This window comes from Telmatherina bonti (assembly GCF_933228915.1).
Source record: "Telmatherina bonti genome assembly, chromosome: 2".
NCBI classification, from domain to species: Eukaryota; Metazoa; Chordata; class Actinopteri; order Atheriniformes; family Telmatherinidae; genus Telmatherina; species Telmatherina bonti.
In genome coordinates, this window is record NC_136620.1 from 13,420,730 (window position 1) to 13,492,818 (window position 72,089).

Genomic DNA, 72,089 nt, shown 5'->3' on the forward strand with positions numbered 1-72,089 from the left:
AACGGGTAATTCTGAAACAGAAAATGTTGTATGCACTTTTTAAAAAAAAAAACTGATTTTCCAGCACTTGTAATGAGCCCATCATGAGTCTGTAGCAAATCCAGAGGCCTAGCTTTTAAAAGCTCACAGGGTTGAAAATTCACAAACATTCATACACAGCCAAAGCAAGTAAGAGGACAATGCCACATAGTTGACCAACATTTAATTGGTGCTAATAAATGTTAAGCGATGTATTTATATGAAATTCAACTTGTCTCTTGATCACATGAACAGATGAGCCAGCTGCAGGCCCAGTCCCTTCCTTGTTCCAGCATCTCATTATTTTGCTGTCTTGGCAGGTCAAAGGCATTTTTTTTATAAGCGTTGCAAACTATTTAATTGTCTTTTGTTTTGTGTTTGGTTCACATTTTAGATTAATGTTAACATCATAAAGGCCTACCTAATGAGGATTTAGCTCTCTATATCCAGAAATATGGAGACCAACAAGATATAAAGGCGTACTGTCGGCAGAGAAGCGCACCGTTCGAAAGGCCAGAAGTAAAGTCAGCACTCATGCAGTGAGAGGGAGACAAAATTCAAGGACAACAAAAAACTGCTTCTACTGGCGGCATAATTAGGCATGCGGCAAAAGGCAGTCGGAAGATTGAAATGGGATGACTCCACATTCTATTATACAGTAATTTAGCTTTAATCCCAAGCAATTTACATCTGAGATGTTAGCCATTTTCTTCTAGGCATTGTCACCAATACAACCATTTATGCTCACAGTCATTCCTAGGGACAATTTAGAGTAACAAATCAACCTAATAATATCTTTGGGCAGTGGGAGAAAGTGGGAGTATCTGGAGAGAATCCACAGATACACAGGGAGAACATGCAAACTCCACACAGAAAGGCCACACTTTGACTTTCCTCCCAACCAAGGTTCGAACCAGCAACCTTCTCGCTGTTAATACTGTTGCATAAAAGGTAAGTTTTAAAAGTGAAAGCACACACCCTTCCTTTTGCATAACTCCACCTACCCACACCATCGAAATTTGGAAAAATGGCAAAAACTGGATCTTGAATACACAGACAGAAATGATTGAATGACAGACTTTCCTCTTCCAGAATCCCATCAGCTACACAACAAAGTGGTAAAAGAACAAGGTGGTCCTGAGCTCTATTAGTCGGGGCCATTAAGTGCTGTTGCACAGGCTTGTGACAGACCCGGCAGCCTCTGGCTCGCGGCGTGTTGCTGCAGCTGCAATAAGTGCTGCAATCATTTGAGATTGCTGTCTTTTGCCAAATGAAGCAGATGAAGATCAGCAGGTAAAAAAAGCATTAATCCATCCCATTGCAGCAAGATTTTCTCAAAAGTTCTGTAAAAGTGTGACAGTCTGAAACTAGTGAATCGTGCGTGTGTGTCACATAAGTTCACGTCCGTACACATTAATATACCTGCAAAGCAGTGACCTCCTTTTTTACATCTGGAAAGAGGTAGGTAATAGGTAAATTAGGTAATAATGATATTATCTCAACATAATTACTCTTTTCTTTAAGCATATATAGATATTCGAATACATTTCCGGGCAGCTACTAAGTAATTACACAATATTAATACAATACCACATAGTTTCACATTCTTGTGAAATATGTTACCCTCCTATTGCTTTGGGTAACTGGCACCTTATTACCTATTTAACATCAGCTCAAGTCTCTTGTCACCATGACGTTTCCAGTGTTACTACTAGGATATTACCTGGATATTTCCACTAGTAATCATGGTGTTTTACCTGTAATTACATAGTAATTTATTCTTTGTTTCTATGAAATACCACACTAGTACATATAGTCTATCCTTTGCTGTTACTGGGATATTACCTGGTTATTTCTAGTAGTAATTACTGCATATTATTTGTAATTACCAAGTAATTTCTTCTTTGTTTCTATGAAAATACCACATAATTACCATGAATTTACTTATCTGTAATGTAAAGTGTTGCCCAAATTATTACAAAATACCCAAAAAGCATTTAAATAAAATGTGGAGCATAAACACATTTCACTGAGTTACAAATTTAGGTAGAGAAAGTGGTGGGTAAATAAAAGGAAATATGTCATTTTTTCCACATAGTATGAAGGTACTGCACAATGCTTTCCTGCCCCCTGCTGGATTCTACATCCCTCTTCCTCCAAAATGTGAAATGCATGACACTCTCTAGGATCTCACTGTATAATATGTGCTGTGTTTGTATATTTGCTCTAAACCCTTAAAATATTAAAGTTTTCATCTAGAGCTGTTTTTCTGAAGAAAAAAAAAAAAAAAAAAAAAAAAAAACTTGTGCTGATCTAGCTGAAGTGTTTTGGTTGCAGTCTTTTCTGGCACTGGAGCACAGTATGGTTTAAAAGATTACCTGCATTTGCAATTAGTCTGAAAAAAGTTTTGACAGTTATGTTTGTTGCCTGTCATCAATCAAATCACAAGAATCTTAGCTTTCCAGCAGTTATAGGATGGTAGTAAAATACTCATTTATTTTTTATGTACCGCCCACAGAGCCATGGTTTTATGTTCACCATTCACCATTTATCCCGATGCTCTGGTGTTTCCCACCATTTCCTTATCTTCCTTTTTCTACATCCAGGATAGATTATTGCTACACTGATAACTTCATGACCCTGTAATGGACTGGCGACCTGTCCAGGCTGTGTACAGTAGTGGAAAAATATTCACAGTACTGCTTCTGGCCTGGTAATTGCTGGGATTGGCTCCAGCTTCCCCGCAAGCAGTGCTTTAAGTGGGCCGGTATGCACCGGTACGCAGCAACGGCACTTCTAAATTTCATCCCTTTGCATATTGGGATTACTTTTTACAGCGTATAGTGCATACAGAGACTTTTACGGGCTTTCCTTAACAATCAGTATACCCTCCTACGACTTCACCACATATTACAGCTTATATTTGTTGATTTTAATAAAAAAAAAAAATGTAAAAAAAAGTTGCCTCAAAAGTATTGTTCAGACCGGTTTAGACACACAACGCTTGCTGTAGCTCACAACTTCACGCTGCACTTCACGTCACTCGCTTCTGTGTTTACATTGAAGTGGACGTGCTTTGAATGAGAGGAAAGGCGGATAAAAAAAAAGCTATCAGAGCTGTAATGTTAGCCTGGCTCCAAAAAGTTGAGTGATAACAGTAGTACTACTTAACAGTCATTTACTTCACCAAACAACAAAGGTCAGATGCTGCAAACTAAGTGTATGTCTGGTCAGTATTTTGAGTTTTTTAGGATTCTTTCTAGATTACAGATAAGATAATATTGCTAAGTGGCATGGACCAGGCCTAATACTGTGAAAAACACATTTCACAGAGGAAAAGTGTAATAGTAATACACTGTTAAATTAGTATGATAATAAGCTAAATAAGTCTAGATGTAGAACTTTTTTTGTTTTTAACCCTTTCATGCATAGTGGCCCTGTAGTGGGCACATGTTTACATACATACAAGCTCTTTTCTTGCATATTTTATTTATGAATGAGTATGGTATTTTTGTAAATAAACCACTTCAGTGGATGTTAGTGAGACATCCAATATGTTCCCACTCATTGGAGAGTAAATAAATAAATGATACAACTGAACGTAATGTAATTTCGCAACTTTGCCTTTGCAATAATCTGAAAAGAAAATGATACAGCATTTTTTTTTTTAGAAGATTTACATAATATAATTATGATTATATGTTATTATATAACTGTTTTTGTACATTTAAATAAATCATAAAAAATACTAAATATCACTAATTAACAAAAAAAGTATTTGTTGCATTGTTTTTTTTTATTAATTCATGCATGAAAGGGTTAATGAACTTTAAGTTTATGTATTTACTTTTCAGTGTTATTTTTAATGTCCATGCAATGAGGCTTGAAGTTCATGAACGTGTCTCCATGGCACTTTGAATTTGGCAAATGTGGATTTGATTTAGAACTTGCTGTGTTTGTTTGTTTTTTTTTTTATTTCTGTGCTGTAAAACTATTAATCTACAGATCAATTTATAGATCTACATATAAGTATCACCCGTTTTTGTCCCATATTTGCATGACAAACTGACAGCAATTCATTAAGGGAGTACCAGAACTTATTTTGTTCCACTTAAAACACTGCCCGCAGGCCTGAATTGGACTATGAATGAATGAATAATCACTTTGTCCACTTTGTCCTTTATTTAGGTTTCACAGGGATTCTTAAGAAAATTGAAAAATGTTGTGCAAAATATTCTGTTAATCCAAGAACATAATTGAAGAAGGGGCAAAGATTCTGGAGAAAGGATGTTTTACCTGATTATCTTTTAAATTCCTGTGTATTTCAAAGTAAAGATTAAGAACATTTTATCTCTTTGTTTGGATTTAGAATTAATAGGCAATTTGAGCTTAGTCCAGCAGAGGCTGTTTTTCATATCGCTAGAGCATACATGTCCAAAAGGAATAAACCCACAAGGCATGCTGCAGGAGCGGCATAAAACTAGAAATGTTCAATGACATGACTAAAATGTTCGTCATTCATGTAATCAGACTCCTCATTTATGGATGTATGAATAATGAGAATAATTAGCCAAAACTTGTCCATGTATAGCATTCACTATAAATGCAAAATCAAAAATTAAGTTGTGAAAAGTTCTCAGACAAACATAAAGGAGATGAGGCAAACACTGAATCTTCATCTTTTGAAATTTTGTCAAAGTCAGCAGGGTTGGGTGAAGGAAGAAGGAGGACCAAAATACTGAACGAACAACTTTTATTATGGAGCAAAAATGGAGTTTTAAACTGGAGCAAAAGCCAAAAAGCACTGCTGGGGCATGAAATCCAAATTAGTAAACAGATCTAAGGAACAAGGCAGACGAGGCACAGAAACCACAGGAAATAATAACGATCAAGCAAAGCGCGAAGGGAAGCTGGCAGATTATTTACCAAAGAAGGGAAAAACCAAAAGCAGGTGTGATAATCAGAATAGAAGTCAGATTTGAATAATGGCACTACTTATTAAAACAGGAATGAAAAGAACAGAACAAACATCGTCAGAAGAATTCATGGTCTAAACTAAATCATGAAGTAGAAAAAGATATTTATGTCTTCCTCCAACATGAACAAAAATTGGATGATAGAAAATGATAAAAGGTTTGCAAAAATATAAATAAGACTAGCCCAATGTAAATGATCAGCAGGAGTAATGGAAACAGGCAGTTCATGCTGTGATGCAGCCTTTTATTAAGGTGATAAAACTCACCTTAATATAGCATCACAATCACATTTACCCTCACTAAGAGGAGACTAGAATTCTTACAAAGTGAAAAGGCCAATTATAATATGAATTCCCACCTGTGTGAGGCAGAGGCTTTATGCGGCTCTCTGTATCTGTTTTGAGGGCTTCTGTCTTGATGTGAGATTGATAACACCTGAGAACCTCACAGGCAGGAAAGATTCATGTCACAGCTGAAGTAACATAGAAGATTTTTTTCTGGATCCATGCATGTCAGGGCAGCCTGGCACTTGTGGCTGGAATGTTTGAGAAGACTCTGAGTGCAGCTGCAGCCATCATGGCTGCTGGGCTCCTGATTTCAAGGTACCAATTTCAAATGTGAAACTAAATCATTTTTATTGGGAAGCTGATTTTAACTTTTTACATTTTTATTTCAACCTTTTTTGTTTAATTCCTTCACAGAATATTGCTGGTCTCCTTGTTGATTGATCTTTACTGCTCCTCAGCTTTTACAAGAGGTATACCCGACCTGCACTTTTGCCATGCACTGAATTAGTGAAGCATGTTGTGCAGCACTTCAGGCTTCTGTTGAAATACCCACACAGAAATGTTCCATAATGTAAAGTTGCCAAACCTAATCTGCCATGCATTCCCAAAGCACATAACACTCTTGCTGTCCAAAAAACCAGGTCCTATTCCAAAGCAACATTTTTGACTTGAAATGACAAGCAAAGCTCAGGTGGTACAGCATTAGAGGAGGACATCAGCAAAATGCTCATTCTTTTATGCCTGTGCTTGTGCTAATTGAAGTCATATATGCTGTTGGATAAAAGTATATTTGGTCATTTGTGGGAAAAATCTTTGTCAGACTAGCAACATTATTTAAAATCAAAGTAGACTTTAATCTAATACCTACATGACTCATCAGGGATTATGGTCTATTGAACCAATGGGGTGTACACAGCACAAAAATGCAGAAAAATCACTTATTTGTCTTGGGGGTAGATTTAATGGTTGACTATCTGTTCTATGTGCTCTCAATCTAGGATACCCTGAAGAATGGAAGGATGGAAAGAAGCTAGAAGGGACTGGCTACGGGACTATTCGCCCCTTTTACAATGTCCAGACTGTAAGGCAGCCCAGCAGAATCCTGCAGGCTAATGAACAGGTCAAAACTTTGCTAAAATCCCAAGGAAGCCTGAAGGACTCTAGCTATGCCCAGGTACTCAAGAAAACTCTGACACCTTATCCACCACAGGAGATGTCCTCATCCAAGGCTCTACCACGGGCAAACCATTTGTCAGTTGATCAGAGTGGTTTGGAGATTACTTTTAATGTTCCCATCATTGACCTCTTGGACCAAAGAAAAATGACTACAACAACTAAAGGTTCTGCTCATGAAACGCATGGTGCTGGCAGGCAAAACAATGTACGGATCCAAAGCAGTTTAAACATTCCAGGTTCTACTATTCCTGGAAATGCAGATTTTAAACCTGAAAGTCTTGTTCAGCAAACAAAGTGGACAGGTTCAACTCCTCCTGCCTTAAATCTACCACTTCTTTTAAATTTTGTTGATGACATTTTGCCCCAAAAACCCGTCCAGCATATTGACTTAAAATGGCCCATCTTAAATTCTGATTTTGGACAGAAAATGAAACAGACTTATAAGCCCCCACACATACAACCTACTGATGGCAAAGGGACTCTTACATCCTGGCACTCTAACCAGGCCAAACCTCTCACTGGACAGAGTTGGGGACCTCAAAAGCCAGGTGTGGACAAACCTCCATCTCTGCCAATCTCCAAATATCCTGAACAACCAGTTGTGTATAGTTCCTACAAAAGCTTGCCAAGAAAAGACTATGGTAAAGATCAGACTGTCCACCACCCAACAAAAATGCATTTTTATCAGTCTCCATTGCAGAATAACAAGGTTCCGAGCAGAGGCTCTGACTTGTATAATAATGGAAACAAGGGTGCCCATCTTCCCATTTCTGGACCAAGCAGAGTTCATATTCAAAGCCGTCTTCCAATCCCTGATTCTGATCTATCAAACGATGGTTCCACAAAGGGCCAAAAAGAAGGAAAAAGTTTCCATGAAACTTCGAAGCCAACCTTCCAGCTCACTTTGTCTGTCCCTGTTGCAAGTAAACCTGCTAATCTTACCTTGCACAGTAATGGTCATTTGGCAAATGTCAAATCCCAAAGCACTGCTTCTGCTGGGGGTTACACAATGCCAGCTAAACCACAATCAAGTTCTAGTCAGAGTGGAACAAAATGGCCCTTTAACACTCATACTAGACACCAACAAACTCAAGGGATGACTAATGACTTAGTCTCAAAATATCCTAAATACGGTGGTGATTCCACTGCCCACACAAGCCTCCAAGGGAAATCTTATTACAAAGATGAAACAATTAAACCTTACCCATCTCAAAGGATTTCCGCTTCTTATAATGGTGCTCAGGCCAAGCCATATGGCAACAGTCATGTTCAAGGACTTTCAAGACATTCACTTGGCTCTATACTTAAATTTGCTTCTAAACAGGATTACAACCAATTTCAACCATCTGGACACATGCAGAATGAAGAGAAACCATATTATTACAGGTTGCATGACATTTTATCCAATCCCAACTGGGAAGCTGCTCTGCCTAATTATAAAGCACAAGTACCAAATGAACAGAAACACATCTCTTATCATAATAAGTATAATGGTAAGAAAGTAGCATCTCTTGAACTTAGTGCACCTGAGCATTTTCCAAATTCCCATGCTATGTCAGAGTATCAGAGAAAGTTCCCTACACAGGATGCTGACCTCAAGCCAAATTTCAGGATCTCATTTCAGCTTAATTCCCCTGTTACAAATAACCCCACTATTCTATAAAAATGCCTTGCATGGTTTACATGGATGACTGTCTACATATTCTGTAAAAATCCAGGGAACTAATGGATGGAACAGACTAATTTTTCTCCCTATGACGAGACAATATCGGTCTTCCTTCCGGCTAAATGTACTTGTCTCAATCAGGCTCCCACTCCATGCAAAATCAGTTTGGTTTTGGGCAACCAGTCAGTCAAATGCACCTATGCAGCCCACAAGAAATTTTATATTAAGTTCTTTGCAAAGTTTTCAGATGAAGTGACACTGAATTCCTGATTCACCAAGCTTTACTTAAATTGCTCATGAGCCCTCCCAGGTGCCTGCTTCACCAAATCCAATGCCAGACAAATTACTTGATTCCTTTTTCCTCCAAACCTGGTGAACAAGTTGATGCATGCTTTGCTGGTAACAAATTACTTACCAGCAGGGTCTCTAATGTTCACTTTTTGACGTGTACATTGTTGCAAGGACAACTGCATCAAATATTTGTCCAGAACTGTCTGCTTCATTACTTATCCCTGTTTTGGTACACGGGAGGTATTTCATAACCCTTCCACCTACAATCTGTCGTCCTCCTGTGTTTGGTACCACTGGCATGGATCTGCATATCTTAATGCTCAACAGTAAAAGCATGGCTTAGGACCTAAAACATAAGACCAGTTCTGGTGCTTGTTCAAGGAAGAGCCAAGATCTACATTGAGATCAGTTAGTTGGTCTTTTTGTCCACATGTCCAGCAGCTTTTAACCTCAATGATGATTAACAGCAACAAAGAAGGGTGCAGGTGAGTTATTGCACTCCCCTTTACCTCTTTATTTATTTTTAATAACTATGCATGTATCTGTGCTTAATGTTTCCTTTCTTGCAGGCTAAGCAGTTGAAAGTGAAGCAGTGCATGCAGCTCGATCTGTTTATCTTATTAAACTGTCAAAGCTCAGTTTTGTGCCTGTTTTTTTTTTGGTCTGATTTGGTAATCCTTTTTGATGTTCTGAATCAAGTCAGGGCAGCATTGTATAAACTTACATCTTCAGCTAGGCAGTTAATTACGATTATGTCATATTCTGAATGTTGGTCAATGCTAAAATTAATAAAAGCACACCAGAAGAACACTTTGACACTAAATATGCCTTTTTAGTCTTCAAAAGATTGGGAGGTCTTAGCCTGAGGCAGCAAGAAAAATAAGATTTGTAATTGGGCATGTGGTGGGCAACATGTAAGTTGCCCACTTTATGCAAAATATTATTCAAAAGTAAAGTTGTTAATCTTCACACATCCTTGACTGTCTTATCAGAAGATGCTGCATTGATTGTGTACCTTTTATTTTCATGTTTTAATTACTGACTAAATAGATTGTACATATGCCAATACAACAGAAGATTCTGAATTCGCTGAACTAAACATTAAAACTAAGTTTGAGGAAATCTGTTTAACCTTTTATTAAAGCCAAATTTGACTACTACCTCCCCATCAGTTTTAAAATTAACACTTGTGGAGATGGAGACAAAATCTTTTTTTTAAATTAAAAAACTAATAATTAGCACTTTCTTTTAAAGGCATATTACCATAAAGGGAATTATACATTTGTTTGGTAATTTCTTTCTAAATGATGCAGAATTCAAATGTTAGGGTTTGTACATCTTACCAATGATGTAATTCTTCTAAAATTATGCTTTTGTTCAAGTTCTCGGTTCTTATTAAATGTTGAGCCTATGCAAATTCGGGTATCTACTTAACAGTACAATTAAGGTCTAAATTTCATGTCTGTGTCATACAGCTGTAATCTGAATATTTTACGGAGCTCAGTTTGACCTGCTGACTCCAAACGTGGCCTGATGGAATTGATCAGAAAATCTTGTTTATAATGTTTCTTTGAAGTATTAACTGTATAACTATCTGAACATGACGGCATGTAAACATACTTGATAAGTTTACATGGAGCCAAACATATAGATTGCAATCGATCCATGTATACTCCTCCATCCAAATAGTCAACCTGAAATGATTTTCAACAGCTTTCACAGGAGTGAAAATTCCTTTTTTTCACAAGCCAATTTTGGTATTATGTAGACACTGAATCAGAAAGCTCTGGTTGCATTTTTACAGCGCATGCTCTCACTAGACCTAAATGTGCAGTGAGTGACGTTTCCTCAATTGGGAAGATGGCAGTGAACAATCAAATACACTGGAAAGCAAGAGAAAGTTGTTTTTTTAAATCGAACTCTGTGTCTACACTATTTTCCTCTTTATTTGCAGAAGGAGAACATGAGTGTCAAGCTGCTATTTCAAAGTACTGCAAAAACCCCAACTACTGTGACGATCAGTTTCTAGACTTCACCATCTCTGATAAATCCTGTGATGTCAATATTTCTTCTGGGCATGTAAGTAAGGACCATTCTGCTTAAATGTTAGTGCATGTACACACCAGATCAGTAAATGAGTTTCCATGTAAACAGCTGCCCTGAAATCTTAAATTGGGATGGTCTAACACCAAACAGAATAAAAGACTCCATTTAAAAGTGTCTAGTTAGTGCCCTGATACTTTACAACTCAACTGAGCTTACACCAAAGTAGGTGGATGACAAACAGCAAAAATTATTTAAAAAGATAGCAGTGGGGTAAGAACCTTGCAGAAGTCTTTGTTAAAACGACAGTGAGATTCATGAAGCAAAATGCTGTACTGTTCTGTTTTAACAAATAGCAAGACTAGAATTTCCAAATCAATATGAATCACACAGGTAAGGAAAACACACTGGATAGTGCAGTGTTGTACTGGGATAACCATTTTCTTTTTACTTTAAGATCATATTTGATGATTACTCTCACCAGGAGACAGAAAAAGGCAATCGCTTGATGTGGACACACCTGTGTGAAGCACAGTTTGTTTGGGTTTTAGACCTCTTGTCTGCCTCTGCTTGACTTCTCATTAAAATACATAATTGAAAACACCTGAGAGCCTCCTGCTGGTAAGAAAGGCATTTAAGAATGGCAACGTCAAATGTCCCTTGCGGTCTGAGTCACATGTGTTTCTGGTTGGAGCAACTGGTAGTGTTTTTTTTCTCTTTTAATTTAATTTTTTTCTAATTTTTTTTTTTTTTTTTAATATATATATATATATATATATATAGTGCTCCAGATCTACAGACTTGGTTTGCACTTGTAGCTGGGGAAGTGTAAGAGGTGCAGCAGTCATGGCTGTAGGATTTCTAATTGCAAGGTACCAAACTTAAACATTAAAAGTAAACCATCTTAATGGAGTGTGAGTGTCTAGTTTTGCTAATCAGTGAATGTTTTTGTGGTTGCTCCATAGACTGTTGGTTGGCTTGCTATGTGGCATGAACTATTCTTCAGTTTTGTCAACAGGTAAGCCTTTCCATGCACCTTGTACCATGTTAAATTTGTCTCGTGTGGGATATTCGACTCTGTGCTGAAAGGGCTGAAAGACTTTTTGATCCATTTAATTTGAGTCTGTGTTGAAACTAAGATGCACTAAAAACCTGAAGGTTTGCATCAAGTTGAATAGCCCTGGTCTAATAAGGTACATGTTGGCAGAGGCTGGGATTTGACTTGTAAAACTAATCTAAAGACTTGAAACTTTTTATGAAGTTCTAGTAAAGTGTCAATCCACCAAACTATTCTGAAAACTCTTAAATGTTCTGTTGATGTGTAACTTTTCTGCTGTGCTCAGTGTTCATTTTAAAAACTGAGTGAATGAAATTGACACTTAAAGTGCAATTTCTTTTATGAAAAATCTTTTTTTGTTTTACAGGTGAAGGTATAGAGCCTGAAGATATAGCCAAAATAGCTTATCACTACTTGAATGAAAAAATTCCCACCTACATCCAACAGAAGCAGCCTGAATTTAAAGAGCTTTTAGGACATTTTGCTAAGATCCCCAATCAGCAGCAACAAACCCAGAGGCCCGTTCAGCAACAGCCTCAAGCATCTGTCAAGCCCCAAAGCTATATCCCCCACCTGCTGAACCTCGCAAAGCTTGGTTCAGCTATTTCAAGCTCTGATTTGTTTAGGGATGGTGTTGATTCTTCTCACAAACCAAATTTATTTTGGGCCCAAGATAGGTTTGGTAGTAAATCTTCTGATCATAAAAAGATTCCCATAGACTCGACTGGACAAAAACACACCCATGATTCCAAACCACATTTTCGTCTTAGTGTTACTGTTCCTGAACTGGGAAGTTTAAACCATCCCTCAGACAAGAGTGAGCTGGGATCAGAGATGTCAACTGAGACTGACCTAAACCAGCCTGTCTTGCTTCATAAACCAGAACACCACCATAGGCAGGACTATCATCCCCTCCATCATAATCTACAAGACCAGCATCATCCTCATGGACTGCCACTCCACTGGTTCCACTGCCCCCTCCTTCATGGTTTTGGACCCCACAGTCATTACCCTGGACACCATAGTACTTCTGACCAGATTCCTCACTCTTCACAACACTGGCCTTTCTCTCATGATCAAGAATACAATGGTAGACAGCATGCCCATCCTCAATCTCCACCACAGTGGCCCAACTCTCAACATGGTTCAGAACGCCATGATATTCCACAGCCCAAACCCCCGACCCCACTGCAATGGCCAATCTCTCATCATCCTGAACATCAAGGTACAACACTCCACAGGCCTCCGGCTCCACCACATCAGTCCATGCCTCATGTTCCAGAACGCCAAGGAACTGCCCCACCCCACAGACCTCCAGCTCGGCCACACTGGTCCATGATGCCTCATGTTCCGGGACGCCACGGTACTGCACAGAAGAGACCTCTGACTTCGCCACAGTGGCAAATCTCTCATTATGGTATTCCACGCCATAATTTTCAGCCTCAACCACATTGGTTTATCTTTCATTCATAGTGATGCTATGTTTTGCATGGTATCCCATGATTTACTAGCATGGTCATGTGCTTGATCAGATTGATGTCAACTATGTCTTTTGTATTTGAATTCAATAAACTATATGGCTCCTTACCACTGAAACTGAACTTTTTCAACATGTACACCTGTTACTAAAATTCACCAACAATGCTTGTAGTAATGGACAGATTCCTGGAGTGGAAACGGCTCATTTTCCAAATTGGTTTTGGGGAGAGCAAAATATGCATGTGGGTTTTTTTTTTTTTTTGTTTTGTTTTTTTTTTTTAAAAAGCAAATTGACAAAATTCAGCACATCACAGAACTGTCCATCCCTGGGTCTTGATATCTAAAAAAAAAAAAAGAGGTAAACAGGCTCACTGGAACCTGCAATATTGAAATGGCATTGCTGCAGCAATTTCATCAGATGTGCAACTTGTACAAGACTTTTTTGTTTGTTTTTTTTTTTTTTTTTTTTGTCTGTGGAAAAGTGGATGTGTATTTTTAAATTGGTTATGGTTGGGCATGTGAATGCTCATTTTTAATTTATATACAGCACTTTTTTTTTTTTGTAAGAAAAGTTGTGTATGTGTGTATGTATATATATATATATATATATATATATATAGAGAGAGAGAGAGAGAGAGAGAGAGAGAGAGAGAGAGAGAGAGAGAGAGAGAGAGAGAGAGAGAGAGAGAGAGAGAGAGAGAGAGAGAGAGAGAGAGAGAGAGAGAGAGAGAGAGAGAGAGAGAGAGAGAGAGAGAGAGAAAATCCACAACTGCCAAAGAGCAGGAAGATGGACCACCACTAAACATACCAACTGTGTTACTGACACTGCAGGCAATGTGGACTCAAGAAAATGACACTTGGGATGAAGAGAAATATTGCATACCCTCTCACTTGAGTCTGCAATTCCAGTTTGTATTAACTAGTAATCTAATGTCACTACCTGGCCAGTAAGGGTGCTCTTCCTGTCTATACCCATCAAACAAAATCCCACTCGATTTGGTGTTCATAAACCTAACAGTGTGAAACTTGACAACTGAAAGTAAAGGTGAAATTAGGACATGCTAGTTGCAGTTCTTTCAGGGATCAGTGCAAATTTGTTTGCCAAGTTTGTGGTTTGTTAGCTCTCCAAACAAAGTGGGAAAATGGATTCTAATTCCAATCTAAGAGGCTGATGTGAATGTGCCCTAGGAGGAATGGAATGTTTTTCTGGGACCAGAGAAATTTCTTGTTGCAGTGTTCCACACCACCTGCAGGTGACCAGTGACACCACCTCAACTTGATAAAGAACAACATGACTGTCTCTTTGAAAGAGCACGCATTCAAACCCAACTTGGAAAATTGTAATGGATTTCTTAAAATAACGTCCCCATGGTCAAATTTCTTTCCTGTGTGATCAGTCTGTTGTGCAATATGGATGAAGTGCTTGTTTATGGCAAACAGTCTTATCTGATTCCTGTAAAAACCTAAAATATGGCATTCCAAAAAAATAAGTTTAGAGTAGTGCTCAACTTAACTTATACAAATATCATGAAAACTAAAAACTTTTAATCGTTTTAAAAATCTATTCAGGTCTTCAAAATTGCATTGTGACAAAGATCTCTGTGGAAAAGGAAAACTAAGTTCTTCAGAATTAACCCCTGAGATTACAATTTTACACCACTCATAAACAGTTAAGGTTATTCAATTCCAGTTTAAATTTAAAGTCGATGTAAAAAGTGGATGTTACACTTATATAATTTCATGAATATTAGGCATTTAAGTCGAATCATGCAATGGTAAACCCATCCGTTAAAATAATTATTCTCTCAAAAGTTTGACAGTGGTAAGTGAACCACAACATCAAACACAACACACACAACATTAAGCATAATGTTGGTGTGATGATGTGAAGAGTATGATGAGGAGGACTGTTTAGACACAAGTTGTCATGGAAGCACAACTTTTAGTGGTTTTGAGGTTGTTGCTTATGTTGTTATAGAATGGCATGTTGTCTAATAAATACATAACATTGTAAAAGCTGTGCATTCAATAGTTTGGATGATGTCACTTCAAGTTCACCTTTAATTGTTTCAGTGTATTTGAAATGCTTTATTTTATCATAGAACAAGATAAATATTCAAAAACTTTTGCGAGTAGTGTATTTAGTACACCTGAAAAGATCCAACCTGGACATAATTCAACTGAGAACTGCTGGGAAGAGACTGCTTCCGTAATGAACCTGCTGCAAAAAAGACACGACAGAGTAAGATAATTATAAAGACAGGAAATATGTGGAAGAAGGACCACATTTTATCAATAACAGATCAGAGGAAACTGTTCATTCATTCATTTTCCTAATCACTCAATCCAATTCAAGGTTGCGTGGAAGCTGGAGCCTACCCCAGCAGTCTTTGAGCGAAAGGCAGGTTACACCCTGGACAGGGCCACACAGAGACAAACAACCACTCACGCTCACACTCACTCCTAGGGGAAATTTAGAGTACCCAATTAACATGCATGTCTTTGGACAGTGGGAGGAAGCCGGAGTATCCAGAGAGAACCTACGCATACATGGGGAGAACCAGAGGAAACTGTTGATCTGACTCATCCATATGATGATGGAGGTTGAGATCTGAGGAAGTTTCTGGAGTGTCACACAAATCAGTAAATAAATGCCTTTTCAGCTAAGGAATATTTCAAAGTGGGGAATTAATGTTTTTCTTTCTTCTTGTTTAGACTACTTTAACAGTTTTTTTTATATGGCTTGGTGAAATGCAACTTCAGCACCTCCAGGTTGTGCAGAACTCTGCATTTTAGGATCCAATGCAAGTTTATAAAATATATGAACAAACTCTAGTGTTTTTAATAACTTAAATATATTCTTTGGTTCCAGATGCTTTCGTATGAGATGGAAGACACAAAAAAGAGGTCTGCATATGTGGAATTGCCTTCAAAAAGAAGATGTACTGAGGACTGCAATGGAGCCAGATGATAATTAAACCAGGGGCTTGCTGCTGACTTGTAGTCCATCATAAACAACCACTCGTGATTGCACTCACCATGTGGATAAATTTATAATAACCATCTAACCCAGCAAGGATGTATTTGTGCATGTGAAGTGCAAAGACATAGGTGTATCCAGACAGGCCATATGTATGCTACATAAAGCCTGCAAATGCCAAACAGAAAGGCCCAAGCTAAGAATAAGATGCAAACTTTGCATGAAACTAACATTAAAAAAAAGCCATCCTATAATCCAGCATTTGTAAGGATCAGAACTGCGGGAGAAATATATTTATCCTCACTGATTACTACTTCTGCTGAAAACACACAGGCCAACCATAGAGGTCAACGCACTGCTGGAGCAATCACAATAAGTGTTCGCACCTGTGGGAGCCGTCCACAGGTGGTAAGGACACATAAGTGGTTTCATGTCTTCGGCTGGGATAGCTGCTGGGTGTACTGGCAGAGGTTGTTTTACTTGATCTTTACCTTACAGTCCAGCTCAGCAGTTGTAGCTGAAAGGTTTGAGAGGAAGCTCAGTGCAGCTCCAGCAGCCATGACTGCTGGATTCCTGGTTGCAAGGTAAGACATCTAAGCAAATGTCATAACTGCATGAAGTGGATATTTGTTAAGTGCTGTAACCAAAATTTTAGGGCACTATATTGTGACTCCTTCACAGGATATTGCTGGTTTGCTTGTTGGGTGAACTGACCTGCTATTCTGCTTTTCCAACAGGTAAATCTGATTTTCATTCTGTACACCTTCCAAATAATGTGAACAAGTCAGGTTGATACTGCAATAATTTCAGAATTTTATTCTATGCAATTTTTAAAATGTAAAAGACGAAGAATCTCTTATGGAGTATAACAAGTTGGATACAGTTAATGGGCTTAGTCTTATTTTTAAAGCTGTGACATCTTTCACAATAACCAGATGTCCATGCAATAAAAGTCTTTGATTGTGTAAATTATAAAACTTATATCACACATGATTGTTTCAGCTTTTCAAGATATTTCAACACGTATTGTTTTAGCATTATCCTTGAATTTGATGTCAAGCCAGAACTGGCAGCTTTTTGTACAAGAACTTTTTACAAATGTATAAACAGTCCATGTGATTTGAATATTTTATCTGAACTCACAGCTAATTCAGGATATCCTAATGCAAGGAAGGATGGAGAAAAACAAGAAATACATGGATATGTAACTCGTCGCCCTCTTGACTATGTTCGGGCTCTGAGGCAGTACAGCAGAAACCCTTACCTTAGAGATCGAGCCAAAATGCAGCAAAAGCCCCAGGGAAGTTTGCGGGACCTGAGCCATGCCAGTATAAAGCAAACTGTTATCCCACACAAGTCAAAGGAGATGTACCCACCCCATCCTCCACCAAGGAGAAACCACTCATCAGTGAAGCCCAAATCCTTTCAAATCAACTTGGATGTTCCACTAATTGATCTCCTCCTGGGTCAAAATGAAAGAACTGATTCATCCACAAAAGGTTCTGGTTATGTAAATCATGGCACTAACAGTCCAGTATATAGGCAAAGCAGTGCTCAGATTCCAAGTGGTGTCAGCAGTGCAGTTTCTAATATTCTTGGAAATGAATATCCCATTAAGTATGACTATGAAGGAAAAAAGGACCACGATGTTTCCAAACAAAGCTTCCATCTAGACTTTTCTGTTCCCTTTCCAGCTACACCTGTGAAAACTCCTGAAAGCCATGACCAGTTTTTAAATCTTAAACCAGGAAGTAATTTTCCTCAGAACAGATACATAGAGCAGGTAAAACTTCCACTGGCCTCAACACAGACTGGATCAAAATGGCAGCCTTGGCTTCATACTGGCACTGTACATGGACAGGAGCCTCAGCAGGTGGGATCAAAATGGTCTATCTTAAGTCATGCTGGTTCCGGACACCAAACTATACATAAGCCCGTTTACACAAAACCAACTGATGAAAGAATGAGTATTTCATCATTGTACTCTAGCCAGCACAGGAATCCCCCACACTTCAGCCAGGACAAGACCCCCACAGGACAGAATTGGGGCTTCCAAAAGCCAGGTATGGACAAATTTCCATTTCAGCCCATTTCAAAATATCCTGAACATCCTCAAGTGTACATTTCCCACTCAAGCTTGCCAAAAGACCACGATAAAGACCAGAGTTTTCAGCCAACAAACTTTAAGTTTTCATGGCCTCAACAACTGTACGACAGTGTTCCCAGTAGAAGCTCTGGATTGTATAATGACGGACAAGATATGGATTCTACTACTTCTGGACCGAGCAAAGTTCAAACTCAAAGTGGTATTCTTGTTCATAATTCTGGTCTTTCAAGCAAAGGTTCCACAATGACCCCAAATAAAGGAAAACCTGACCAAGAAACAAAGCCAAGCATCCAACTAACCTTAACTGTTCCCATTTCAGATAAATCTGTAGACCTTGTCAAAAATGGTAGTGGTCATTTGGTTAGCATTAAACATCCAACTACTGGTTCTAGTTACATGGTACCAGCAAAGCAGCAGTCAAGTTCTACTCAGACTGGTGTAAACTGGGCCTTCAATCATCCTGCTGGATCAGATCAAAGTCTGTGGCAGCAGACTTCTGAAACTTTTCCTGTAAAACCTTCTGATGGAAAACTGACCCTTTCATCATGGCCAACTAGCCAGGATGTAACTCCCAGTGGATCAAGTTGGGAATCTCAAAAACCTGTAATGACCAAATTTACATCACTTCCCATCTTGAAATATCCTGAGCATGAAAATGTCCACAGTGCCCATATGAGTCTGCCAAGAAAAGATTATAGAGACAACACTGTTCAAGATGACTTATTTCAAAGGGTTCCTAGTCCATTTTACAGTACACAGATTGACCCATTTGGAAAAGGATATGTCCAAAAACAATTGAGTCATTCAACAGTGTCTCCACCCACTTACGCTTTGGGAAATTATGATTATAATTGGTTTAAACCATCTGACCGTACGCAGAATGTGGAGATGGGTCATCATTCCCGTCCACTTAACCTATTTGATATTCCCTCAAGCAGGGATTCCCACTTGGAAGTTGCTTCCACTGGCCATGATCCAAGAAAAGGGCAAAAACATGTGCCATCTCATCGGTACAGCCACAGGATAGAAGCGTCCCATGAGGATGTATCTTACCCTTTGCAAAACTCTCACACCCTGCCAACTGGATATCAGTCCCAAAAAGTGTTTTCTATACAGGATGCTGATGAGAACGAACAGGATGAAAAGGAAAAGTTTGCTGGACATCGTATAAACCTGGAAAGGGGTGGGGATGGCATTGCTGGGAAAACCTACTTTGCAACTGACACTCCACACAAGCATGAATACCCTGATAAATGGACTGGACAGAACATTGCAGGACTGTCCATTAATTCCAATGCACCTAATGTGAATCTTCAGGCTCAACTTTCTGTGAAAAAAGATTCACCCAAAGAGTCTCTTGAATTCCTGTTTCCAAAAAAGAGGCCTCAGTCTTACATTCAGTCAGAAAAACATAATTCAATATATAATTTTCCAGAACAAGTTGGTCATTTTCCATTTGCACAAGCAATTGCTGCCTCACTTCCAAAAAAATCTGAACTTCATTTTTCAAGAGAAATTCAGCCTGACCAAGATTCCTTCAATTTCCACTGGTAGCCAGCCAAACTTCCAACCATGACATGCCTTTTTACTTGGCATCAATGTTCATGGAGTGTGGGGGTTTTTTTTGGGTTCTCCCCCCCCCCCCCCCCCCCCCCCCCCCATACCCATTTTCTTATGACTGCGTCATGGTAAAGCAGAGCAGCCACAAGGAACCTGAGTACAAGTAAGTTAGTGTTTTTGTGTTTTTTCTCCCTGTCATTGTTCCCAATAAACTTGGATTTTGTCTCTTACAGGCTATGCAAAGAAACTGAAGTGGTGCATTGAATATGATCCCTCAACCTCAAATAAAGCATCAAAACTCTATTTTGTGACTTAATCTTTAATTTGACTGTTTCACCAAGTTAGTTTTGCATTTGGGGTGAGTACTTGGGAATTAAAAGCACTTATGTTGATTCTGGTTCAATAAAATCCCAGGGATTATTTAATTCTGACTTTCAAAAGGTATGTCAGAAGGTGGAAAAAGACTTAAGACAATTTGTCTTTTCAGCTTGGCAGGCAGGAACAGCATGGACTAGTGTACTGATCATCCATCAATTTATACTGTTTTAAAGTGATGGAAAGAACTTGTAAGAATAAGATTTCTTTTCAGCTGCTCACTGTCAACAAGCCCAGGGTGGTCAATTAGATAAGACAAGATTACATTAGACAATAACCAAATAAGTTTTTATTCCAGAAACAGTTCTTTGGAGACATGAGTTATCCATGTCATTTGTCTAGGCATCCTGAAAAATTGATCCCATACACTCCAGGTCAGTTTAAATGATTCAATGTATCACTCAAACCCTCCCTTTAGTGACTTTAGCAAAGTGTAATCCTTTTCCTAAACTTGGTTTTTCACAAGTTTTAGAGATGTTTTACTGTACCTAACCTCAACTTATAGATATATAGATAGTTACACACAGACACAAGTACAAACTTAAGTCCTACCCCTATTCCCCTGAAATCAGTGTACTAATCATACAAATTTAGAAAGGAAAGGTATTTGCAACCATTCTCCATAGCTGTACAAACACCCATACACCAACACAACATATTGCAAGTACATTTACAAAAAGACGATAAACTTAAATGCTGTACCTCAGGAAAATGTCTTGATTCTTTATATTTCTTTTTGGATGGTAAATGTTCTCACATTTCTTTAACTCAGCTGCTATTCCACAATTTTGCTCGGTTGACAAGATTTTATGAGAATTGCAGCTTATCTAAGGTAGCTATGTAGCGTTATTTTTGGGGTTTTCTACTTGCTGCAGAAGATTTGCCACAGCTTTTCATAGCCTTGAATTGTCCCCTAAGTTCTTATTATGCTTATTAAATAGCTGATTTGGATGCAGGGTCCCTTAATTTCACTTGATTTATTGAATATTTTGTTGCAATGAATGAAATGAATGTTTTGTATACATGTTTTAATGTTTTTATATCTGCAGCACTTTCTCAATTGCAAATTAAATTACTTGCCAATAATGATTAAAGCAAATTGGATTTCATTTGAATGATTCATTGTAAAACTTTAAAATTCACTGTCTGATCCATATCGTGTCATCTTTACCAGAAATGAGCTGGTCCCATGACCCACCTGGGTTGATCCTCAAGGCCACAATCCTGCAGGTTTTTCATGTATCCCGGCACCAACACACCTGACTCAAACTAATCGCTCATTATGTTGAACTTCATTGGGTATTGGATCCAATTATTGTAAGCCAGGTGTGTTGAATCCCTTACACACTGCTATATGCTTCTATATTGAAACATCTCACAAATGATCTCATAAGAGCTTAAAAACCTAGCAATGTTTGAGTTTTTTAAAATTAGGTGTTTCAATTAGCGTTTTTTTTTTTTTTGTTGTTTGTTTTATTGCAATATTTATTTAGATTTTGCCATATTCTAGGCGTAATGAAAATGCTACTCGTGAAAATACCGGGTAATATTTTCTACGTTGTGACGGCCTTAAACAGTACAGATCAGCACAAAGTGTTTGTCTTGGTATTTTCAGTTTTTGAACCTTGTGTAGCCTGTCTGGTAGTGTGATTATGTTGTCACATAATTACTTTAGAATAAAGACTATCTGTTTTCCTTCTGAAACAGATATTTCTAAATAAACCCAGTTAATGGCATGCCAGCCTCTCTTCCACTTTAAGCCAAGACGAGCATGAGGGCTGTCTGTTCTCTGCCTTTCACTCAGTTGTTGCTAATCTGGCAGCTTTGGTCTGAGCTGTCTGAAGCTTGGACAGATGTCTTTTTTTGCTGCACCTGGCCAGACAGGAGAACTATAATCAGATGTGATATTAATGCTTTTGTCAAGTATTCTACTAGTAGGTGTAAGAAATGAGGAATATCTTCTAATGCCAGAGATTCCAGCACCCATTTTCTTGACATTTTCAATTTGCTTACCAATAATAAACATCCATCTAGTGTGACACCTAACAATTTTGTCTCATGAACTTGCTTAGTATAAAAACCTCTGAGTGATTATCATTAGTAGAATATTTGCCTTTAAAAGTCCTACTTTTAGTTTTAGCTTTATGTAACCCTTGACTCAATGGTAAGGCAAATTACAGTAAAATTGTAGTGTAATGTGGTAACAGTAATAAGGATCGATCAGAAGACCTAGATTCAATTGGGAGCCAAAGGGTTGAGCAGCAATAATGAGCAACACAAAGTTAACGTTGAGTAGCAACTCGTGTATTCTCTTATGAACATGGGCCAATAGCCAACAAGAGAAAGTAAAATTAAAATTAACCCCAAAATAAAATAAATAAATAGACGACCCTGGTGTGCATGCACAAAACACACACAAAAAAATATTGTTCATTGGGCCCTTATTAGAGCGGGATTGTTGCAGGTGCACCTGATCTTGACACTTAGTCAAAATGTAATATCTTGAATGTGTGGGAAAGTGTTTGTGGTCATCTTTTCCCCTGGGTCCATCGGCTCATCATCTGAATCCCGTCCGGTGACTTCGGCTCTTTTGTCCACCCAAAAAAACCTGACCGACTTAAGTCGTCTCGATGTCTAGTTGCTCAACTCTGGCTTGCAGCAGATATGGGAGCAGCAGTTATCTCCCTGCCTAACACGAGATTTTCTCTTTTTTTCCTTTTGAGTCCTCTAAGCATGCAGCTTTCTCTCACTCTTGTGGTGGAAGCATGGGGAAAAGGACGGAGAAAATAGCGTGCAGAGCCTCACTCCTGAGCTTACAGGCCGGACTAGAGTTGTGTAGTCTCTGAATGGCTGTTGAGGAATAGGTGGGATTAAGTGAAACTGAGTGATGCCTTCAGGTGCATTAGGATATTTAAAACTTTGACAATACAGTGAAAGAGAACAAAAATAAGCACTTGCTCTGGGGTGCTATTATGGTATTTCAAGTTTTCTGAGCTTTCTACAGTATTACTGTGTTGAATCCTCATCAGACATGTGGACGGCACTGTTTTTATCACCTAAACGCATGTTTGAGTTTGAGTTTGAGTTCCAGCACTCTCTCCGTTCGGTTTCCATGGCGACGAAAAACGCGTCATTTTAGAGTTTTTTTCTACTTGGAAATCCTTGTGACGTCCCGGGGGATAAGGTTCGGTGATTGGTTACCTTCTACTGGTTAACAAGGGCATGTACAAATACATCAGGCGGGTGGAAAACGTGGGATAAAGTTATTTCCAACGATGGCTGGTGAGTTTACCAAAGAGAGACATCCTGCTGCATTCGTTGCTGTGGGTTGCTGTTTTCCACTTCGTTTTCAGGGTCTGATTCAGGTTCCAACATGTAGGGCTGTATGCTATGTGTTGACATTGTATTTTGTTTTTTTTTTATTGAGTTCATATTAGCCTAATCCTTCTGTTTATGAGATGTTACAATGACGGCGAAAGCAGGTGAGGTGCGCGCTCCCGATGTAGTGCAGTGGCGGGAGGCGGGGCTTAATGCGGAAGAGTCTCAATCCACTCGTTTTGCCCACAGGCTGATCTGACAGCCTACGGAGAGGGTCGGTCTGAAGTAAATAAAGTGATTTGTGACAATAACTCGATCAATCCCAGCCCTTCTGGTCTCAGAAATAAAAATAAATTAGCCTGAAATGCACATAATAGTTCCACTTTAAGAGCTTTCTTCACCTGGGCTACATTTATTCAAAAATAGCCTATTTTCAACCATTCAGCCAAGAAAATGATGCAGTTCAGATTGAAGTGTGCTGCTTACCTCAGTAATATTGTGTGCTGCAAAATAAACAGAACATGTGAGCCCATTTTGTGTTAAATATTTAATCCTCACCGTGACAGCATGAGTAGTTGTGTGTTTCATTACTTCATGGATATACAGTTAGTGGGACTATTATTATTAACCTCATTATTTGTGATGCAGCCCTAGGGGCAGTAAATGGACTTGGGAACTTTCAACAGTTAGCAACAAGGCTATATGTCTTTGTCAAAAGGATGTCATCTATCCCTAAAAGTTATTTTTCTCACATACACTCCTCTCACACCACACCGCATCACCATCAGCGGGACGTTTTAACAGTTGTCAGGCTATTTTCCAATAGAACTAATTGGCAGGAGGTTCTGCTTTATTATGCTTGAACTTGATTGATCTCTTATCCAGAACATAACTTGCTCCGGAGGAGGTTAGCGTAAGTTACCACGACGATTTATCTTGGCAAGATGTGAACCAGTGTGGAACCAGTGTTAACCCCGGGAAAAACCAGGGTTAACCCTGAAGTTACCCAGATAAAGAAAATCCAGTTTTGTAGCACAGGCCACTGACCTTTGTTGTTGTATGTAAATAGCACTTTTTGATCTAATTCCCTCTTTGCCCATCTACAGCGTTTCAAACCAGACAATACAGAAACCATTGATGCAGATTTCATGATATTTTAATTTATTATATGAATCTATGTGTCAAATATTGTTTGGTCCCTGATGTTAGTGTCTATAGATCCCTGTTTTGGTACACGAAGTATGATAGTCTGTTTTATACTTTCTGGAAACAAGTGTAACAGATTTCTCTTTAAAGACCTGAAATGGGAAATGTGTAAGACATTCCCAGAAATGCCTGTAAAACTTGGTAGTTAAGCTGTCCATACTTGGAGATCTATCAACTTTATAGCGCATGATAGCATTGTCCAGCTCTTCAAGAAGGATGTTTTATCACAGTCTTCTCTGAAATCTTCAGTGGTTTCTGGAATGAAGTCTTTGATTTGACCCAACATGAGGTTGCAGTCATGAACTGAAAAGAGTGAGCCATAAATGTTTTGATAAAAGCGGCTCATTTGTGTTGCAATGAAACTTTGGTCTGTACACTATGTCATCAGTGATTAGGGGTTTGATAGTGTTTTTTTCCTTCCACCTTTTCTCCTGTCTGCAAAAGAAAAACACAGAACTTTTCTCTGTCCTTTTCAATCTATTTAACCCTTGTTCTAATGAAAGCAACACGAGTATTTGTGACATAAATGTTATTTAGTTTACATTGTAGTTGTCTTTTTCAGTATCGGTGAATGTTTGTGTAATACACATTATTATTATAATTTTTTTTTTAACTCTGTCTTCTTCTAAGGTTTTTGCTCAAAGTTATAAAGAGAACTTGTATTTTATATTTAAATATTCCCATTTTTTACTAAAAGGTAATATTGTATAATTTTTAACAGCTCTTTTCTAACAGTCTACTCATCAGCACTTTTGTCACATTCATCCATCTATTCCTTTTTCTTAATCACTTAGTCCAAGACAAGGTCGCGGCAAAGCTGGAACCTATCCCAGCAATTATTGGGCAAGAGGCAGGGTACACCGTGGCCATCCAGGACCAAGACAGAGACAACAACCATTCATACTCACACACTTCTAGGGAGAATTTAAAGTAACCAGTTAACCCAGCATGCATGTCTATGGATGGTGGGAAAAAGCTGGAGTACCCAGAGAGAACCCACACAAAAGCCACCTTCATTTCAGATGACGTTTTTAAAACTTCCAGCTAGCATTGCACATTTCATAAAATTACAATGCAAGAAAGAATAAATGTTTAAAAATCTCTATAGTTTTACATACCATAATAACAGAAATATGACAATAACCTTTTTTATAATTTCTTTGTACTAAAATGTCTTTTTTTTAAAACACATTACCTTCTTACGGAAGCGACAAAGAAATATCTTGTCACTAGCCTGTTCTTTGTTGGTATTTCTAGTTTGATTTACACCATGGAAAAATTATTAGGGAGCTTGTATTTTCCCACAATCCATTGAAATTTACATTTTCCATGCTTTACTGTCCACATTACTGTAAAATACTGCTCAACTGACAAAAAAAAGTTAAACTATATCCATATTTCTTCATCTGAGGAAGGTTTCTGACTCAAAGACCTGGACATATATGATAAACAGAAACAATAAGAGCAGCTGGAATTTTCTAAACTACCAAGGAAAGGAGCTTCAGTCCTTCAGCAAAGGAAAACCTGGAACATCTTCTCTGAAGGAGATGAGTGAGTATGTATGACTTCCTGATTTGAATTCATGTGGATAAATATGAGGATATTGGGTATGTGAGAGCAGTCTCTAACAATGCATTTAACTTTTATGCTTTTTTTTGTCTTTTAATTCTTAACTGCAGTATTTCTCATTAATAATAATAGAACAAAACAATGGATTTTATTATTTATTTTCGGACTGATGTGATTTATATGTGAGATATTCTTAATGAGAGCTTACAAAAGCAGTTTGGGGGTTCATTTACTGAACAGCTCTAGTTTCAGTAAATGATGCAAATCTACATTATAGCTTGCTGTGTGTGTAGTCAGAGTTCTGTCACATTAATGTTGTATTTCCCCAGTAATTAAGAATTTCTTTGTCTATCTTTTCTACATCTAATGCTTTCCAACAAAGTTTAGGAAAAGAAAGTAGGAAATTACTATAGGGGGAGATATTGTTAATGGTTAGCTAGCAGATCATGGTTATCTGTTGAGAAATGCATATAGTATTCTGTATGATGCATATAGAGTATATATATTTACTGTATGTGTAACATTTTATTTGCTTGATTTAAATAACTGTCATGGTTTGAAATTTAACTATACTAAATTAGTTTTAAACTATATAACACACAACTAATGTTTAATGCTTCTCAAAGCCTGTTAGAACTTAAATATAGCCAAAGTTTATTGTCTTTTGTCCTGTTTGCTACTTATGGAAACCCATCAGGTGACCTCCTCCTGAAAATAACACAAATAAATAATAAATAAACATCCAAATAATTCCGGTCGTATGACTTCAACATGTATTGCAATCTCAGCCCAATCAAACATCAGATGTGAGAATGAAACAGTTCTTAATTGTTTAAATATTAAAGGTCCCCTTCCTGTTGCGCTAACATAAGCATCTAATGACCTTGACTTTTCCCAGTACATTGAGTAAAAAGTGTGGGTTTGTGTAAACCTTTACCCAGAAGGCTTTGCTTTAATATTGTGATTAAATGCAAAGAGGTGTGTGTGTGTGTGTGTGTGTGTGTGTGTGTGTGTGTGTGTGTGTGTTTTAGTGAGGCATTGCTGTAAATGACTAAACTAAGAAGTCTGTATTAATTAAAGCGAAATTAGATAAATTGTTATATTTTAGTTGTACATGGATGGAAGCATCAGTTTTCTAAAACTTGCACAAAGTTGGTTGAACATGAATAGTTCTTTCTTAAAAACAGAAAAGGCAAAACAAAACAATGTTTTGAACTGGAAGGCTCACAGAGCTGCAGGGGAAACAGTTGAGTTTAATCATTATCAATATCTGAAGACAGAAAAAACAGTTCACAGTAGCAGGTCGACACCTTTCTCTGAGAAATGTGTCTTTGAGTGTTATCAAGGACATTGTTTAAACTATATTGGCAGTCAATAAACCTGACCAGTCTTCCTCTGACTTTCTGCATCATGTTTTCTGTGTATGAGGACTTGAACGGTTCAGGTCTGAAGTGACTTTATCAGATGTGGAAAAGTTACGGCAGCAGCTGATCAAAACTTTAAGAGTGAATGTTGGCAGGTTAAGTGGTTGATTTATTGCGCCATCAGCTCAGAGTGAGCAGGAACATCCTGGAATAATTTCATCAGTCATCCAGTTCTGTGTGAAAACAGAAATTTGGCAAAAGGTCAATAATTTTGCATAAAGTTTAAACATATTCTTAAACATGCAGATGTAAAATAGCCATTTGGCTAATTCTGGTACATTTACAGCAATATCAATGTACAAAATCCCGGTCAAATCAACCAAATAAATAAAAAAAGCAAACTACTGAAAACATTGTTATGTTTCATATTTAGAAATATTATATATTGTATTATATTTCTATTATATTTCTAATATTATATTTGTTGTTATATGCAGTTTGTCTGTGTGGAAGTTGGTTCTCTGGTCTGGTTATGCTGGTTGCCCAGTGCTTTGAGCCTCTTAGACTGCTTCTGATCCTTGGAGGGGGTCCAGTTGCACACAAAACTTATGTAGTGGTTATGTGTAAATCTGGCCAAAAATAAATGTAAAAAAAGTCCCATAAAATGATAATGAAGAATAACTTTTAAGATTCAAGGGAAACCTTATATCCAAAAGGCTCCTCTTGGCAAATTTGTTTAGTAAAAGATGCCAGCCAGCCATGATGCTGGACAGGAAACACTGGAGAGAAAAATGTCAATGGAGCTCAGTTTCTGAAATTAAGCTGGACATTGATATTTATATGAATGCAAAACCATAAAATACCCTCTAAATGCATTATTTCAGTACTCCTAGAGGATAAATTGGTCTGCCTAGTTATGTAATGCATTATGTAGCTGAATTGAGAACTGTTATACAAGTTCTCAATTCAGTCTTCTTTAAACTTTACTATAAACTGTTTTAGGGCAAATTGTAAGTACTGGTCTTAATGGTGTAGGGGTGCCCAGCTCCATTCCTCCAGGGCCACAATCCTGCAGGTTTTCCATGTATCCCTGTTCCAACACACCTGATTCAAACTAATCAGGATCCATTGGATCCATTTAATGCACGCCGGGTGTGTGGGAACAGGGATACCTTGAAAACCGACAGGTTACAGGACAGCAGCCCTCAGGGACAGACTTTGGGCACCCCTGCTTTAGCCCATGTTTTAGTCAATGAAGGCATTCTTCTTCTTCTTCTTGGCAAATGTTTGTTTGATTACATGAACTGACATTATGAACAAATTGATAGTGTACCTCTGACTCCTGTCTGTATCGTAGCACTGACTAATTTTACTCATTGTTTTAATTTGTCAAAAGTTCTACAAAAACTAATTTGATCAGAGTTTGCAGCAGGCTTTGTTATTTAATTATGATATTAATGCCTGTTCATTTAAAAAACATATTGCACACTACTATATCGTTAAAGGTTATCTCCTGTCTAATCTGCTCATTTCACCACATGTTAAAACATGTAAATATTCACTTATAATAACAAACTTGGAGGAGTGTTGTTGTAATCTCCTTCATGCTCTGCTAACTGCTCTGAGAAGTGAAATACAAGGTTATTGTGCAGGTTAATCAGGGTGTGTAATGGCGCTATTTACAACATTCAGACAACACCCCCCCCCCCCAAAAGAAAAAGCCTTTCAGGACTTTAATCATTTACAAATACAATTACATAACCAAAACCGGAAAGTAATATAGTTATGATATCTTTCTTCTGAGCTAAGAAAATTGTAAATTTCCTGTCCCAACACCGTCCAAAATTATCTCTTTGCAACATGAATTTGTCCATGTCGGGCTTAATCATTCTTGTAATGAGTCCTGTTTGATTGTGTACTGAAGTAGTGAACATCTTATATGGCCCCAGGCTCTTCCGGCATTGCTAAGGTCACATTTAAAGACGACACACCCAATAAAGTCTCTCTCATTCGCCTGAAACCACAGCTCCATCCCTCAGTTTCTCTCTGCTGTAGCTGAAGGGACACATATCTATATCTTTCTTTCACTGATACAGCTCCCTTTTTAGGATACATTTGTGGCTAAAATCTTTATTCTAACATTCTGAATGGAGCTGCCAGTAGTCAGTGATGATAATCACATGGCTGCCTACAAATCCAACCTTCCACTCTCAGCTGCCAATGGGAAGACAACTTCTGGTGGAGTTGATGAGTCTGGATATTACCAGTGCTATGGTAGCGGCAGCGGTGTAACATCCCAAACACCTGGTGCTTTAACTGGCTACGAGACTGTGGATGCTCCACCACGCTATGACTTCTATGCCAACACTGAAGTGTGGGGCCGACGGAGGCGCCTCCGACCATCTCTGTTTGAGTTGCATGGCAACCCTGAGGTGAGGAATCATTGCTATTTACCAGCTCTTGTATGGTTGTATTTATGTGTATATGTTCACCCTGTGATGCATGAAACAGGCTTCAGCTTATGGTTTGCATGTCCGTAATTCCAATAATTGCTCCATTTGTTGGAATCAAAAGGAATAAATAACTTTTTTCTGAACATTTTCTGAATAAGAATACCAATTTACAAAGCAATCTTAAAATACATGAAATTCTAATAAGCCTGTTTCTCTGCATATTTGTTAAACTAATTATATATATTTTTAACTACTCATCAAAAAACACTAAATAGTCATTATCTTCTTGTTGCTAATTTAATTTAAATTATAAATTAATTAAAGGAATTAACATAATTGCTTATCACTTGAAGGAGGTGCATCCAAAGAAATATTCTGCAAATATGCTGCAAAGTTGTCATGTTTTCAGGCCATGTCAGTATAACTGTCTTCTCTTGGTTTGGCTCAACCAGGATGATTTCAGACCTCCCCTGTACGAGGAGATGACAGCTGGAGAAGACAGCTCTGAGGAAGAGGTGGATGAGCAATCAGAGCCGCCATCTGAACCTACTCGCTTTGGATGGGTGCAAGGAGTCATGGTAGGTACGGCAGGGCGTTTGGACAATGTGTGAGCTTTGTGGGACATTTTTAAATGAGGATATTATTAAAATGTAAGAAAGATTAATAATATACTGATTTATAATGAATTTATTTATTTAGAATTTTCCTGTGATTTAACTTCGAGAAATAAAATCTTTATTACAGCAAGTGCACTTTCTTATCTGTCTTCAATAAAATGGCAATAAAGGAACAATAAAAAAATCTTGATAAGGTTTGGATTTCTGAGAATACCACTTTGTTTTAATCAAAGACTAAATGTAGAGAACATTTAAATGTACATTGTTGCTTGGCAAAGAGATGGCAAAAGATTAATGAGTTATAACTGGAAGGATTATGACAGTAATACATGAATATGTTTTTATTTGTCATTATATATAATTTTCTTAATAATACTTCTTAATAAAAGAAATTTTTTTAAAAAGTATTGTATTTTGCGTATGAAGGACTGGCAGTCTGTCCAGGGTGTACCCTGCCCCGCCTTTTGCCCCATAATTGGCTCCATGATAGGCTCCAGCTTCCGTGTGACCTTTATATTGAACTGAGCAGTCAGGAAATGGATGGATGGATGGCATGGTCCTGGCAAAACATGAGCTGAGATGGTTACCAGTTAAAACTTTCAACAACCCCCCCTTAAATAAAATCATAATGCTGATAAACCTCAAATCCAGTCTGAGTTTATTTGTATGTGTGTTTGCTTTGTAGATCCGCTGCATGTTAAACATCTGGGGAGTTATTTTGTACCTGAGGCTGCCTTGGATCACAGCTCAAGCTGGTATAGGTACGTCCAGCAAAACTGTCCTTCACAATAGTTTCATGGGGTTTGATTGACTATAAAACATGAAGTATGTCTAAAATATTTAGACTGTTTTCATCCTTCTGTCAGGTATGACCTGGGTGATTATTCTGTTGTCCTCTTGTATAACTGGGATCACTGGTCTCTCAACTTCAGCTATAGCTACCAATGGCAAAGTCAAAGGAGGTTTGTTCATTTAGTGACACTATTCAGCAAAGCTATTGTACTTTTCACAATAAACTAGTCCTAAGTTCATGATCACCATCTACTCTCAGGTGGGACCTACTTCCTGATCAGTCGCAGCCTCGGTCCAGAACTGGGTGGCTCCATCGGCCTGATCTTTGCCTTTGCCAATGCTGTAGCTGTTGCCATGCACACCGTGGGCTTTGCTGAGACTGTCACAGACCTGATGAAAGTGAGAAGTGTGGTTTCTGTTCATGCATGTGCAACGGGTTTTACAGTTTTGCAGATGTGCAGTAAACAGTGGATCTTAAATGTAACGTTAAACCCCAACCTCAGGAACATGGGGCTGTCATGGTGGACCGGACCAATGACATCCGCATCATTGGTATCCTCACTGTCACGTTGCTACTGGCAATTTCAATGGCTGGAATGGCATGGGAGTCAAAGGTGAGCTTGATACTAGATGGTAAACTGCATTTAATGAGAAGTGTTTGAGCTTCCAACTTAACTTACACAGTGGGCTAGGTCATTGTTAGGTCTCTGTTTGTGCAATTAATGAAAATATTATATTCTATGTAGAAAAAACAAACAAACAAACAAAAGATGAATATATCAAGTATGGTATAGAACAGGGATCCTCATTCCTGGTCCTTGAGGGCCGCTGTCCTGCAACACACCTGATTCAAATCAATGTGTATTTAGTAGGCATGTGCAGAGCCTGTCTGAGCCTGAGTCAGGTGTGTTCCAGTAGAGACACTTGGAAAACCTGCAGGACACCAGCCCTCGAGAACCAGGACTGAGGATACCCAGTATAGAACATAGACTGGGCAAAACATGTGTCTACATCCGAATATTTAAAGCGAATTACATCTTTCACAGGCCCAGGTTCTGTTCTTCCTGGTCATCATGCTGTCATTTGCCAGTTACATTGTGGGAACAATCATGCCGGCTTCACAAGAGAAACAAGCCAAGGGTTTCTTCAGCTACAAATGTAATTTTTCACTCATACTAACATAACTTACTCAGCAAATCACGAACATAATTTCCACTGGATCTTGAGTGTCCCTGAAAAGCTTTACTCGTATGGTGGTCATATGGCTTTCCTTGAAAAAGTGATTCATGGATCTCAGCTGATTGCTTACGAGTGTCCTTGCCAGTGCTTTCCAGTAAACTGACTGCTGTCTCTTTAACAGCTGGGATCTTTGCTGCCAATTTCGTGCCTAACTGGCGAGGGCCGGAGGGCAGTTTCTTTGGCATGTTCTCCATTTTCTTCCCCTCTGCCACAGGCATTCTGGCAGGAGCCAACATCTCTGGAGATCTAAAGGTTTGCTTGGTTCTTTTTCTTGGACTTTTTTATTAATACAGTGTATGTTTATTGATATGCAGGATGCATTCTGAAACTGTTACGTGACTGTAGTGCCTTACGTTAACCTTTTATGTCCACTCCTTCCCAGAATCCAACTGTAGCTATCCCTCGTGGGACGCTGATGGCAATATTCTTCACTACATTGTCCTACATCATCATCAGCGCAACCATTGGTAATGTTCACATCACTTTCTGTCAATCAGTACCAAAGAATGTTCTTCAGACATGTGACATGAAAGGATTAAATCTTGATTTACAACCTTACATGGTGATGAGGTTATATCCAACATAAGTTGAATATTTAAATCTTTTCAAGCTGTTAAGTATAGATTTACATGTAAATATGAGTAAATATCCTTTTCAGATATCCTGCCATGTGTTTAGCTGTATTCCCAGTCATTCCACTTAAATGTGGAATTTAAAAACTGTAAAACAAACAACACTTCAGACCTTGATACAAACCAAGCAAATACAATATTGTCCACTGCTATTATTCTCATGTGACATCACACCTCCCTATTCTGTATTTCAGCACAGGAAATTAACCTTTCCTCCATGCTCTAGACGCTACGTTGACAAACACAGAAAACCTTCTTGCACAGCTCGGATTGAGAAAGAGACACAGAGAGAGAGAGAGAGAGAGAGAGAGAGAGAGAGAGAGAGAGAGAAATACTGCATATATGATAACTTTGTCTTCACAATGGATTTCTTTGTGTTTCTCCAGGATCCTGTGTGGTGCGAGATGCGTCTGGCTTGTTAAACGACACCCTGTCTTCCTCGACTCCCCTCAATAGCTGTGTCGGTTTAGCTTGTCAGTATGGTTGGGACTTCACGGAGTGTATCACTAATGGGACCTGCACCTATGGCATCAGTAACTACTATCAGGTCAACACAAGCTCCAGCTCCATATCTATCTCTATGTCACAATATGTAAAAGTATAAGTGCACATTTGATTCATGCATAACCACCATTTCCTTCCTGGTTTGTTTTGCCCTCAATGGTAGTGACAGAAATGAAACATTGGGAGGGAAATGAGTACATCTGCCTGTAGCGATAATCTGTTCCATCGACTCACTGCTGATGGGATCTGTTTCTACATATGCAGGAAGATTATACTGTCTGATAAGCTGCAGGCAATTGTCAACATAACTTTATGGCAGAACAGTACAGAACAGTGTACATTTCAAAATATAACATCAATAACAATATCATCAGAAACACTTTTGCTGTTGAAGTCCATTATATCTTCAATAGCAGTTGCTTTTTATTGCCACTAGGGGGAACCAGAGCACAAAGTTGTAGAGCTTGGAATCACAACGCTGCTAGTTGACATTCCTTCTTTAAGTTCGGCATTCAGTCTTCTTCACATTCATCAATAACAGGTTTAAAGCAGATTTCTGTACTGTGGTAAAAATGAGCCTAAAAAGGAAACATCTTTCTGTGTGCAGACGCTGAGCATGGTATCAGCCTTCAGCCCACTCATCACTGCTGGGATATTTGGAGCCACTCTGTCCTCTGCTTTGGCCTGCCTGGTGTCTGCTCCCAAAGTCTTCCAAGTATACACATACATTCTTTCAAGCATTTATTGTGTTTTCACTCAGGAAAGATTTAACCAAGTTTTTCTTGCATATCTTATTTTTCTTCTGTCTCTGCTGTCACGTATTCTTGACAGTGTCTCTGTAAGGACCAAATCTATCCTCTCATTGGCTTCTTTGGCAAAGGTTATGGCAAAAACCATGAACCTCTCAGAGCCTACCTGCTGACATACATCATAGCTGCCTGCTTCATTATCATTGGTGAGGTGTGAATCATTGGTGAATAGTGTTTGAGCTGATCTCTGATCAAATACATCAACAAAACTTGTTAAAAACCCAGGTGAATGACTGCTTAGTACAGTGGGACAGCTAAGCTGGCATGTTAAACAGAATTTTAGATAAGCTATCTGAATGAACACACTCATAGTGAAGAAGCAAAGAACAGAACAAAATGTTAAAAATACCAGTCCTGTTTAAAGCTGACTAGTCTATTTTTTGCATGCAAGTACCATCTTTTAATTATCACTACATATCTTTTTTTTTTTTTTTATATCTCAGTAATTCTTCATTTTTTCATCCTTATATTCTTTTGCATATTACTTCTCTAGGTCTTCAGAAAGAGAAAAAATGAGCAATTACAGTCTGAATGGATATGAAAAAATCCAGAACATCCCTAAATATGAAGCAACAAAGCAGCAGCTTTCTTATGTATGGAATAAAAGTCATAAAGTATGTGTGTGTGTTTAGCTAATATTTTAATATTACTAGTGAATTATGATTTGATTGTTGTATTTTTTTATTTTTTAGCATTTTTTTTCTTTTGCTGCGCCACCTTGACAGCATTAGGACAGCAAAACATTGAGTATTTTTCATTGTAAAGCTGTAACAGGAAACCCGTGTTTGTCTCACAGGAAATCAGTTGCTTGCCAAAGATTTGGATATATGATAATAATTTTTGTTTTACCCCTCTGCCAGCTGAGCTGAACACCATTGCTCCTATCATTTCCAACTTCTACCTGTGCTCCTACGCTTTGATCAACTTCAGTTGCTTCCATGCCTCCATCACCAACTCACCAGGTACATCATTAAAATGTGACACAAGAAGCCTTAATGGACATCGTTGTGAAAATGAGATGACATTAATGATTGATCCATCTTTAACTATGTGTTCACCTCAAACTGGAAGCTGTTTGGAGTATTAAAGTTTGTGTGGTACACCGTTATCGTGTCATATATTCATCAATGCTGTTTACGTGACCTGGAAGTTGTGAATCTTGTGATCACTCATTACCAACTGTCACCACTGTATTTTTCTCACACACATTGTGTGTAACTTGTTTTTTGTCTGTGTATTATAACCTGTGTGTGTCTGTCTGCAGGTTGGCGTCCATCGTTCAGGTTCTTCAGTAAGTGGCTGTCTCTGCTGTGTTCTGTAATCTGTTTGGTGATCATGTTCCTGCTGACGTGGTGGGCGGCCCTCATAGCAATCGGTGTCGTTATATTCTTTCTGGGTTATACACTCTACAAGAAACCAGGTAACCCCCTTCACTCAGATGGAATATGCTACAAGGAGCTCAGAGCCTTAAAGTGGCTTATATTAGTACTTTTCTGTGCTTAGCTGTGAACTGGGGCTCATCGGTGCAGGCTAGCTCCTACAACATGGCTTTGAACCACTGTGTAAGTCTCAACCTGGTGGAAGACCACATCAAGAACTACAGGTTAGTGGGAGTTGGGCTTTGTCTGCAATCTATGGATCACACACACAGATGGATGGATGGATGGATGGATGGATGGATGGATGGATGGATGGATGGATAGATAGATAGATAGATAGATAGATAGATAGATAGATAGATAGATAGATAGATAGATAGATAGATAGATAGATAGAGGAGGTTGAGGAAAATGTTTTTTCAAGAACAGAACAATACGCTGACTAAGTGGAGGTCATAGTCTTACTCTAAGTGTGTGGGTTTGTTTTACTGTCATCCGCACACAAAAGCAAAACAGCCACAGAAAAACCACAGTTTCCGTTACAGCTGCATCCAGTAATTTTCATGTTCAGCACTGGAGCTTTTGTGAATTTATTTGTCATCTTTAAGCACTCAGATTCTCAACTCTGATATAGTGCACAAGGTTAAAAAATATCCCTTACCTTTCAAATCTGCAGGAGTTTTGACAAAAACTGATTTCTGTCTGTCTGATTCTGTCAGACCCCAGTGTTTGGTCCTATCAGGTCCTCCCAGTAGTCGTCCAGCTCTTGTGGATCTTGTCAACTGCTTCACAAAGAGTCTCAGTCTCATGATGTGCGGAAATGTGGTCACTGTGAGTACAGCTGAAAATACACTAATGAAAAGTTTGTGTTTTCTACCATAAGAATCTTCTTTTCTTTCCTGCGTGTCTCAGGCTGGTTCTTCGTCAGCAGCAAGCAAGGCGGGCAGTGAGAGCCATGTGTCCTGGTTGAACCAACGGAAAATCAGCTCTTTTTACAGAGGAGTGGTGGCTTCAGAGATGCGATCTGGAGTTAACATGCTGCTACAGGTTAGAGACTTATCTCAAACACTTTTTTTTTTTATCAATGTTGCAAAATAACCTTTATTTTCCAGCCTCAGACAGATACACTCAGTTAAAGCTGAGTTAACCCCCAAAGAGCAAGTTTGGTTCAAGATAACAACTTTGTAAAGGATTCCAAGAATATTCCATCCACTATAAAACCATGGTTTCAGTCCAGTTATTACTGTATCTGACATAATGCCAAGAAAACTTCTTTTTATTATGGAATTATAGGGTAAATCTTGTTAAACAAATAGTACATCACTCCTCCACAGACACATGAAAACTGTAAAGCAGATATCTAACCATGAAGGTATGTGTCATTTGTGTATAAAAAATAAAAAAACAACACAATAAAATGTCATAAATTCATTGGGAAGTACAGCAGCTCATGTGAATAAATTGTCTGTTCATTGTTTGTATCTAAATGTAAATAATTTTCCATACACCAGTAAGTCTCACTGAAACAACACTGAGCACCTGGTTATATTGCAGCATTTCTTATCATCCATCTCATCACTGTGAGACTAAATACAGCTCTGCAATCCAACATAACAGCTCCGGAAAGGCTTGAATAACTCGAGTCAATAATATTAATACTGCAACAACAACTGTATCATATAATATTTAATAAATACAATATGTGTTTTCTATGTTGCCTGTTTTTGTAACCGTTTGAATAAATCTTTACTTATTTTAACTCCCTTCAGAACTAATCATCTTTGAGTTATCTGTTTAAAATCTCTCTGGATTTTTGCACTCTGTATGTTTGAGTGTTTATCCTTCGTGAACTTCTCAGCTGATAAATCAGCAGCTTTTTCATGTGACTGGTAAAGCCAGAGACAGGATTGCTAGCTCTTTCAAAGCAGGCGCACTAGTCCGACACTTGGACCTCCGCTCATGTTTCTAACTGTTCACCAGGGGGCAGGTTTGGGTCGTATAAAGCCAAATGTTCTGCTGATGGGTTTCAAGACAAACTGGCACAGTGATTCGCCTCAGGCTGCACACAACTACATAGGAATCCTGCAGTGAGTACAATGGGAATATTGATTTGTAAGCATCTAAATAAGCATTAATTAAAGAATATGAAACATCATTTTTGCAGATAAGGTCATTCAATGTCCAAACTTTTGTTTTTCTGGTATGCACTGTAGTGATGCATTCGACCTACAGTATGGCGTGTGCATACTGAGGATGAGAGAGGGGTTGGATGTGTCTCGTCTATCTCAGTCACATGGTGAGAGCCTGCATTCATATTACTGCAGTGTGCAACTAAATTCATTCAACTTCATCAATAAATTCTTGACAGCTGCGGCCACTGCTTTGGATCTCAGATAGTTTAGCATTCACAAGGGGCATGGGAGGGAAGCTAGGTCCACATTTATCATCATTTAAGTGATTGAGGCAACCGAACCCACGTACACACCATGCTTTTTTTTTTATTTCAGTTAATCAAGGCTTTGATGGGGAGTCAAACAGTGCTGAAACCATCTCTGCCAATTCATGCATTCGAACAAGCACTACATGTATGTACAGTATATGTATTATCCAGTCGTGACACAATTTAAAATCATTTTTCTTTTGTTACCGTCCATAAAAAAAACGTATTTGTATCTGATTCGTTTGCAGCTTCTGTTGCTGTTGTGGCTGATCCTGTGCAGCCTTGTACAGTTTTTCAGAAAAAACAAGGAAAGAAGACCATTGATGTGTACTGGCTGTCTGACGACGGAGGTGTGATACTGTACTATACATCTACTATACTATACTATACTATACTATACTATACTATACTATACTATACTATACTATGTTATCCTAAAGATACTATGCTATATATACTATACTATACTATGTTATCCTAAAGATACTATGCTATATATACTATACTACAGTACTATGTCCATCAGTTGCTTGCTTTTCTGTCATAAGAACTGTAGCATCATCTGGTGTGTTCTCCAGGTTTGACGCTACTGCTGCCGTACCTGCTGACCCGCAGGAAGCGCTGGGCCAAGTGTAAGGTCCGAGTGTTTGTGGGAGGGGAGATAGACAAGAAAGAACAGCAAAAGGAAGAGTGAGTCTGTTTTATTTGCTTGTAGTTTCAAAGTGTGAAGTTGTCAGCTGACTGATATTTGTCCAGTGAAAACAGCAGCAGCAGAAAAGTAGAAACAATTCTTGAGCACTTAAAGGCAACATAAGTATGCTGTAAACATGGTTATTACACTGTAAAATGTTAAGACAGCAAAACATTGAGTATTATTATTACTGTTATATTAATATATACTACCATATTACTGTTCTTGTATTTTTTTTCAATAGACTACTGAAATAGATTGCAAGTCTAACATAAAACTGCGTGATTTGTCTGTCACTGTAAAACTACATAAAATGCTCATTATTTTAAAGAAATATAATATATTGTCAAAATTGTCATAACTTTAACGGGTTATTTCAAAAGAAAATAGTTAAACTGCTAAATCCAAGAATAATACTATTAGTACTCTGTAATTTTTACTGTGAATTTATTTATATGGTTAGGATATTATATGCTAAATAAAGGGTACATATGTATAATTTTGGCATAGCTGTTAAAGAGGTGAATTTGGGGGTACAGAACTCAGATTCAAGTCCCCAAAATGGCAATGAAGGGCTTTCTTGATGCTCCCCAGTCACCACAGTGCCTGGCATCCCACTGCTCCCAGTAATGCGGTTGGGGGCAGATTTCCCGTCTTGGATCAACAAAGTATATTTGTTATATATCTGTATAGTATTTTTATTATTATTATTATTATTATTATTATTATTATTATTATTATTATTAGTGATATTTTATGATGTTGTATAAACACTAAATACAAGAATATTCCATAAAACTCCTAAATAAAAGCCAATGAGAAATACCAACCTTCTGCAATTCTTGGACAGATTTATTTGTATTTTTGCCTTTTTTGACTGTAATCAAAATTTTAATTAAATAAAATTAATAAATAGCATGCAAAAGAAAATGTTATAGTAGTAATAATAATAATAATTATTATTATTATTATGATCATTATTATTGTTGTTGTTGTTATTGTTATTATGTGTTCACTTTTTGTTTATTTGTCCTGTTTTTCACAGTATTTTTTTTCTGCCTGAAAGCCTTTTTTTTCTATTATTTGTATAAAAAACAAACATTTAGCCATTTTTAAGCAACATCAGAAAAAGACAACCATTTGTTTCTATGTGTTACCCTGTCGTGGTCCAGTCACTTACTTTTCTGATCTATATATCCATATCGGTTCATAAACTTAATAGATGTAGCCATTGTTAGCCACCAGCTGCAGTTTTGTCCAGCCACCAGGCTTGAAGTCAGACTTAATTGGCCATTTTCTCCTACAATAAAACTTCATGTCATCTGAATAGAGAACAGCGTCAGGTACAATTTATAATTGTTTTATCCCATGTAGTATGTGACAGTGCACAACAACTGATGCAGAATTTGAAGCAGCCCGTGATGAGCTGACAAACACACTCGCATGTCAGAATTTATTTCTAACTTGTGACTCATCATTTGACCACTAACCGCCATGTTCATGACATTGATCAATAGGAGCTCATTCACAGAGTCCATTCTTCCTTTCATCTGGGACTGACAGAAACCTTGACAGTTTTGGACTCATTTGTTTTGTTTTTTTAACTCATTTGTGAGAGTGAATTAAAGAGTCAAGTTGGGGGCCTTGAAGTAAATCAACAACAAAAAACTGGCTGTGAGATCCTGAAACTTCATATTTAAGAATTGGTATTAGAAGCAGTCATTTAGTATTATCTTCAATAATAAATCTGATTAAATAATAATCTAAATTCCACCTGCTTGAAGATCCCAATAAGGAATAGCAGGATTCAACTGTTGTGATTTCTTCTTCTTGTTTCCATATATGTGTCTACAAAGAAATGTCACAAACCTCACTGTGCCCTACAGTTTCACTTTATCTTTCCAGGGTTTTGTCACTGATCAAGAAGTTTCGACTTGGTTTCCAAGATGTTGAAGTGCTTCCTGATGTTTACCAGAATCCTCAGCCCATAAAGTAAGCTTAGCAGAGCATGTGTATGAGAATAAAACAAAACAAGACAGAAAAACACATATGAAAGAAAGAATAAAGGAAAGAAAAAAGAAAAGAAAAAGAGTTAAAGAAAGAAAAAAGAAAATAATAAAAGAAAGAAAGGTGTAATCAAACCACATAATGTTATAGGGTGAAATCAAACCACATTGTGTTATAGGGTGAAATCAAACCACATAGTGTTATAGGGTGAAATCAAATCACATAGTGTTGTGGGTTGTTTACTACAGTTATTTACTGTCTGTGTTGAAACAAAAAGAATAAATGTTTTTTTTCATAAATCATACATCCTGCATGTCTGTGTGCATTCCAGTGTGCATCAGTTTGAAAGCATAATCAGCAACTTCAGGCTGGATCCCAACTCCAAACATGACTCGGACCCTGACACCCTGAGACAGCAGGAGGTGCCCTGGATGATCACAGACCAGGAATTTGAGAGGAACAGAGCAAAGGTTTGACACAAGCTGATGACATATACAGTGGGGTTCCAAAGTTTGGGCACCCCTGGTAAAAATTTATTTTAATGTGACAAAAAGAAGCTAACAAAAGATGGAACATCTCCAAAAGGTGTCAAATTACAGATTAGACATTCTTATAACATGTCAAAAAAAAAGTTTGATCTTATTTCCATCATTTTAACTTTTAAAATAACAGAAAACAAAAAATGGCCTCTGCAAAAGTTTGGGCACCCTGCATAGTTAGTACCTTCTATTCCCCCGTTTGGCAAGTATGACAGCTTGTAAACACTTTTTATAGCCAGCCAATAGTCTTTCTAATCTTGTTTGAGGTATCTTCACCCATTCTTCCTTGCAAAAGTCTTCCAGATCTTTGAGATTTCTGGGCCATCTGTGACGCACTGCTCTTTTAAGGTCTATCCATAGACTTCAGTTATGTTGAGGTCAGGAGATTGTGAAGGCCATGGCAAAACCTTCAGTTCCTGCCTCTTGATGTAATCCACCCTGGAATTTGAGGTGTTTTTAGGATCATTATCCATTTGTAGAAGCCATCCTCTCTTTAACAGCAGTTTTTTCACAGATGGCATTAGGTTAGCATCCAAAATTTGCTCAAATCCCATTGAATCCATTTTTCCTTCTACTCATGACATGTTCCCTGTGCCACTGTCTGCCATACAACCCCAAAGCATAATTGATCCACCCCCATGCTTAACATTTGGATAGAGGTTCTTTTTTTATTAAATTGTGTGCCCTTTCTTCTCCAAACGTACCTGTACTCATTCCGGCCAAAAAGTTCAATTTTACTTCATCAATCCACAGAACTTGTTTCCAAAATGCACCAGGCTTGTTTTATATGTTCCTTTGCAAACTTCAAATGCAGATTTTTGTGGTAAGGACGAAAAAGAAGTTTCCTTCTGATGACTCTTCCATGAAGGCCATATTTGTACAAGTACCTCTTTATAGTGGAAAAGTGTACCATAACTCAAGTATTAGCCAGATCTTCCTGGAGGGATCGTGCAGTCAAACGTGGGTTTAGACTTGCTTTTCTTACAATCCTGCGAGCTGTTCTGTCAGATATTTTTCTTGGTCTTCCAGATCTTGCTTTAACTTCCTCTGTTCCCAATGACCGTCATTTCTTGATTACATTCGGAACAGATGATATTAGCATCTGAAAACACTTTGCTATTTTCTTACACCCTTCTCCTGCTTTGTGAGCATCAAGTATTTTCAGTTTCAGTGTTCTTGACAGCTGCTGAGAGGAACCCATGGTGCCGATTGTTGAGGTAAGGTCAGATGAGTCTGGGCATTTAAAACCTTTGAGATTGACATCACCTGGTCTTTCCAGACACTAACTGTAAACAATCCAGGACACTGTCAGGTCTCTGTTGTCAAATTGGGGGCGTACAAGGTACTAACTCTGCAGGGTGCCCAAACCTTTACAGACACCATATTTTGTTTTCTGTTATTTTGAAGGTTAAAATGATGGAAATAAGATGTAACTTTTTTTTACATGTTATAAGAATGTCTAAACTGTACTTTGATGCCTTTTCGAGATTTTCCATCTTTTTAAAGCTCCTTATTTGCACATTAAAATAAATTTTTACCAGGGGTGCCCAAACTTTGGAGCCCCACTGTATTTAAAATGCCTGCACCCCCCTCTTAATTTTCTCTGTTAAAAACACTCTGTGTGTGTTCCAGTCTCTCCGGCAGGTCCGTCTCAATGAAGTATTGCAAGATTACTCCAGAGATGCGGCTCTTATTGTTGCGTGAGTGAAATATTTGTTTAGTTGTCATCCCTTTAAAGTTAACAACTGGGGAGAAAAGTCTAATTTTTTTTAACTCAAGTCTTTATTTGGCTCTTTAAAAAAATTTGAAAAAATAAACTGGGGTGGTGGTCCCCCTTTTAAAGAAGGGGGACCAGAGGGTGTGTTCCAATTACAGGGGAATCACACTCCTCAGCCTCCCTGGTAAGGTCTATCAGGGGTCCTGGAGAGGATTCAAAAAGTCAAATCTCGGACTGAAGAGAAGCAGTGTGGTTGTTGTCCTGGTCACAGAACAGTGGACCAGCTCTATACCTTCTTTAGGGTCCTGGAGGGGGCATTGGAGTTTGCCCAACCAGTCTACATGTGCTTTGTGGACCTGGGGAAGGCGTTCGACCATTGGACTCTGCCAAGGCTGCCCTTTATCTCCGATTCTGTTTATAACTTAAATGGACAGAATTTCTAGGTGCAGCCGAGGTGTTGAGGGGATCCGGTTTGGTGGCCTCAGGATTGGGTCTCTGCTTATTGTTGATGACGTGGTCCTGTTGGCTTCATCTGGTCGAGATCTCCTGCTATCGTTTGAACGATTCGCTGCCGAGTGTGAAGCGGCTGGGATGAGAATCAGCACCTCAAAATCTGAGACCATGATCCTCAGCCGGAATTGGGTGAATTGCCCTCTCCGGGTTGGGATTGAGGTCCTGCCTCAAGTGGAGGAGTTTAAATATCTCAGGGTCTTGTTCACAAGTAAGGGAAGGATGGAGCGTGAGATCGACAGACGGATTGGTGTGGCATCTGCAGTAATGCGGACTCTGCGCTGGTCTGTTGTGGTGAAGAAGGAGCTGAACCAGAATGCAAAGCTGTTGATTTACTGGTTGGTGTATATTCCTACCCCCACCTATGGTCATGAGCTGTGGGTCGTGACTGAAATAACGAGATCTCATAAACATGTGGCTGAAATGAGTTTCCTCCGGAAGGTGGCCAGGCTCTCTCTTAGAGATAGGGTGAGGAGCTCGGTCATCCGGGAGGGGCTCAGAGTAGAGCCGCTGCTCCTCTGCATCGAGAAGAGCCAGTTGAGGTGGCTCGGGTATCTGGTCAAGATGCCCCCTGGACACCTCCCTGGCGAGGTGTTCTGGGCACCTCCCTCCGGGAGGAGACCCTGGGGGAGACCCAGGACATGCTGGAGGGATTATATCTCTCTGCTGGCCTGGGAACGCCTTGGGATCCCCCCCCCCCTGCAGAGTTGGAAAATGTGGTTTGGGAGAGGGAACTCTGTTCTTCCCTGCTTAGGCTGCTGCCCCCGCGACCCCACATAAGCTGTACAAGATGGCTGAATGGATGGATGGAAAAAAAATGTTTTTGTTATTTTTACCATTTATTACCAATTTTATTTATAGTTTATAGTTTATTTATAGTTAGATCAAAATTAGTGTGGTGTAATCCTTTGGTCTTTGGTATCCACTAGGGTGTAAGAGACCAGTATCTTATAGTGTTTAACAGAATTTTGAGCTCCTAACTTAAAGTGATGCAAAATGTCTCAACTATATGTATCAAATATGACACGTTTGGCTTTATTGGGTTACAGAGAAGACAATGACATGTAAGGTGATCAGAGTTGATCAGGAACTGAAAACAAAGCTCATGTCTCTCCTCTGTTGTGTCTCCTGACAGCACAATGCCAGTAGGGAGGACAGGAGTGTGTCCCAGTACTCTCTATCTTGCGTGGCTTGACGTCTTGTCGCGGAATCTTAGACCTCCGGTGCTGCTCGTCAGAGGAAACCAAGAAAGTGTTCTTACTTTCTATTGCCAATGAAAGGTTTCCATGCTTGTCATAACAAATCTTATATTTCATCACAGTAAATGATCAATTGATCTTGTAATGGTGTCGTTTGCTGTCTAATGTTGTGAAATTCATCATCTCATAATGTGCACATGGCATTATTCATTTTCCTTCAATTTATCTTTTAAATAAATGCTAAAACTACACTGCTAAAGAAATTAAAGATAACTGCTAAATAAATTGTACTGAATATTTGCTGAGCCCCCAATGCTAAGGTGGTCTTATGTTTGACATTTCTGGTTAATTTCATCCTAATTTGAATCATCATAGTAGAAATACCATGCCTTTTCTTTCTGTTTAAAGCTAATAGTGTCCTGAGGTTTAAATAAGTGGCTACAACCATCGGAAGTTGTGTGAGACTTGTTGAACAGCTTGTTTCTGGCTATCAATTTTGCAGATGTTCAAATAATGTCAAGTATTTGTGCTTTTCCATGCTATGCACTCATTTTTAATGTTTTGAAGTTAATAAAGGGGGTAGAATCAACAGAATTATGAATGAAAATTGATAGTCAGAATGGTAAATTAGGCAGTCAATGGCCCTGTCCCAATATACTACACCCTATGGTCCTCTCTGAAGTGTGCACCTGGTAGAAGTGCACGTAAAGGTTCGAGTGTGCAGGTTACAAGCGTGAGAAAACAGCAGAAACGGAACAGTGATGTTGCATCATTTTCTCCACATCTTTGTAGCTTTTTTTGCTGCATAACATGATGATTACACAGCAACAAACAACCATATTGAGATGTAATAAGCGAAGGCACTGAAGGAGACTCATATGCCAGACTCTCGTTGCTGTGCCAGAGTTTGTCCAAATAAGTTTAATGCTGTGGGCTTCTGGCTGCTGAGATGTAAATGTATATATGAAAAGGAGAGCACAGGAGCTTAATTACCAAGCATTACCTGTTTCCCGCCTTTTTGGTTCAAAATATCACATGCAGCAATGAGTTTTGGGTAATATGCTTCAGCGAAGTCTACGTGGATGCATACTTAGCTGAAGTGTAGACTGAGGGTGCAAAGGAGCGGAGAATTGGAACACACACACTCAAACCTCAATATATACCTGTTCCAACCATAGACTCTATATAAAAAGATGGATGGAGCCTCCGTGACATCACCCATAGGTTTCTAAAGAGCTTAATAGAAGCTCGGTGGGAGGTTCCTACTATCGCCATTTTGGCAGGGGGCATGCATGTAGTCTTGCCTGGAAAATACAAATATGGGCAAAGAGGTGGAGCTGAGAGGGGGGCTGTGAGCGTCAAGCTGGATGATTGACATCGAGCGAACTCCAAGCTACCTGTAGCTAAGAGCTTACCGGGCTAACCTGAAGATAACATGAGCTAACCAGCTAATGGAGCTAAAGCTAAGTCACGTTGTTAACAAAAACCACGGTTGTTCTGCATTCTTCTTACTTGAAGCGGGAGATCGGCTACCTGTCAATCAAAAGGACACGCCCGTAAATATGCCGAATTTTGAGATTAAATTACTTTTAAAGAGGCGAGTTAGAAAAATAATTCACTCCCCCCACAGTCATGAAGGCACACCTGACCTATTAAACCAAGAATGGATTTTTGAACCAGGCTGTAAACATGTTTATTTCTGCTGTGAAGTTGGTCTTTTTAACAGGGGAGTCTATGGGGATTTGCTCGGTTTTGCAACCCCTAGTGGATGAATGTGGAACTGCAGTTTTATTTCCGCACAGGCTTGACTTTTAACCGCCGGATGTTGCTGCTTGGTTCCAACACATCTGGCTTCTATTAAATGGATTCAACAGCCAATGAATTTCTGCACAATAACAGATTAGTCTGAGTCAAGTGTGTTGGAACAGGGACACATGGAAAACCTGCAGGATTGTGGCCCTTGATGACCGGGTATGGTGGTAGTGTTGGTATGGGTACAGGGCCACTGCGCACACCTTAGCGGAGGAAATACTGAGACGTAAACAGCCATTTGATGCAAAATGCAGTGTAATTTTACTAACTATAATGTTTGCTCAAGTCACTGTGACATTTTAAAAGTTTGAGTTGTTTTAAATACTGTAAATCTACCCTTCTACTGAAACTTGTAAGTATCTGTTTGCTGAGCTTATATTTAACTCTGAGCCAAAAATAAATAAAAATGACCTTCCATTTAAATTGAAATACACCAGATTACAATGGAAATTATTTTTCAATTGTTAATTAACGTGCTGATTCTGAACGGTATTACTGTAGGGGACATTTACCTTTTGTATATAATTAACCTAATAGCATTATGGCTTAAGTCATATTTTAAGGGTTTATGGGCAGTGATGTACAATTAATCAACAGTGAGAAGCGAGGTAGAACAGTGAAAAGAAGAGGTATGCAGATGTCACAATCTGGCCAAAATACAATTTAGATCATCATGCTAAGAGACTGATATGTAAGTGTTTCTTGAGTGTTGACTGATAACTTCCAGTATGTTTTTTAAAAAATGTACAATAAACATGTTACTAGTTTTGTTTGTGACCTTTCTTTCCATATGTGGTTTATGGCGTAACCCAGGTTGTCTTTTGCAGGAGAAACTCTCTAAAAGGACATTTGCTGCTCATAATACAGGGGAAAAGCAGACGTTTAATTCGTGCTTTTGCTATATTTAAAAATAAAATTATGAGTATGACACAGTCTACATCTATTTAATTGTTAATGTTAGGAATATGCAACCAATCAGTAGCAACTGAAGAGTTGGTTATGAAGAGGGATAGGCGGGGCAGGCCAGTTGAATTCATTCATTTGGCCTGCCAAATGAAGTAGTTGCTAGAAAAGTCTGTACAGCTGATGCAACATCATTAACGTAATCTGGTTGGATAACAAAGCTCAGCAGTCTGCAAAAGGACTGGGTCCGCTCCTTTTCCTTCAACCGAATGATGAACTAGCGAGTGATGAGCGGGAGTTTGCCGCTCGAAGGAAAAGGCGTTGATTCCGATGCAGAGGGTTTACAGAAACGAAGTAGGATCTTTCGGAACAAAGTTGATACTGAAATGTAAAAAAGTGAATAGAAAACGAATAACTTTGTACGCGTTTGTTCAGGCTGCAAAGTGCAACAGTGTTCAATGGAGGTTTGTTAATAAATGAGGATGATGTATTAAAAAGGACTTTAATTAAGACATTAATGCTGAGATAAGCTGAACAGAATCAGAAATAGTTTGGGGAATCATTTTAATACGCAGTTATATCCAGAACTTAAATTACAGCCACATGTCGACATTATTTATCATAATTAATACATTTCTTTGTTTATCTGCAAACCCACTCTGATTTGTTTGTTCCACCCCTGTGTTTCAAATAGGTGAATTTTACCGAACAAGCATGTCAGAGCTGGAAATCCGGCTGATGCTCTGGGTAATCGCCTGGTTAAAATGGAGTGAAGACTCCACCCAACCCTGCTAAAAGCTCTGTCACCCGTGTAGTAAATGGTGCAGACCCACTGAATGTTTTGATCAAAGATAGCACTCATTCACAGAGGTCTTACTTTGTCACAGTTTTCAGGAACACGAATGTGCCACGAAAGAGCAACTCTTCTTGACAACCCGTAAACAAGCAATATCACAAATATTTGTTGATTTTTAATGGAATTTTCATCCCATGTTAACTTAAATTTTTATGTTTAATATAGATCTACTCTTTTTTAAATTGATGTATTACGCGTTTTAAGTAAGCTGTCGAAACGGAACTGAGTGAGCAGCAATTCTGTTTTAATATTGTCAAGAAAACGATCTTTGAATGTGTGATCTGTAATCGCGCATGCGCACATCGCAAAAATTTCCGCGAGCCTCCACGTCTGAACGTGTGCGGACTGCGACCAATCAGGAGCGGCCACAGCGTGTTTGGAAACAACATTTCTCTCCTAAAGTCCCGTCTGACACCCCAGAGACATTTCTAGACACATCCTAGCCGCAGAAGTTACCGTTTCAACGAGGAAACTACGCCGATCTTCTTTAGTTTTTGTCAACAAACCGTGTCAAACAAAAAAAAATCTCCATTTCGGACGGAGATTGTTTTAGTTTATACCGTCGTCAGCTCGTGATTACTGCGAGGGTCACATAAAAATGGATGTCGGAGTTTCTCAGCAAAAAACTTTCAGTCTTCTCATTAAAACGCCAAACCAGGCTCAGGAGGACCGAAACATAGAGGGGATCGACTTGAACTGGACTGTTGGGGACTTAAAAGCACATCTTTCCGCTGTCTACCCTACCCAGCCGGTAAGTTATGAAGCTAGCCTGCTAATGCTAGCGGAACTAGCTGGCGGCTGGTGTTGTGTGATGCTATGGCACGAGCCCAAATCCATACTCCACCAGATTGTAGAATGATATTTATATTCTGATCTCTTCCTGTATTGAACCAAGTTTTCCCCCTTTGCTTTGAACATATATTGCTTGGCTTCATTGACTACCCATCTAAGAAAAACAAACTATTCTATATCATTAATCTTATATACTTGGCAAAACGGCATATTCACAATTGTCGATATACAAATAAAAGCCCCTTTTCTAAATTTTTAATAATGAGGCCAAGAATACATTAATTCTATCAATTGTTCCACTATCATGAAAGCCATTAAAACGGTTGATCTGTGCACTTATTTTTTTGTGTATTTATGTGACTATTGTTATTTATGTCATAGCTGCTCCTAAGAAGTTATAACCCCCTGGCGTATGTATTGTTGTGCACACTGCTTGTGGGTGTAGCAGGGCTGACCCATTAGCTTTGGACCTCAGGGTTCTTTTGTACTCAACACACGCTCTTCAGGAAGCAAAAGTCCAGAAACCAGTTTTTCTTTGGTCGTTTAAATGGTTTAAAAAAAAAATGACCCAAAGAAACTTGAATCCAGACCTTTCTACAAATAAAATTAAAAGCAGTGTAGGTCAAAAGCCTGTGTTGCTCCAAAGTCCAGTGACTTCTGATCTTTTCTTTTGTTTATTATAGTCTAGACGAGAACAGCCAATCAAAATTTAGCAACCTGCGCGTCACCAGTTATTTTCCTGCAACACAGAACTTCAACAGATTAACATAAAATATCACAAAGCTATGATAACTGAAGATTAAATAACAACAAAGAAAAATGGCTACAACAGTGCTTGTATGATAAAGAATGTAATGAAAAAAATGACACAGCACAAAGCCAGAAAACAGCTGTCAGGCATTTCCTCTATGTTTGTCGTTGTGTTTGTGTGCTCACACGTTTACATGCTGAGTTTTTACATGATATGGAAAGAATCTACTGGTCTGGAAGTCATTCAACCACTTTTTTCTCCTCAAGCCCGCCTGAGAACAGCTGTATAGGAATGTTAGGCGGAGTAAAATAGTCCGTGTTAAGCTTTAACTTCAGAGAAAGTCACGCTACAATGAGTTAATAATAGTTTTTATGTAAACAATGCGTCCAGTTTATATAATCATTTTCTATTAGAACACCTGCATGTCTAGTAATCTGTAACTTTTACATCCCACAAGACTGACACATGAGCATAGACCAGTGTTTTTCAACGTTTTTTGAGCCAAGGCACCTTTTTTTTCACTGAAAACTCACAAGGCACACCACAAACCAAAATTGGTCTTTTTGGGGTTTTTTTTTAAAGCCCATATTATTCATATAAAGTCCATCTTGTCAAAGTGTCTTGAATAAAAATAAGATAAACACAAGAAAAAGTAATTTTATTATCTTTCACCTGGGCCTCTTTGGAGGAGCACAGAGCTGCTTTTTTAGATCAATCAGGTGAAACTGGAGAATTTCTCAGGACACACCTGGTGATTGCTCACGGCACCACAGTGGTTGAAAAACACTGGCATAGACAACTACTGTAGCATTAAACAACTGATCTCTCTGAAACAAGAAGTGTGGGAGTCATTTATTAATGTTATCGCTGAAGAGGTCGTAATAACCTTTTCTGTATTAGCTATCAGTTAACCAACCATGTGATATCTTTGATATCTCTGTTTGAACGTCAGATCTTGCCCCCCCTAATGAGAAGATGCAGCCTTGAAGAGTGTAGCATTCATCCAGGATGCAGCTGGGATGACAGAAAGTGAATGAATTGAGGATCTATGCTTCAAATGCCTCATTTTCATACAGTTTGCATGTGTACAGATGACATGTACTTAGGCATGAAACTAAAATGTTTCAGTTCGATAAAAGGCACATATTTCCCAGGGAAGTTAATGATTAATGATGATCAAATTTGCCTGATCTTCACAAAATTAGCCCTGTCTTTTAACAGTATGAGCGTATTTAAAAATATAAAGACACGTGAATCATCTGTAGTGCATTTAATGGTCAATTCCATGTTAAAATGAACACATTACACATTCATTGTTCCATAAAGTCTTTGTGCTGGAAGACTTGATGCTCTGTCTGAGAATGGTAGGCTCTATCCTAGAAGGGAAAAAACTTGGTTAACGTCATGTTACCCTGGTCGTCCAGATAAACCACCAGCTGTCTTTATTTTTCTGCCTTTAATAAACTCACACCAACTTGTTTGTTTTCCTCAGGCTGTGGCTGACCAGAGGCTGATCTTTGCGGGAAAGCTGCTGCCTGATCATCTGCACATTAAAGATCTTTTCAGACAGGTGTGTATGACAGTGTCATGTGTGTTAAGTCTGCTCTTCAATTAAACCTATTTGTAAAGAGTAGCATGCAAATCTCTCAAAAGCCCAAATGACGGAGCAGCACAAGTTAATTCAGTGTCATTGAGGCGTCGAACTTATTAGAGATGTTGAGTCAAGCCTGTTTTTTTTTCTCCTGTTAACAGCATGATGTCAGATAGCATCAAAATGGTTTTCATGGCCTGGAAAAGAGATTTTTACACAAAGAAGCAGAAAAGCAGGGCAGGATAATGTGTCATGTGTTTGGTTTATGATTTTTGTCTGTGAATCCCATTAGAGGCTCATATTGCTGCAGATTACACCCAACCCGCTGTAAGATAACTCCAGTGCTCACCAGAGTTTGCGCAGCAGTTCAGTTATATCAGGACGTGTTTGCCAGAAAAAATGAGCTGCTTTAAAAAAGCTTGTTTGAATAAAACAACAGAGTGGCGATCTTTTTTTTTTCCAGACACAACTGTGCACCATGCTGCACTTTCAGCACAGAGTTGCAACAAGAACATTTAATTAGATGGCAATAGGCCTGCAGTGATAAAGCTGCTTGATCTTTAAAAATTTATTAAGTAATAAGATGTGAAATTATTCAATAGTTTTTATTTTTCTTTTGCAAACATTAAGCAGGATCTAAGCAAGAAAACTTACAATAACCATGCTTTCTTCTAAATGGCCTCTTTCTTTTGGTTTTGATGAATTAAACTTTCTCTAATCAGATTTAGTATAATATTAACATTAATGATCATATTTTTTTTTCCTGGTTTCCCGCTTTGGATTAGAATATTTCCCACGTAGAGCATGGTCATTGCTGTACCAACCAACAAGTTAACATGTAACATGTTGTAACATTTATCTTGACCTTTACAGGCTGACTCCATTCCCACTCTGCACCTGGTCTGTGCTCAAAGGAATCCACCCCAAGGACTGCTGGCGGCTAGATCTATGGTGAGAAAAGGCAAACGTTCATGGAAACCTGAGTCACATTTTCCTACAAGCAGGTTTCTTCACAATCTTGTGGCAAAAAAGTGGATGTGATGGTTTTCTGTGTGAAGAATAAACTTGTTTTTAGGCAAATGTCTGCAGCTTGCTGTTAAAAGCTGGACACAGATGTTTGATTCTCAGTGAGAATCTTTATCAATAATTTACATCTGCAGTGAAAGACATCAAAATGTAGCTTTTGTGGGTAAATTTCAATATGCAATTAAAATGCGATGAACTGAGGTTAATTAATAACAAAGCCTGTAATTAATTACATTATTTCTTTTATCAAGACCCACCCCTACATATATATATGTATATATATATATATGTATATATGTGTGTGTGTGTGTGTGTGTGTGTATATATATATATATATATATATATATATATATATATATATATATATATATATATGCCAAGATGATACTATATACCAAATTCTGACCTTTTTTTATTATTTAAAAAAAAAAAAGATTAATATATTCTTGGTTTGTGCTCATATCTTAATAAAATAACATCAGCAAAATAAAAGCCAGTGAGTGTTGAGTGAAACTCCTGCTTGTTTTATTTTAAATTACAGCACAAAATGCAGACCAAATGGTTTCAGTCTCTTTAGTTCTGCAATGTGTTTCCTTTGCAAAAGGTTTATTTTGCATATTCAGTTTCTTCATTGCTTCACTGCTTTCATTATTCTTCATTGCTTTTTGTTCATTTATTCATCTAGTTTCACTTCAGCTGTTCAGATAAACAAGCAGGTCTGATTTTCTGCACATTAAATCGCTTAAGTTTTTTTTTTGTAGAAATTCTCTTTGCTGAAAATTCAGCAGCTGGTTTTAACGTGTGGAGCTAAGCCCAACTCGCTAAAGTTTCACAGCCTGCTCTGCTCTGTAGAATTTCCCACCACAGATGGTTTTGTCATATCAGCCATAACATTTTCCAACATTTGCATGTTTTCGCAGACCAAAGAGACCGAACAGCCCTCCAGTTCAAGGCCCACGCCAGGCATGGCTTCACCGAGCCAAACTCCAGAGCTGAGGCAGAGGAGGCAGACCTCTTCAGGCTCGGGTCCCTCTCCAGCCAACACACAGACCCCAGCATCGCCAGCAGGAACTCCTGCATGGTTTAACGCTGCAATGTAAGCTAGAAAGAAAAATATCTGTTATATGTCATTAAGATACATTTCAGAGACAAGAACAAGAAGCTGCAAAAAGAAAGAGGATGTTCAAAGTCTTTATCAGATTTTAACAATGCAGCTCATAGGCTACGTTCACACTACAGGCTGAAGTGACTTAAATCCGATGTTTTTGCCCCTATGCGACCTGTAACCGATCTTTTCTTAACAGTCTGAACGACACAGATCTGACATTTTCAAATGCGACCCAGGCCGCTTGGATATGTGGTCCTAAATCCGATATGTACCTGATCTTTTGCCATGCGACTTCAGCTGACCGGTCAGGTCACATTAATCCGACCGATGCGTGATTGACACGCGACAAACATCAATATTCTGCATTTGTTGTTTATTAAATCTTTATCGGTAAATGCGCTCACACACTCTCCCAGCAATCCTGACTGCGACTCCGTACCCAAACGTTTCTCTCTACAGTTGTTGCTGCCACAGCTCCACAAAAGTCCTTGACCAAAACGTTTACTTTCCTCTTCCGTAAATGTCTCCTTAAAACGAACCCATTCACAACGTTGTGGCTCCGGTTGGACAAAACGTTTAAAATACCAAATGCTCTGCTGCCATCAGTATTTACTTCTGAAAACACAAAGACGTCACACGCACGCTCACTGCACGTCGCCGTGTCTTCTACGCCTGCGGGACACTTCTGTCGCGCATGAGATCCATACAGGAGATCACATACATGTCGCATTTGATCGGAAATGTGAACGGCCTTTCAAAAAATTTGGATTTCACAAAAACCTCCGATATGAGCAGCAGGCCCTGCAGTCTGAACGTAGCCATAGAGAAACAACACACAACCAGCTGGAATGAATTAAGCTTGTGACTCAGTTCCTTTCTCTACATCTCTTCATGGGAACACTCATCACAAATTTGAGCGGCGATTATATAGAAGACTTTGTGATTGGTTAAACTTTGCATTTGAAAGGCTGGAAGAAGGAGTGAAAGCTATAGTAGGTAATCTTGCTCAGAGTCATTTTTTATTTTACTCTGGGTGAAGTGGTTCCTTGTCCTGATAGTAGTCTATACAGTTTGTAATCATGAACAATAAGAAATCTAGTTAGATCCCTCAGTTTACTGTAAATCTGTAAAAACTCTGACCAATCCAAACATTGGGACTGAAATAAAGTTGTTAATTTCTTATATTTCGTAAGCTCATTCTCCCGGCTCCCCTCCTCCCCCTCCAGTAGCGCATACCTGATCGCCACACCCTGCATATAAATAGCCTGTTAGCATGAAAATAAAAAGTAGTGAAGAAGAAACTCGGAAGGCAAACATGGCTGAGAAAATGCAGGAAGGATTTCACGACCCGGCTCGGTTTATTTGCCTCCTCCTGCTAAACAGCTTAGAAATTGTTGGTGGAAAAAGCTGTGAATAAAAAAGCCTTGGATCATGCAAGGAGCAAAAGCAGAGGGGGAGGAGCCAAGACAGGGCGCCAACATTACCTACCCCAGCTTTAATGATGGTGGAAATTTCTACTGTTGTCTGTAAAGCTTAGCAAGAATCTCCGTTTAACCATAAAAGACATGCTTCCTAAGTAGAAATTAGAAATTAGTTTCTTCTATGAAAATGTTTGGAGGACAAACACATAATTAGGATGCTGAACAAACTATTTTGCGTGACGTTTCAGGGCCGGAGCACCACAGATGACCCAGCCAGCCTTTCCTACATACTCCCTGTACAGCCCTCAGCAGCTGCTGTGGCTCCAGCACGTCTACGCCAGACAGTATTACATGCAGTAGTAAGTATTCAGTCACGCAGATCAATATGTGTTGAATGGTTGGTTTTCTACGTCTTTAACACTTTTTTTTTTGTCCCGCTTTATCACCAGCCATGCAGCTTTAGCAGCAGCAGCACAGTCGGTTCCCTCCACACCAGTGGCAACCGTCGGCCAGCACCTGCCCGTTCCTGCCCACCAGGTACCTGTCCCAGCTCCCCTTCCCAATCAGAACCCAATCGACAACCTACCAGCCAACCAGAACGCGGTGCAGGAAGGCGCTTTCATCAACCCCGGGGAGGCCAACCAGAACATGCGGATGAACGCGCAGGGCGGGCCAGTAATGGAGGATGAGGAGGACATGGAACGGGACTGGTTGGACTGGTTGTACTCCGCGGCAAGATTCGGTGTTCTGCTCATGATCGTTTACTTCAACTCCAACCTGAGTCGCTTCCTGCTGGTGATGAGCACCCTCCTCCTCATGTACCTGTAAGTTCAGCATGTTACATCATCAGCTGTTGCTTTACTGAACAACCTGACTCTTATCAGCTGCTTGTGTTGGCATCGACAACCCCTCTCCACATCAAGGCCAAACTCTCACTTCACCTCAGTAATCATTACAAACAGCACAAGGTTGTATAATGCGGACGTTTTTGTTTGTTCCACATGAAAGCACATTTAGAAATGTAAAGGCGTAACCACCCGGAGGGGATGCAGAGTCGCCTGTTTGCTGCAGACGAGTCGCCACTGATTGTTTATACACAGTCTGACCTTCAGGACATGTATCCTTGAAAGTTGTCACAGATTAAGCATTTCAAGGACAGTGTTTGTTCAAATAGTTTAAGGTCATGGAGGAGAGAAGTTGCCCTTACACCCACATCAGGAAAAGGAGAGAAAATGTTACACAGAAGTACATGGTATAAATAATTCATTCAATATGAATAACCACTTAATCGGATCAAGGGTCACAGGGGAGCTGGAACCTCTCAGCAGCCTTCAGGCGAGAGGCAGGGTACACCCTGGACAGGTCGCTAGCTGATTGCAGGTCCAAAACAAAGATCCAAACACAAACATCCATTCAAGCTCACTCCTAGGTGGGGGTGGGAAAATCAGATCGAAAATGCAAACATGCAAAAAATCAAAAATCTGGATTTTTTTGTTTCACAATTATAGATTTTTTTTTAACCCAAAAAAAAAAAAAAAAAAAAAAAAAATTTTTTTTTTTTGTTTGTTTTTTTGTTTTATTGATCTTTTTACTACCCGTCTTCTTGGGCATTATAGCAACAAAATGATGATCCAGCTACTGTGGTGTTGTTGTTTTTTTTAACTGAAATCAGGAAAATGATGACCAAAAAAAAGTTTTATACATTTTTTTTTTGTTTGTTTTCAATCTACAAAAGTCAGCAATATTGAAGAATTGTGAGAATCGCAATTTAAATCGATTCGGCTCCCAAAATCAATTAGATTCCCAAAAAATCGGAATCTTTTTTTTTTTTTTTTTTTTGTCTTGTCCAGCATTTAAGCAAGCAGACTGATGTTCTGGATGCTGTGTTCTGCTGAGCAAATTTATTTTGCCAAGGGGAACTTTTGTAGATGTAATGATCCCCTTGTATTTCTTGATTCTTATTTTATTTTTCAATTTGTTTTGGATAATAGCTTGTATTACAGAGTTTATGCTGCTGGACCCGACCGGAAAGGACAGGAAAGGGGCAGAAAGAGAACAGAAAAGAGAACATAAAAAAAACAAAAAAAAAACAAAAGAAAGAGATCAATGCATACATGTATATGCACATACATACCCACCTACATATATATGTATATACACTCGCACATACATTATATATATACATATATACATACATACACATGCATACACACACATGTACACATACATGCATACATAAAGATAGATATACATACATACATATACACATACATACACACACACATATATATATATATATATATATATATATATATATATATATATATATATATATATATATATATATATATATATACATATATACACATATACATACTCACATACATACACATACACATACATATACATACATACACATACACTCACACATATGCATACATATATACATATCCATACACATACATACATACACATACACATACACATAAGTACACACACATACCCACCCACACACATAAATATATACACCCACACAAGCCAACTCTAGATTCGTGGAGAACAAAACCGTTGACAATCATGAGGACCAGAAACTACCAAGTTAAGTCAAAAAGACAGAAAGAGAGCTACCTGCTGTTAGTGAATAAACTTGCTGGATGACTCAGTGACTGTGACACATGCAGAACATTCATGCAGAACATTCAGAGTGGAACGTGTTTAGAGAAGAGTGATCATGCCAATGTGACCCCGCCCGCCTACAGCTAGAGGAAGGCCAGGAGAACCCAGAGACCCGGGTAACCGACAGTCACCCCCAGGTACAGATCCCAACCCCCCCCACTCCAGAGCCAGCCATGCATCTGCCCAGGAGGTGGCGAAGGAGGTGCCCAACCAGAGTCCCCTGCAGTCAGGGGGAACAGGCCCCAGCAGGCCCAGGCCGGCAAGGGCCGATCCCGCCGGGCACCGGCCACCTAGGGCAGACAGAGCGCAGGCCCCAGGGCCCCAAGAGCCCGTGAGCAGCCCCCCGCCCCGCAGGCAGAGGGCACAGCCCACACCGACGGAGGACCAGGACCCCCAGACCGCCACCCAGCGGCAGCCAGGTCGCACCCCAGCGCACCAGCTGCGCCCCCGGGTACAGGACACCACCCCCCCACCACCAAACCACACACACATATACATGCATACCCCCCCCCCCCAAACACGCACTCCCCTCACACATATACATGCATACCCCCCCCCCCCCCCCCCCCAAACACACACTCCCCTCTCAACCCCCATCCACACAACCCTCTGCAATCCATGCACATCATCCATCACATATACAACCCCACCCCACCTCTACTCACTCACCCATACCAAGTCACACGAACCCCAATCGCCCCCGCCCCCACACACGCTCACCCCCCACACACACACGCTCACACCCCGCCACCCCATCCCTCTACTTCTACCCAACCACACATGCCCCACCAAACACCCCTCCACCACCCATAGCCCCCCTCCAAACTTCACCCTCACTCACACATCCCATTCCGCATATACACCCCCCCCTACACACACACACACACACACACACACACACATACCCTCACTCCTCAAACACAGGCACACCCCAATACAACCCACGCGCCAACATACCCCTCCACACACACATCTACTCATCCTCACACATCCCTATCCCCTACCCACCTATATCCCCAACCCTAATCCCCCCCCCAGCCATCCCACCATCCATCTGTAACCCCATACACCCACTCCCACACATCCTCACCTCACCCCTCCATCATGTCCCATGTGAGATACCTCAGAGGGGGCAGAGGACAGGATGGCCCCGATCAGGGCCCCCATAATTACCGCCCACCACTCCCAGCGTCCCCCCCACCACCCCACAGATGCAGCCGACCCAGCACCCCCCCAGGGCCGGCGACAACCCTCCTACAGCCAGGCCAGCCCAGACTTAGGCCTAATGGACGGCACTCTTCCCCCACCCGTACCCCCCCCCCCCCCCCAGTAAAGCCCCGAGAGCAGGGGCATGAGAAGACCCTATCGTCCCTGCCTCCCCCCCGCTTATGACTGATTGTGAAGTATGTATTAGTTGCAATTAAAACTGAGGGAAGTGCCACGCGGTGTTGGGAGAGGGACCACCTAAGCAGCCCCGCCCACCATACACCGCATGCTCTTCCCCCTAATCATGTGAGTCGTCAGTGTTTTGGTGTTTGGTGTCTAAGTGTAATTAAAACTGGGAGGTGAGCCGAGGCTGGGTGCAGCGATCAAGACCGCCTTGATGGCCTTTCTCACCACCCAGCGCCACGTGCACACCTCCCAATACCCTGCCTGTGTGTGATGGGGAGCGGGGAGGAAGAGGGGTTGAGGGATTTAAGTCTGGAGGAAAGTGAGCTTTCCTCCAGAAGGTGAGCCGCCCGCGGCACTGGGCATGCCCCCTACTCCCAGGGCCCCCCAAGGACCAGGACAAGCCGGGGACAGCCATCCCCGTAACCAGAGCCTTCGGCGACTCTAACCAGAGAGTCATCACCGACCCAAGAGGGGACCAACCCACCACATGCAGAAGGGGGGCACGAGGACAAAGAGGAGGCGGGGCGGCAGAAGGGGAATCCCAGACCGATTGTCCACCGCCCCCTCACTCACAGAGGACACCCCCACCTGGGGACATGAAGTCCCCCCTTGTCCACACATCGGCACTTCACACTGTCTCAAAAAAAAATCGGAATCTAATCGAGACAATAGCACATTGTCACAGCCCTACTCCTAGGGATAATTTAGACTAGTTAACCTAACATGCGTGTGTTTGGATGGTGGGAGGAAGCTGGAGAGAACCCACAGGGGAAGAACATGGAAACTCCACACAGATAGACCACTGTTCAACCCCCGCGACCAAAGCTGAGGATCAAACCAGCGACCTTCTTGCTGTGAGGCCAGAGTGCTAACCACTATGCCACCAGACACATTAGAAATCAGATCATGTCAAGTGACAGATATAACGCACAGTTACAATCTCAGCACTTGTCTTTTAGTTAATCTGAGCTTTTTAGGCAATTAAAAGGTTGAATCTGCCTCCTTTCCACTTACAGTCACCAGATAACCACTTACAGTCACCTGATAACCACTTACAGTCACCTGATAACCACTTGCAGTCACCTGATAACCACTTGCAGTCACCAGATAACCACTTGCAGTCACCAGATAACCACTTGCAGTCACCAGATAACCACTTACAGTCACCAGATAACCACTTGCAGTCACCAGATAACCACTTGCAGTCACCAGATAACCACTTACAGTCACCAGATAACCACTTGCAGTCACCTGGTAACCACTTGCAGTCACCTGGTAACCACTTGCAGTCACCTGATAACCACTTGCAGTCACCAGATAACCACTTACAGTCACCAGATAACCACTTGCAGTCACCTGATAACCACTTGCAGTCACCTGATAACTACTGCAGAGCGTTAGGGTTAGGGTTAGAAGAGGGATCAGTTGCCAGAGGACTGGCTACAATCGCTGTATATTTCATAGTATTCCTGGTCAGAAACTCCCACATAGTGCCTGATCTGATCCCAAGTGTTCAAGTGTGTGTATGAAAGACACTTTAAAAGATTGTATAGACTGGGAGGAACTGGCTGAATGTTTTTGTGAATGTGGCCTGTAGTTTAAAAGGTGGAGTATGTAAGATTTTCAATATTTTCAAAATAAATTAACTAAAAAAAAAAAATAACTACAATCATAATGATAGTTTTGTTTTTTTTAAAAACATGTAGGTTCCAGTCTGTCCATATTTGACGTGTTATTAAATTACAAGTTTAATTAATGACAAGACCCTTCTTAAATGTTTGCCTACCAGTAAAAAAAAAAAGTGCTTTTTGTCATTTGTCATTAATTAAACTTGTAATTTAATAACACATTAAATATAGACAGACTGGAACCTACATGTTCAAAAAACTATCTAATTACGATTGTAGTTATTTTATTAGTTAATTTATTTTGAAAATATTGAAAATCTTACATACTCCACCTTTAAAGAGCTTTGGTCACGCAGAACTAAAAGGAGAAACAAGTGGAAATATGAACGTACCCCGCTCACCGTCTCTGTACTCTAATAGGCATAAGTATCATCTGTGATCTTACCGTGCTGCTTGCTGTTTAGTTGCCAAGCAGATGTAATGTGTTTATGACATGTTTATGTACGCTTGCAGGTCCTGATACGATATCTTGGTTTGTTTTTGGTTACAAAATGATGATTAAAATTATCTTTAAAGCTGAAAAATGTCCAGTATTGCCTACTGGTCGCCACGAGTATCAGACTCCAACTCCCTTGTCAGCTGACTCTGATGCCCTCTTAACCACATGTCTACCTTGTGGAATTCTGTTCAAGGAAATCAGAGCTGCTTTCGGTCTCATCTTGCTTTATCGTGTCTTTTTTTGCTTTTGCAAAATAATTCATGATTCATGATTTAGTTTACAGTTTTTTGCCGCTTTAAAACCTCCCGCAGAACTTGTTTGATGCTGTTCATTTATCCAAAAAGGTGCAATTTAAACATTTCCTCCCTTTTTCTGTCTTCCCTACAGACACACCGCTGGCTGGTTTCCCTTCCGAAGGCGAGTGCAGGTCCAAGTACCCAATGATCTGCAGGCCCCTGAGGTCCAACACAACCAGCAGAACGAAAACAGGATCCCAAACCTGAATCCAGTAAGACATCAGGAGAAAAATTCCCTCCCATGGTGGAGACTGAAGCCTTGTGTAATGCTGTCATATCCTAGTTCCTGGTTAATCTGTTGTGGATTTTCCTTTTAAATCAAATGCATTTAATCTTATGAAGTGAGACGAAACACACTGAAGGTCGCTCTGCCCTTCGTACTTGTAGGCTGACCAGCCAGCAGACGGAGAGATGGCGCAACCTGGAGATGCAGCTGAAGGGTCAAACGAACCGGGACAGATGACAGCAGTTTTAGTGCCTCCTCACCGGGTGTCGGCAGTGTGGACAGCCTGGGTCTTCTTCAAAACCTTCTTCTCCTCCCTCATACCAGACGTTCCTCAGGGTATGGCCAACTGAGCCGCGGAGACACACGACTGGTCGAGGCAGCAACGGACTTGTTTCTTTGTGTTCTTCAGGTCTTTGCAACATGCTGAAGACTGAAGGCCGGACTAAAACCAGAACACTGAATTAATCTCAGCCTCCTGATAGTGTGTGTCATGATGCTGCAAGCTCCAATGTGATACTGATCCTTCTTGGAGAGGGAAACGGCAAATACCAGCAAGATACACCAGTACTTGTGTGGGTGGTAATGAGAAGTGAAACATTAGCACATCCCAGCTACTTTCTGCAGGTTTTAGCTTTTATGCTCTAACAGAGCGACATGGATCCTCTTCTTATCCGTTTAGCAACAGCAGGTGGCGCCTATGAGTAAAAAAACGACCCTCAGTTCACACAGCTGACTTTCTTTGTGATGGTTTCTGGACAGAGACCCTCTGTTTTCTGTGGCCATCATGGTTTCAGGCTGTCTAAAGGAGCATACGTCTGATCAAAGCTGTAAAATTTGGACAGATGTTGATCATATTTATAACAGTTTGGTTTGTAATGTTACGGCATAAATGGACCAAAACAAGTGTTTGACTCACAGGGACCAGATGAATTCACAGCCCTAACAAAATTTAAGTTTGACATTTAATTACTGCCATTAGGGGATCACCAGATGTAGCACATTACAATCATCTTTTTTTTTTTCTTTTTAATAGAAATCCCACTAAATGTTTCATATTTGGGGAAAAAAAAACTTATCTCCCTAGTTCTTATTGTAAAGTTAGAAAAAGTATGTAAACAAAAAGGGTTTCCTTCCATTTGCAGACAAAAATGAACAAAAGAAGTCCAACTAAACACCCGTTGTGCTTGTTCTGTCGGATCATCCTTTTTATTCAGAACCGATTTCTCACCAAAAGCAATTCTTTCTGACACAGTTGATCTGTAAAGTAGTAATAATGGTTTTTAAAAACAGGAAGTTTTGTAAATATATTGTACACAAAGCACTTTATCTCATGCAAGCTTCTGAATATATAGAGGGATTATGATTTATTAGTATGAATAATATATCACAAGGGCTCAGAACTGTTTATGGGTTTTAAGGAGATCATCAAAAGTTCACTTTTCTAGTTGATTCTAAATTTATAACAGAAATATTGTTTTTAACCACATTCTGTTTAAAAAAATTTTAATTAATTAGATTTTTTTTTTTTTCTGTCTGCTGGTTTTTTCCTCGGTCACTGGTCTGAACTTTATCCAGTTTACATTCCAGTTTCTGAACGAAGTGTAAAGCTCCATTTTTAATCTCCCTGTGTTTGTTAAGAGCTGATCAGGTTTGTAAATAGGTTTTCTGTGGCACCGCAGCCTCACCCGCTCTGCATGATTTTAGGCCTTTAGCAGTAAATGAATGAATTTTATTCTCTGAAAATGTTTGAGAAGCCTCGTAGTAACGGGATGAAGGGAAATCCCTCCTCTTGTAATCCAGTCTGTGCTGCGTACTGCATTAAAGCTGCATCTCGGATTCCCCGTTGGGGGAAGGATAAGAATTTGTGACATCGGTCACTGTGTATAAATATAATTCAAATTTTTAATGTCAGTATATGAAACCTGTTATGATGCCTGTGTTGAGTATTTGCAATAAGGGATGCAATAAATGTTATTAACTTAAATAATTTTGCTGTGAGTGTGTTTTTCTTTTTATTCCTACCTGTGAGGGACTGTTTTTCTCATTTAGGAAGAACGATCAGAGTTTGCTGACCCTGTTTTTAAATGCAAGAGTTTGCAGAAGGTGAAGTCACTAAAGGGCAGAAGAGCTGCAGGTTTGACCTGTAGTAAACTCTGTGGTTGGAATGGCCTCATTACAAAGAAACAGTAGCTTGAAATTTGTGTTAGCATTGACAGCAGCGACGGCAGGACGTCTGACAGCACGCTGAAACATATCAAAAATAAGAAACTTTATTTTTCATTGATGAGGGTCAGATGGATGCTGACATCTCAGTGATGGTTAAGTCAAATTTACGTCTTACAGCACCTTTAAAAACGGACTTATTGTCAGTTTTTGAACTTATTCACCCAGATTCATTGTGTTGAAGTCTGGGGGAACACATACAAGACATTAAATTCTGTCTTTCTTCTGAAAATAAAGCCATTAAAATAACAAACAGAACCAACAAGTTATCTGTTCAATAAATTGTAATTATTGAAATTTGTGGGCTTGTTACAATTCCAGATTATTCAAATTACGGTTAAAAATGATCAAACTACCCAACAGCATCCGGAAGCTTTTCAGTTGAGAGAAAGTAAATTCAGCCTGAGACGAACATACATGTTAAAAAAAAAAAAAAAACATTAAACTTCACCGAGGAGTTCAACTCTGGAACAGCTGGCATAAAAACATGTCAGTCAATAGGGAAATTTAAATCAAAGATATGAGGCAAATGATGATATTTTGTGAAAGCGATGTTTATTGTAGATTACGATTTATTGTCAGTACTACCACTGTGTATTGTCCAAGTTTTATTGTGATGGAATATAATGTGTATAACTATTCAGAGATGTTATTCATCAGAGGGTTTTGGACCAGATTAGTCCTTAACTTCTTCCAAAACCCTGTTCGAACTTCAGAAGCTTGTTTTCTTTGTTGTAATATTTGATTTTTTTTTTTTTTTTTTTTTAAGTTTTTCTGTTTGAAATACATTTTAATAGTAAAAAACAACCTCAGCTTAACAAAGTGCTGCACATCATGAACAATAAACCTTCAGACAGCAATAAAAGAATGATGAAATACAGTCAAATATACAGTGAAATAAACAGATCAAACAAGTTTTAGACATAAAGAAGGGTATAAGAAAGCCAAGACAGCATGCCAAACTAGAACTAAAAGCCAAGGGGAAACCGTGTTTTCAGAAGGCGTTTAACCTGCTTTAAAGACTGTAGTTCCAGTCTGGTAAGGCAGGTTCTAGAGGTGGGGGATCCACTACTGAAAAGACTCAGTCTCTGTGTGGTTTTAACTGAGTCCAGGAGCAGCCAGAGCAACTGGTTAGTAGACCAGAGAGTAAGGCTGCAGAGGAAACAGGAGCCAGACTATTTAAACACTAAAAACCAACAAAAATCTGCTCTAAAGCTGACAGGAAGGAAGAACCGGCTAATGTTGTCAATGTGCTTTGTCCCACAGAGTCCACGGGCAGCAGAAAATCTTGAATAAATGTTCAAACAAACCACAATTGCACCTTTACAATAACACTGAAGATACTCGACGAAAATCCGGTTTGATGACACCATTGTTTGATCCCAAGCAAACATAATTTACTCAGTTTTAACTGTTGTGTGTTTTTCTCCTTTGTAAAAACTGATCTGAGAGTGTAAACAACCTCGCTTGTATGTCAAATAGTAAAATGTAATGTAATGGAGTCAGAACTAGAGATGCAGCAAGTGGAGACTGTCCAACAGCAAGATGTCAAACAACCTTTAGACAACCGCTTTGCAGTGAGAATAAATAAAACTAACTGACAAAACTAGAGGCTTTTTACACACATGCAAAGAAAAGGTTGAAACACATGCATGCACATGCAGGCACTTGCTGTCATTATACATACATTATACATTATACACTTATTTTGGTTGCACCTGTTCAGATACTTGGGCTGTTGCCTGCTTTTGATATCTTACAACACAACACTGACCTATTTGTACTTTTTTTTTTTTTTTTTTTTTTTTGTTTTGTTGGTTTTATTGTTAATTCAAAAGTAGTTTGTCTTATATTCATCCAGAAAGTCTAACCAGGTAGAGGGGTTGCAAAGTATCCTGCAAAACTGTGTACATCACAATTCCTTTATATTATGTTATGAAGTAATGTTTTCATGCATTTGCCTCTATTTAAATAAATCTGCAACAGTTGACCACAAAGGAAAGTTGGAAATACAGCGAGAGTCTGACTGTTATTGGAGCCGAACAGGGTCTTTCTCTGCATGAAATGCGGTTTGTAGAAACAGTTGCTGGATGAGATGACGAATAGTGACTCCAACATCACTAGATGATGAAAACATCAAGCTTTGTTGACTGAGAGATGGAAAATTAATTATCAACATACAGAATAAAGTTAATTCTAGCACACACATCAGTTATGATGCTGGAGGGAATCTAACTGGACACTGGAGCTGAATTGGGGCCAAAGGGAACAAAAAGAAGCAGCCGTGCATTCTTCATACATGCTTCAGCTGCACAATAAAGAGCCCAAATGCAGCTCAGAGTTTCCACAAGAAGACCAAAGGAGTTCAGTCTGCTAAAGACTTCCACTGAGATGCATCTAAACATCGATTAAACACATTAAGATAGAAAAGGCCCAACTTTTCTAACACCTGAAACTGCTGGAATAACTCCGATAATCAGATTTAAATAATGTTTTTGGGGTCTTAGTGTTGAAGAAAAGGGAGACAATTTGTTCTGAGCTTCCTCACTGGTTTTCTCAGACTTTTAACCACACCGTTTATAGCATGCCACACCATTTGGAAAATTTGCAAGCTTAGATTTAGCAGGACATCCCTGTTACCCACAACTATCACACCAGTATGAGCACAGACTGCCAATTCCTGTTAAATATCTGCTCTGACCGTCTGCAGCCTCAAAAGAAATGGACATTTATCAGACCAGGGTTTAGCTACAGTCACATCTCATATCTTTTCAAACAGGAAAAGCCAATCAATCGTCAGCAAACGCTGCGCTTGTGGTGACCATTGACACACATAAACAAACAGACTCCTGTCAGAGGCCTTAACTCCATCAGGAACACACTTTGTTATCTCCAGTTTTTGTCCGTACCCTGACGTACCTCCCCCTCTCTCCTCGCCTCTCTTTTACTGTCAGGTCAAATCCAAATCAGTCACCTGGGAGATTTGGAGGAGAACAGCTCCAGTCAGTAGCTACTGGGGAGTCACCAGCAGGGACTGGACACTTCCACTCGGCTCCTGTATCTAGTTTCACTGTTCAAGCCCTCTTTGTTAGGAGAAAGTTGGATCTGAATGTAGCGGCTGTAGCTGGACTGAGCAGGAAGAGACGCTGTTGATGCAAATTGTTTTAAGGCATTTTCTGGGTTATGTCGACTCATTTTACCGACCTCTGTTATTGTTATCATTGGACCTGCCTGTGTTGTAAACAACACTGCAAAAACTGAAATCTAATATGCTCATTTTTTTTTTAAAGGTAAGATAATTCTTATTTTTTATGCCAGTGAATTCCTCTCGTTTTAAGAGTATTTTTACTTGTTTTGGTAAATCTTGACTAGCCAAATTTTCTTGTTTTGTTGGCAGATAATTGATCTTATTTTAAGCAACATTTACCTAATTTTTGTTTTGTTTTTTTCTTGTTTTTTAAGGCAGTGAAAGATCTGTTTTATGTGTGCCGTTGAAAACTGTAGCTGTCACATTATGAAAAAGGTTGTACTTTGACCAGTTTTTTGGCCAAACCTGAGTCAGTGTTTGTCCCTCCAAGTCCCTTCAAAGTGTGGTTGTCTGTCTCTGATTGGATAAAGGACAGGGCGCTGAACCCTGTATGATAGTGGGTTAGTAGGTGTAGAGCTTTCAAAGCAGGGAATCAAATTTTGACGTTCACAGTTGCAATCCACTCTGGGAACAAAACAAGCAAGCAAAATGCGTGGTGCTGGTTTCCCACCGCTGCTGCTCCTCTTGCTGCTTCTGTCTTTGTGTGGAACAACCCACAGCTGCCTGCCGGACTCTGCTTCAGCCTACAGGTTCACCGGGATTGTGTGCAGGCTTACCTACCCTGCCGCTGTTGTGTGTAAGTTTTAATGTCTTCTTTTCCTATCATAAACCATTCATTCAATGTATTTTAGAAGTGTATGTAATGAAACTGTAAATGATTAAGTGGTCTACCATATAAAAGATTCCTTTCAGAGAAAGGTGATGAGGGTTGCACAACATTTGAAGCCTGCATCACAAATGCAGACAGTTGCATTAAAATACCAGATTACAGTATAAAGCTTGCTATAACAGTGGCCTGTTGTATGCAGCCAGAACAGCCGCTCAAAGAGATAACTTCAGGTTTAACTCTGGGTTTTTAGTTCCAAGTTTTTAGTTCTGAGGTAGTTAACATTTGTGCACTTTGTTATGGTTGAAATAACAGGTCAAAACATGTGAAAGCACCCCCTCCTTACAATCAGTACTTTTGTCCAACTAAAAGAAAAAGAGAATTAAGACATGGGTGTGCGGAGACTGAGAAGGTTTGCTGCCTTATTAAGCAGAAGCATTTCCATGAAAACATGCTTAATATGATAAAAAAATTTAAAAAAAAATAAATTAAAAAAAAATCCATTTAGTAAGAGATTCAGTTTTATCAGCTTTCCTTCCTAATTTCCTTCTTTTTAAGCCATACATTAAAAAAAAAAAAAACCTTGGTAACACTTTACAATACTGGTACAAACCAAATACTTAAGTAACTCATGATGAACTAATGCATTAATTAATGAAGACTTTTTCATGAATTCCTGTTGCTCATCATGACCTAATGATGATCTCAATGTTGATTCATTGACCCCTTACTGATCATAAAGTCACAAACACTAATTCACTGTTGTATGTCGACATATTTGCCAATTTATATATAAATATATCATTTCAGTCCCTGCTACTGATTTTTTTTTTTTTTAATTTGTGCAAGACACAGTCAAAGAAGTTATCTTGGGTGAACATGTAAAAGCGTTTGAGTGACTATTATTAAAGGTTGAATGATTCTTTTTTTTAGTTACTAAAGCTATATATTTGATGTAAAACATTTCCAAATATACCAGTGTCATATCTTTGTTAAATATACTGCAATAATGCAGCGATTTGAAAACCCTAATAGTCACCCCAAGTGCTTTTACATATCCATGTTCACCCAGGGGAACTTTGAGTGTGTCTTGGATTAAATAAAAATGAAATAATAGGATCAGTAGCAGGGAATTAAATGATATGTTGCCATCTAAACTGGTATATTTGTCAAAATGTTGATGAAATATCAACGATGATGATGATGATCAAATAGGGGTCAAGTGATCACATGAATCAACATTGAGATCATCATTAGTTCATGATAAGCAACAGGAATTCATGATAAACTCTTTGTTATACATTATTATACATTGTAATTCATCATGAATTACACATCATTTAAGTATATTATCTGCACCATTTAGTTAAATATGTTACCCAAACCTTATTTATCACATTAAGGGTTGTAAGGGGGGCTTAAGACCTCCCTGGTTGTCATCCAGCATAATGCAGGATGTCCTCTGCATATTCACACAGACACACTTAGGAGTCTGCAGGCAAAACTTCAGAGTGGAGGGATGCAGGCTTATTAATCATCAGGGAGATCAGGTAGTTGACTCTTCACTTGTTTGTTAACTGTACAAAGTGCAAAACACTGAAACTGCATGAACTGTTTATAAGATTAATGGTTAAAATGAAGATTTTCTCAATGGAAACATCAGACAAGTTTTTCATATATAATTACTTCTGTAAATCCTGGATTTCTATGTGTAGGACATCTTAGCAACACATGTTCCAGCAGAGGCCGCATGTCAGAAAGTAAACCTCTTAATCAGAAGCACCAGACTTTCTTGTTTACTTTACCCTACCAGCTTCCTCGTACTGAATCTGGAAGATGTGTGACTAACTCAGAATTACCGATAAATTCACATCATGTTGATGCTGACCTGCATTTTCCCATCCAGTTGCTTTTCTGTGTTGTCGATTTGCATGAAGAAAGGTGGCAGATTCACCTCCCTCAGTGTGCTGTAAATACAGATTTCCTCAGCGTAGTCATTTTCTCTCGACTGCATCATCAAGGTGCAATTATCCAGAGTAGTTTCTGTCCTAAAATGACTGTCGGCTACTTATCAGTGAAATGCTGAAACCTAACTGTGTGCTGTCACATGTTTATTGTCTGTATGACCACTCTGATAATAATAACAACTCTGTCAGACGTTTGCAGTTTAATTCGTACTCCTCTCCTGTTCACGTGTCAATTTGTATTTTTGTATCTTTGCCAACATGTTGCTGTTTATCTGTTGCTGACAGTAAACGAGAAAACAACTAAAGTGATTGAAGCAGCTTTTCAACATGCCCGGTACCCGAGTATGCAGGGAGAGAAATCCCTCCTCTTTATCGGCAAAGTCTCATATGGCCTGGACAAGTAAGTGAAAGAAAAAACTACACTTGTTTACACAGAATTACATGGCATCATATTATGCTTCTTTTTTAATCTTTGCAGTTTGGAGATTCACAACCTGTCAATTGGTCGGAGTGCCTTCGAGCTGCTTCCAGGAGAAGGCATTGCCCTGGAGATTAGCAACGTGTCTGCAGTGTTCAAAGGGACCATCAAGTATGGATACGGCAGCTGGCTGTGAGTGTCTGAACAGCCTACGTCACATTTTTTTCCTCAAGTCAGAGACAGAATATGGAAAAGTGCATATGATGGAAAAAAGGGAAAAAACACCAAAAAAAAAAAAAAAAAAAAAAATCCCAGTTAAACACCAGTTTGTTATTATTAGCTAAAACAGATTAAATAAAAAATAAATGTCACATGGCACGAGATTGGTGAATTTTTTTATCTTTTCATTAATTTTATGGTGCTACATTAAAATCAGACATACGTTGCACCATTTGTTTTTTTTAAAACAAACAGAACGGCAAAAGAGAGCAGAAAATAAAGGAACTTCTTTAGTTTGTGTTGGAAAACAGAGAGGCTAATGTTACAATCAGCCCAATAAATTGATGAGATTAGTTTATTTTTTAATCAATAAAACCCAACAACATTACTTTACTGAAGAGGAAGAGAGAAGTCTGGACTTCCCTCTTTAGGCTGCTGCCCCCCGCGACCCGACCTGTAGCGTATGAAAAATGGATGGAGGTTTTGTTATAAACATAAGTCCACGTGGTTTTACTGCTACAAGCCTGTTAGCTTAACGACCAGCAATGTAAAAGTTTAGCAACCTCTAAGTGGACAATTCTCAGTTTAACTTGCTATGTTAGCTGTTAGACTAAATTTAGCAATGATTATTCTCCATTTTTATTTGTCATGAAGCTATAAAGTCACGCCTCTTAAATTACATTTTTAATCCCTTTGCTTTCATTTTTAGTTGGTCCAAATTCATATTTTGTTTGAATATTGATTATATTTGTGTATCTGTAGAAAGCATTTACTTTAAGCCAAGTAAGTGTAATAATTGACTGTGAGGACCAGGATATTCAACCAAACACAGGACTAGGAGTACAAATAAATCAGCTTTGTTAGAACCAGGGGAAAGAGTCTGATAATACTTGACTGGTCCTAAAGGACGAGGTAAGGAAGTTGAAAAGTCCAAAATTCAAAAGGCAGGGTCAGAGGTCAGGCAATGGTCAGTATATAGAAGCATAGGGTCCAGAGGCAAGGCGGGGATCAAAATCCAGAGACAGGCAGATGGTATCCGACATGGGCAAGGCAAGAGGGATAATCCGCAGACAGAAGCTGGATGGCAATCTTGAAGACAGTAAGATAATGCAGGATTTCCACCAGACAGGTAGCTGTGCTGATAATCTGACAAGAGAAGGGCAGAATGAAGTGAGGTTAAGTAGTGTGGGGACCAAGTGGTAATTTGGGAAGCCAAAGTGGAATAAATAGGACTGATTCTCTGTCAAAGCGGGAAGCAGGAAGCAGAGTGGAATCAGACAATCCCAGGTGAACAGAATCCACTGAACAACTCAGGAAGAGCAGAGAACGTGACACTAAGAGCCAGAAATCAATTAATGTGAATTAAAAACC

The 72,089-nt window shown here is 39.2% G+C and overlaps 3 protein-coding genes across 3 annotated transcripts in view; all 3 read left to right on the forward strand.

The window, feature by feature from the left end:
* Positions 1-29,652: 29,652 nt before the first annotated feature.
* slc12a3 (solute carrier family 12 member 3) lies at positions 29,653-45,078 on the forward strand (the record flags this gene model as incomplete). Its single annotated transcript, XM_079256254.1, has 26 exons — positions 29,653-29,904; positions 30,378-30,503; positions 31,228-31,303; positions 31,409-31,504; positions 31,594-31,733; positions 31,838-31,948; positions 32,381-32,492; positions 32,695-32,825; positions 32,956-33,040; positions 33,592-33,752; positions 34,317-34,424; positions 34,541-34,664; positions 35,379-35,480; positions 35,783-35,938; positions 36,022-36,121; positions 36,617-36,728; positions 36,810-36,944; positions 37,878-37,984; positions 38,111-38,193; positions 38,405-38,482; positions 38,586-38,687; positions 38,916-39,027; positions 40,934-41,020; positions 41,367-41,505; positions 43,207-43,274; positions 44,937-45,078. The coding sequence occupies 26 exons, from the start codon at positions 29,653-29,655 to the stop codon at positions 45,076-45,078; spliced, it is 3,045 nt and encodes a 1,014-aa protein (XP_079112380.1).
* A 3,963-nt stretch (positions 45,079-49,041) lies between these two features.
* Positions 49,042-63,302, forward strand: herpud1 (homocysteine-inducible, endoplasmic reticulum stress-inducible, ubiquitin-like domain member 1). The gene is made up of 8 exons (XM_079248209.1): positions 49,042-49,322; positions 51,607-51,684; positions 52,579-52,656; positions 53,652-53,827; positions 55,509-55,619; positions 55,710-56,084; positions 61,843-61,963; positions 62,139-63,302. Exons 1-8 carry the CDS (start codon positions 49,170-49,172, stop codon positions 62,325-62,327), a joined length of 1,281 nt encoding a protein of 426 aa, XP_079104335.1. The 5' UTR covers positions 49,042-49,169; the 3' UTR covers positions 62,328-63,302.
* A 4,634-nt stretch (positions 63,303-67,936) lies between these two features.
* cetp (cholesteryl ester transfer protein, plasma) overlaps positions 67,937-72,089 on the forward strand; it is a gene marked incomplete at both ends in the record, with an annotated part of 16,071 nt that continues 11,918 nt past the window's right edge. The window contains 3 exons of the mRNA XM_079256265.1: positions 67,937-68,084; positions 70,367-70,481; positions 70,560-70,691. Coding sequence (XP_079112391.1) covers positions 67,937-68,084; positions 70,367-70,481; positions 70,560-70,691 — 395 coding nt within the window. The remainder of the gene's footprint in view (positions 68,085-70,366; positions 70,482-70,559; positions 70,692-72,089) is intronic.

Bases quoted from the DNA above. Each gene is read 5' to 3' on its own strand.
- herpud1 (XM_079248209.1), top strand. From the start codon at position 49,170: ATGGATGTCGGAGTTTCTCAGCAAAAAACTTTCAGTCTTCTCATTAAA. The intron at 53,828-55,508 runs GTAAGCTAGAAA...GTGACGTTTCAG, and splicing joins GCATGGTTTAACGCTGCAAT to GGCCGGAGCACCACAGATGA. The intron at 61,964-62,138 runs GTAAGACATCAG...TCGTACTTGTAG, and splicing joins GGATCCCAAACCTGAATCCA to GCTGACCAGCCAGCAGACGG.